The sequence below is a fragment of the Lontra canadensis genome, unplaced genomic scaffold (assembly GCF_010015895.1).
Source record: "Lontra canadensis isolate GAN:19392208 unplaced genomic scaffold, GSC_riverotter_1.0 scaffold316, whole genome shotgun sequence".
In the NCBI taxonomy this organism is placed as follows: domain Eukaryota; kingdom Metazoa; phylum Chordata; class Mammalia; order Carnivora; family Mustelidae; genus Lontra; species Lontra canadensis.
The window spans coordinates 33,262-103,466 of record NW_022631310.1 but is presented as its reverse complement, the minus strand read 5'-3'; the positions used below and the strand labels follow the sequence as shown (position 1 = coordinate 103,466).

General features: G+C 41.3%; 2 protein-coding genes, 2 long non-coding RNA genes and 1 pseudogene across 7 annotated transcripts; 2 read left to right on the top strand and 3 right to left on the bottom strand.

Annotated features, from left to right (window-relative positions):
• Nucleotides 1–13,326: 13,326 nt before the first annotated feature.
• LOC116862746 (prostaglandin reductase 1) lies at nt 13,327–37,541 on the top strand. Of its 4 annotated transcripts, none has more exons than XM_032850155.1 (10): nt 13,327–13,431; nt 15,321–15,436; nt 17,047–17,092; nt 17,851–17,907; nt 23,707–23,874; nt 25,608–25,725; nt 26,436–26,591; nt 29,116–29,224; nt 33,318–33,436; nt 37,291–37,541. In XM_032850155.1, the coding sequence occupies exons 2-10, from the start codon at nt 15,331–15,333 to the stop codon at nt 37,399–37,401; spliced, it is 990 nt and encodes a 329-aa protein (XP_032706046.1). In that variant the 5' UTR covers nt 13,327–13,431; nt 15,321–15,330; the 3' UTR covers nt 37,402–37,541. The 4 variants fall into 4 exon arrangements, with proteins under 4 accessions (XP_032706046.1, XP_032706047.1, XP_032706048.1 ...); XM_032850156.1 differs by lacking the exon at nt 13,327–13,431 and adding an exon at nt 14,264–14,351; XM_032850157.1 differs by lacking the exon at nt 13,327–13,431 and adding an exon at nt 14,394–14,612.
• Nucleotides 19,452–20,017, bottom strand: LOC116862747 (annotated as a pseudogene).
• Nucleotides 21,944–45,122, bottom strand: LOC116862750. Its single transcript, XR_004381688.1, has 3 exons — nt 44,995–45,122; nt 40,393–40,394; nt 21,944–21,962 (listed from the first exon to the last, which is right to left on the bottom strand). It is a non-coding gene; the product is annotated as an uncharacterized LOC116862750 (long non-coding RNA).
• Nucleotides 37,783–57,465, top strand: LOC116862748. Its single transcript, XR_004381687.1, has 3 exons — nt 37,783–38,580; nt 51,609–51,620; nt 57,453–57,465. It is a non-coding gene; the product is annotated as an uncharacterized LOC116862748 (long non-coding RNA).
• Nucleotides 52,825–62,050, bottom strand: LOC116862745 (zinc finger protein 483-like). Its single transcript, XM_032850153.1, has 5 exons — nt 61,589–62,050; nt 59,648–59,736; nt 58,637–58,763; nt 58,165–58,260; nt 52,825–55,385 (listed from the first exon to the last, which is right to left on the bottom strand). The coding sequence occupies exons 1-5, from the start codon at nt 61,974–61,976 to the stop codon at nt 53,845–53,847; spliced, it is 2,241 nt and encodes a 746-aa protein (XP_032706044.1). The 5' UTR covers nt 61,977–62,050; the 3' UTR covers nt 52,825–53,844.
• Nucleotides 62,051–70,205: the final 8,155 nt, after the last annotated feature.

The window sequence follows — 70,205 nt, the reverse complement described above, 5'->3', positions numbered from 1 at the left end:
TGCTCCCCCTGCTTGTGCTGTCTCACTCTCGCTCTCTCTCAAATAAATAAAATCTTAAAAAAAAAATGAAAACATACTTCTGTTCTGTGAAAAACAAGGCCAAAAGAAGGGAAAGACAAGCCACAAACTGAGAGAAAATATTTTTGAAAGATACATCTGGTCAAGGACTGTTATCCAATATATACAAAGAACTCTTGAAACTCAACAGTGAGAAAACAAATAACATTATTAAAAAGTGGGCCAAAGGCGCACCTGGGTGGCTCAGTCAGTTAAGTATTTGCCTTGGGCTCAAGTCATGATCCCAGGGTCCTAGGATTGAACCCCAATTCGGGCTCCCTGCTCAGTGGGGAGTTTGCTTCTCCCTCTCCCTATGCCCTTCCCCCTGCTCATGCTCTTTCCCAAATAAATAAATAAAATCTTTTAACAAAAGATAAAATATGGGCCAAAGATCTTGACACCTCACCAAATAAGGTATATAGATGGAAAATTAGCATATCAAAAGATGCTTCACATCTAATATCTTCAGAGAAATGCAAATTAAAACAATGAGCTATCACTGCATACCTACTAGAATGGCCAAAATCTAGAAAACTGCCAATACCAAATGCTAACAGAGATGTGGAGAAACAGGGGCTCTCATTCATTGCTAGTGGAAATGTAAAATGGTACTGTCATTTTGGAAGATGTTTGGCATTTTCTTATAAAACTTAACATATTCTGGGACACCTGGCTGGCTCAGTTGGTAGGGTATGCAACTCTTGATCTCAGGATTGAGAGTTCATGCCCCATGTTGGTTTATAGAGATTACTTAAAAAAAAACACCTAAAAAACTAAACAGTGTCTTACCGTATAATCCAGTAATTGCACTCCTTGTGCAATTTGTCTTTTACCCAAAGGAGTTAAAAATTTATGTCTGCACAAAAACCTGCACATAGATGTTTATAGCGGCTTTATTCATACTTGCCAAAACCTGGAAGGACCAAGTTGTCCTTCAACAGGTAAATGGATAAATTTTGGTACCTCTAGACCATGGAGTATTAGCACTACAAAGAAATGAGTTTCCAAGCCATTAAAAGATAGAGAAGAAGCTTAAATGCATATCATAAGTGAAAAAACTATTCTGAAAAGGCTGCATACCGTATGATTCCAACTATATAATATTCTGGCAAAGACAAAAGTATGGAGACAGTAAAAAGATCAGTGGTTGCCAGGGGTTCGAGGGAGGAATGAAAAGGCAGAACACAGAGAATGTTTAAGGCAGTAAACGTACTTTGTATGACACTATATTGACAGGTCCATGTCATGATATATTTGTCCAAACAAAATGTACAACACCAAGAATGAACACTAATATGAACTATGGATTTGGAGTGATTATGATGTGTCAGTGTATATTCATTAATTATAGCAAATGTACCTACCACTCTGGTGGGGCATATTGATAATAGGGGAAACTGTACATGTGTTGGGGAGGGGACATACGGGAAATCTCTGTACCTTCCCCTCAGTCTTGCTGTGAACCGAAAACTGCTATGAAAAAAAAGTTTATTAAAAAACCACTAAGGCCATGCCTTGTAATTCTTTGTATTCTTATAGTGTCTTTATGTAACTAGCGTTCAATAAATATTTTCCAACTGATGAACAAGTTGAATAAACCTGGTAAAATAATTTGGAGTTGATTGGGTTTTTCTATATATCCAATGGTGAAACAGTAAAAGTAAGAAACTACTACGACCACGGATTTTAGCCTAGTAGATATACACTGTCCAACTAGATCAGTAGGGTGTCATAATTCATACTTCCAGATAGGTGACATTTGTACCACCATGCTGGATGACTACTGATCAGTCTGACCACAAGTCCTAGGCCAGTGAGCATGTATGTACAAGGAAACGGCAGATGTTGGCGAGGATATGGAGAAGGTGGAACCATCCTGCACTGTTGGTGGGAATGCAAACTGGTACAGCCACTCTGGAAAACAGAATAGGGTTCCTCAAAAAGTTGAAAATAGAGCTACCCTATGACCCAGCAATTGACCCCAAAGATACAAATGTAGTGATCTGAAGGAGCATATGCACCCACAAGAGCCAAACTATGGAAAGAAGCTAGATGTTCATCGACAGATGAATGGATAAAGATGTGGTATATGTGACTTACACACACACACACATTTATTAAGCAGCCATCAAAAAAGGAAATCTTGCCATTTGCAATGATGTGGATGGAACTAGAGGGTATTATGCTAAGTGAAATAACTCAATCAGAGAAAGACGATTATCATATGATCTCACTGATAAGTGGAGTTTGAGAAACAAGGCAGAGGATCATAGGGGAAGAGAGGAAAAAATGAAATAAGATGAAACCAGAGAGGAAACAAACCATAAGAGACTCTTAATCTCAGCAGACAAACTGAGGGTTGCTGGAATGGAGGGGGGTGGGAGGGATGGGGTGGTTGGGTGATAGACATTGGGGAGGGTATGTGCTATGGTGAGCATTGTGAAATGTGCAAGATTGATGAATCACAGACCTGTACCCCTTATTTTATATATATATATGTGTGTGTGTATATATATTTTATATATATGTTATATATATTTTATATATGTTATATATATTATTATTTACATATATAAGTTTAATATATAAATAATATATATAATTTATATATATTATATATTATATAAATTATATATATTATTTATATATATTATATATTATATAAATTATATATTATTTATATATGTTATACAAAATGAATAACATATAATTATATATTATTAATTGATATATAATTATATATTATTCATTTTGTATAACATATATATGTTAATAAAAATAATAAATATATAATATAATATAATAATAAATATAAAATAAATAATTGTTACAGAACATTGTATCCAACAAAAAAAATATGTTCTTTTCAAATACATAAAGCAGTCACAATTTACCATGTATTAAAAAATAAAGGAAATGTTGATAAATTTCCAAAAAAAAAAAAGAATGTATCTTCACTCTCCATTTACCTGAAATGAGAGAAAACCTCATTATAATTTCTGGCTATAAGACTTTTATAAGGTCTTTCCAATCAAACTGAGCATACTTTTTTCATACCTACATTGACTTGCTTGGTTCAAAAGTTGATTTAAATTATGTAAACAAAAGTTACACCTACATACCCACAAATCAATAAATGGCTGAAAAGCAACCATTCCAGAGGCACCTGGGTGGTTCAGTAGGTTAAAGCCGCTGCCTTCGGCTCAGGTCATGATTCCCGGGTCCTGGGATCGAGCCCCGCATCAGGCTCTCTGCTCAGCGGGGAGCCTACTTCCCTTCCTCTCTCTCTATCTGCCTCTCTGCCTATTTGTGATCTCTCTCTGTCAAATAAGTAAATAAAATCTTTTAAAAAATGACTTCAAATAAAAAAAAACAACCATTCTATATACAACTTGAGATATTATACTATTTTAAAGTTATCTATACTTATAAGGCAAGGAATAAGTACTACAAGACCTCTTTTAAAAAATTGAATATTACAAAACTAGGAAGGGATAAAAAAAGAAACTAATTCAAAACCAGCATTACTTTTGATCTTCCTTTAGGTCAAATCTAGTAGCCCAGAGGTCTGCTAGTGTGAACGAGGTGGTTTATGGAGTTAGAACACCACAAATTTCATTGCCAAACTCATTTTAACAGAGGGAGAGGGAGAGAGAATCTTAAAACAGGCTGCATGCCCAACACAGAGTCTGACCTGGGGCTCAATCTCACAACACTGAGAACATAACCTGAGTCAAAATCGAGTTAGACCCTTAACTGACTGAGCCACCCAGGCACCCCTGCCAAACTCATTTTTGAATTTTTCAGAATTCTATGAATATAACCTCTCTTCTGCTTTCTTGATATATGCCTACTTTTTCGAAAGAGGTAATATCTGTTTCTTCCCTATCACTTCTATCAGCCATCCACTTGAAGGATGGGGGAAGGGACATTTCTGACTGTATTAGTTCTTGTTGTTTCTCACATCCATTTTCTTTTAACTGTTCAGCCCACTCAGTCACTTCTGTGGAGAAATTCATTTTGCAAGTCTTCCATCATCTGGCATTCTTATTTAAGACAAGAAAAATCACACAACTCCCACAACTCACATACCCCATTCCTACTGGGTTTATATCCTGGACCCACTTGGTCATCAGGTAGACAGAAGCCAATTTTTTATTTGTTGACCACCAGAGAGCCACCAATAAAATCTTGTTGAGCAGAAATTCTGGAGAGAACTCATCCTGGCCCTCTACCTCTGACTGGTTCCAATGAGCTGGAAAGAGACTATGCCAGTTCCAAACTGTCCACCAGAGGGTGCTACCCATTCCTGCACAGTCTGTTAGAGATGTGTGATGGCTAAATTCCAAAATTTACAATGGCTTCAATTTTTCTCAGCCTTTCCTCAGAATTCTTGAATGAAGCACTTTTTAAAACCAAGGGTCTAAGTTGGAAAAATAAACCTGATTGGTTGCATAGACAGAAGAGAAAAGCTAAACATAGCTCCAATGCCCACTCCCCTGGTATGCTCCATAATGGGATGATAGTTACAAGGATTTTGCAGCAATCATGTAATTTAAACACTGGCATTTGGCTCTGTTTTTAAAAGGAGGAGAAACATTTGTAAAGAAATATCTTCAATATGCAAAGGAAAACTATTTACTTTTTGTCTAAATAATGTGTGAAATTAGGTGAAGAGTTATTTCAGAAATAATCACTATGATAAGGTTTTACATGGGAAATTTAAGGACATATGAATCTACTAATTAGCATAATACCCACTCAGATCTGTCTGGCTCCTGAGTGTGGCCAGGGGATAAAAATTTGAGAGCCTTTCGTCTACAAGAGGTTTTTGTCTTTTTGTTATGGAAAGCATTCTAGTTGATACAAAAGAGGTTGATTATGCAGGAGAAAATAACCCAAGTAGCATAAGAAATTTAGAAAAGATACAGTCTATGTTCATTAACCTTTAGTAGGAAGAGAGAGCTTCCCCCATCATCAGAGGAAGAAAAGAGAAGATGGGTACAGATGCAGAGAAGTTTGTAACTTTGACCATGAAAAGACAAGGTCTCTGTTCTAATGATTTTTATTTTCTCAGTGAAGCCTAGAGTAAGATTATCTCTTAAGAGCTGAGGTTTGAAAACAGAAGTAAAAGTGTAAAACTGTTATCACACTGTGTGGAAAAGCAGATTCATTGGAGAATGACTGGGATTTCTGGGTGGGGTTGAATGTGCCAATATGTTGTTTGTGATCATTCAAGTAAAACCAGTCAGTCTCATTGTGCGAATTTCTCCAGTAATGTTCAGCTGCTCATGAGAATGCATGGAAAAGGCAATAGTTGGTTTTATTCAGGGTTAGTTTTATGCCAAGGTGATTGATAAAGGAATAGAGAAGCAAGGAAACTGGAGGCATTTGCCAGGCAGTAATTATAATGAAGTATCTTGAAATCTTATATGAACTAGATTGAACTAAAATTCATACCCACTATGATAATAGTAATGAAAGGCCAGCAAGTCAAGAACAGGGAAAGAAGAGTGCATCAATAAAAGATCTATAGGTTACTGGGGCACCTGGGTAGCTCAGTGGGTTAAAGCCTCTGCCTTCGGCTCAGGTCATGATCCCAGGGTCCTGGGATAGAGCCCCACATCAGGCTCTCTGTTCAGTGGAGAGCCTGCCTCTCCCCTTCTCTCTGCCTGCCTCTCTGCCTACTTGTGATTTCTGTCAAATAAATAAAATCTTTTTAAAAAAGGATACACAGGTTATGAAAATTGAGTCTCCTAGATGACCTTCTTGGTGGCCTGTGTTTCTTTTAGGAATAGGTCAGCCACCAGGATGTCAGTGGTACTGAGTGGACTGAGGAAGTGACAGAGACAAAATTCTATTTTGTTTGGTGTTTGGGAGTAAGATGCTGGGAATTGCACATCACATGCTTGGATGCTGAGCAAGGAGTGAGTTGAGATACTGGAGGGTATTCAGAAATGCCAATTCTCTTAAAACACTCTGCAACTCTATCATTTTTGCCACTGATCAGTGGTTTTGGATAATGGTCAGATACATTTAGATTTCATGGGTCATTAATAGTATCCTTCAAACCACGAGAAAGGTGGGGACCATATGTGTATGTGGGAGAAGCTAGATGGTGCCATCGTTGTGCAATAAGATAATTATGAATTGAATCCCTTAAATATACATTTAGCAATAGGAGTGAAAAATGAAATTCCTTCTTAATCACTTTTGGTTGCCACATTGTGCTTCTTTATATAGGACTGCATGTTTTTATACTTTATAATTGTCAAGAACTATGAAGGAGCAGAGATTTTTACCTTCCTTTGCAAACTAGCCAGTTAGCCTGGCACAGTTTCACAGATGCTGGCAGAAAGCACAGACTCCTGGGTCAGAGACATGGGACTTTATCACTCACGGCATAGCAAGCAGCACCACGTTCATGTCCTTGTTGGCTCTCCACCTGCACCCCCCAGCCCACCATGGGTAACACAGGGGGCCCAGGTGAATGCTGTGATGAAGTTGATTCGCATCCCAGTTGAGGAACTCTGAGCTTAAGGCACCCAAATCTTTTATAATAGACACTCGCACCAAGGGGAGACATTACACTAGACAGAAAACAAACCTACCCCTCTGATCTGGAGGGAGACCTTATGTCTTCCCAGGCTGTCTGGCATACAAATACCTGGAGGAAATAGTCCAGAACACAAATGGTTGGTGCTCCTGCTCACAAGCATGAAGAAACAAGGAGAATTGTCTCCTGACAAAAAGAATAGTAGTCACACTCACATAGTGCTTACTGTGAATTAGGAACAGTTCTACGTAGTGCTTAATATACATTAGTCTTTAGTGCTTAATATACATTATGTCACTTCATCCTCACAACAGTTCTATGAGGTTATCCCCATTTCACAAGTGAGAAAATGGAATTTTATGATAGTACAGAATGGTAGAGAGTCTGTAATGATTTAGATCACTGGAGGCTCTGACTTCCTAAGGTCTGAAAGGGGCATGATGCTTGTTTGTTTCTTTGTTTGTTTGTTTGTTTGTTTTTAAAGTAGGCTCCACCTCCAGCATGGAGCCCAAAGCAGCAACTGAACTCACTACCCTGGGTTGGGGACCTGAGCTGAGCTCAAGAGTCAGCCACTTAACCAACTGAGTCACCCAGGTGCCCCAAGATGATGTTTATTTTTAATAAGCCCACAGATGATTCTGATAGACACCAAAGCTTGAGAATCACTAATTTAAAGTGCCTGGCTGGGGGCTCCTGGGTGGCACAGTGGGTTAAAGCCTCTGCCTTTAGCTTGGGTCATGATCCTGGGGTCCTGGGATCGAGCCCCGAGTCGGGCTCTCTGCTCGGTGGGGAGCCTGCTTCCTCCTCTCTCTCTGCCTGCCTCTCTACCTACTTGTGATCTCGGTCTGTCAAGTAAAAAAAAAAAAAAAAAAAAATTCTAAAAATAAATAAATAAATAAATAAAGTGCCTGGCTGCCTGAAGTGTGAGACTCTTAATCTCAGGGCTATGAGTTCAAGGCCTATATTGGGTCTAGAGATTACTTAAAGATTAAAAAAAAATGATAAACATCATCTTTCTAATTCCCTGAAATATTTAGCAAAGCTTTCTATTCCTTTCTAATTTATGCCTACAATTTTTCCCTTTTATTTTTTCCATTTTATTTAAAACACATGATTTTTGAGTTCTTGCTGTATAAGGGAGATTCTGAATCAAAAGAAAGGAAACCAATTTCTTTCCAATGAAGATGTTTAGAGAAAGTACAGACTTTAAAAGGACTGGCTCATTAAATTTAAAACACAACATGTATTTAAAAGAAAAGAAAATCACAAAATTGCCAACATTTCCAAGTTCCTAGTGGAAAAACATACTTTCTCACATGATGACGATAGCCACAAATGTTGCATATCCACAAAAGTTCAGTACTGAAAATGTCATGGATAGAATCATGTTAGTAAGTAAGGGACTTACAGGAAAAATTCAAGTTTCATTCATTTTGGGGACTAGAATAATGCAGGGCAAAAAAAAAAAAAAAAGCATGTAGGGTGATGACCCTGTTTTTCTTTTTTACATTTCAGAGTGTGAAGCTTTCTCTACATGACTGAGAGATGTGATACCCATACTTACCTGCAGCGGTGACAGGACAAGGTGTCATTTGCATCCATATGTGTGTCCTTTTAACAATTTTTGGGAGTGTGTGTGTCCTTTTTACAATTTTTATTAATTTAAACCATTTGTCTAAAATTCCTTTGAAACTTATTTTCTCTTTCAGAGTCCATGAGCTTTCATATCTGTGGGTTTTTTAAACAATAATTACATATGTTATTTAGACTGAGCAGTCTCCTAGCAGGAGACAAAGGGCCATCCACCAAAGGGAAGTATGTAGGGGAAAGGGAAACCAACGGTGACTGGGGAGACGCCCTCCTACTTGAGCGTGAAGGGGTCAGGGGTCAGAGGTGTGCCCAGAGGCGGCCTGAAGGAGCTGTGCTTTTAAACAACGCCAATCCAAAGTAATCTAACAGGAAGAATCAACACCAGACTCACCAAAATCAAGTGGAAGTTTGAGGGAAGGGGGCAGGATTTGTGAAAACAGCATGGAGAGTGGATCTGGAAGGCAAATGAAGAAAATCAAATAGAGTTGCTCCGGTCTCTCCTTGAACGTTAGTGTTTTCAATTGCTTGTTCTTAACACAGTGCACTTTGGTTCCTATATTAATAATTATAACCCTTACTTATATAGTCCTTTGAGGTTGGAAGTTGTTTTCAAGTACACTATGTCACAATTCTGTTTTTTGGCACATAAACATGTACATCATGTTTGTGATTATATACAACATGTACATAAACAGGTCCATAAACATGAATCATCCTGTGATACAAATGAATCAATTTAAAAGAAGCAAATTAAGGCACATTAAAAAAAATATCTTTTGGTTAGGGTTAACTAAATAATAACCAATGAATTCCTTATTCATTCTCCTAAAATGGGTTTTTTTTCCCCCCACAGTAAATTCCCAAGTCAGAGAGGCTGCTTCAGAGAGAATCCTGTCTCCTGAACTTGAGCAGAACTGCAGGATGGCTCCCAATGTAAATTTACCTTCCTTCCACTCCATAAATGCCTAGTCACAAAAGTACTACACCTACTTGTATTATTTTTAATGTTATAACAAGAAAAAACCACATAGTTACTGTATAATTCGTGAGTTCTATATCACCAATAACTTTGACTTGAATAGCAACATCATTGTAAAAATAGTTTGCCTTCACCCAAAACTCTTTTGATTTAAAGCAAACTAAAGAAGCTTTGAGTCAGAGTTTATTCTATGATGATGAGAACGTAAAACAGATTTAAAATGTCTCTGAATCCAGGGGTACCTGGGTGGCTCAGCTGGTTAAGTGTCTGCCATTGGTTCAGGTCATAATCCCGGTGTCCTGGGATCAAGCTCCTCATCGGGCTCCCTGCTCAGCTGGGAGCCTGGGATTCTGCTTCTCTCTCTGCCCCTTCCCCCTGCTCATGCTCTGTCTGTCTCTCCCTTGCTTTCAAATAAATAAATAAATAAATAAATAAATAAATAAATATGCCCCAGTGCACATTGTGCAAGAACAGTTGCAAAAAAGACAAACAATATATTAAACACATCACAACAATTCTTATAGTAGTAGGAGGAGAAGAGTAGGGAATGGGGCCTTTTTTTTAAAAGCATACAAATTATTGACGGAGAATTTTTGGCAGACCAGTGGTGATAATACACCATAAGTTATGAATATGTAGACCTCAACCCTCTGGCCCTGAGGTCCAAAATCCTATACAAACAGTGAAGAAACCATGACCCCTCTCTTTTTAGCAGGGAGACAGAAAGTTTTGCCACAGTCCAGCTCCATGGACACAAGACAACCTATGTCTCTCTTTTTAATCTGAGATATTTGGCCCACGTGATGACATCCAATTGCAACATTTCCTTGCCCTGCTGACTCTACCAACTGAACCACAGTTGGGCACCCCTGGACATGCATCTTCTGTCCTTTGTCTTTCTTCCTGCCTGGAATGTGGAGATGCTGCCCAGTGGTACAATAAACATTCTGTGACCATGGAAGAAAGACTTTCACTACAGATGGCAGTAGAAGAGTCTGGTTTCCTGAGCTGTGTCCTGGGATGGAGCCCTGTGTTGAGTCCCGCATCGGGCTCCCTGCTTAGCGGAGAGCCTGGTCTCCCTCTCCTTCTGCCCCTCCCAGCTGCCCATGTTCTTTCTTTCTCTCTCTCTCCTCTCTGTCTTTCCCATGAGCTCTCTCTCTCAAATACATAAATAAATAATAAACACTCCAGGTCAACCAAGATCTCTTTACCAGGTAGTCATTGTGACTCAGCTTAATGGCTGAAATGAGCTGTCATGATGATAAAGCTCGGTACTGGCTGTTGCATGATCACAGAGTCAGTTAGAATATGAATCAGAGGATCAAGGAAGAAGATTTGCTCTTTACTTTGCTCTAAGACAAAATCTTATTCAATTCAGTGCTCTGACCTTAGGTTTCAAAGAACTCTGATCTAGCAAGCTGAGGGAACACGTCACTTAATACAATTGTGCAAGTAATAAGAAAATGTATCTCTTCAAATAATTCAGATAATACAGATGTGAACAGCGTAAAAAGCAAAACTCATTGTTATCTGGTGACAATTACTTCTGATGCTTTTCTATGGCAATGTACTTTAAAAATACACCTTCCTTTTTTTTTCTTTTCTACAACTTCCCCTGCGTTGGTCTGGTGAGATAATGCTTGTGAAATAATTATAAAACTGGATAGTAATATTATTCTCATAATTGAAAGAATCCCTTAATACATGTAAGATACTACATTTGGAGAGAGAACAATTATGCCTCTTCCCACAACACAATGAAATGTGGCCAGTGCAGCACCAACTAGGAGCCCTTAGTAGCTAACTTCTAAGTCTCAAAACAGTCCAGGGAAGTAAATATTTTAATCATCTTCCTCAGAGCCTAAGGGATCTGAAGTTCAAGAAGTGGAATCAATTAGAGATCACAGAGTTAGTCAGTAGGAGAGTTGAGATTTGAATTCGAGTTAACATGCTCAAAGCCCTGTCCTTTTCACTGTTCATTTTATCTTCCAATATACGTGAGATGGGTTCCTCTTGCAGGTAAGAAGAACTTTAGGAAAGGTCACACTTATGGGATCTCTGTAAACAACTATTAGTAATGTTATTTTGGATATACAAATATACTGAATGTCTTGGAATGTCACTCTCTCATCCTGGTTTCCCCTCTTAGTCCCTCTTCTCATCCTCCTATCCATTTGGCTAGTGTCTGATACAATTATTTCTTTAAAAAATTTTATTTATTTGAGAGAGAGAGAGCATGAGCAGAGGGAAAAAAGAAGCAGGCTCCTTGCTGAGCAGAGAAACCAATCCCAGGGAATGGGATTCATGACCTGAGCCAAAGGCAGTTGCTTAACCAACTGAGTCATCCACGCAGAGCTTTAGAGAGGTAACTGAAGTTAAATAAGTTCATAAATGGGTGCGCTCTAATCTGTGATTGTATTTGGAGACAGGACCTTCAAAAAGATGACGAAATTCAATGGAGACTGTTAGGTGGGGCTTAAAGAAGAGAGAAACACCAAGCATGTGCATTCGCAGAGAAAAACCCTGTGAGAACACAAAAAGAAGGTGGCCATCAGCAAGCCAAGAAGCATGGGCTCAGGAGAAGTCAAACTGGCCAATACTTTGATCTGGACATCCAGCTTCCATAACTGTAAGAAACTTAAATTTCTGTTGTTTAAGCTATCCAACTGATAGTAATTTGTTATGCAGCTATAACAACCAATAGACATTCTCAGAGACACCCAGATTTCTTTCAGCTCTTCTGTTGAAAGCTTTTTTTTTTTTTTTTAAGATTTTATTTATTTATTTGACAGACAGAGATCACATAGGCAGCGAGGCAGGCAGAGAGAGAAGGGGAGGCAGGCTCCCTGCTGAGCAGAGAGCCCGATGTGGGGCTTGATCCCAGGACCCTAGAATCAGGGCCTGAGCAGAAGGCAGAAGCCACCCACTGAGCCACCCAGGCGCCCCCTCTGTTGGAAGCTTTTCAAGTCACCAAACAAACCAACTTTCCTGCAAAGCTGATAATACTGCACACGTAACATCTGATTATCACTAAATTTTATGTTACTATTTTATGTTGAAAGCTGAGAAGTCTGTCTCTTGGAGTTCTGAATCTTTGACTCAGTGCCTTGTTAACTGAAAGCCTAGCAAAGAGAAGAGAGGAATCCGACCCCTGATAACATTGACTAGTTTAGGTAACCCAGGCCCAAGCTTTTCAGTCTTTAATTAGCCCCTGATTGGTTTAGAGACATTTCAACCAACGAGAGGTGGAGGAGTCTTGCTAGGAATTTTGTGACATGGATATTTTTCTTTCCTTTAGGTCCGTAGAGCTACTGCAGCCACTTTATCACTCTGAGGGAACCAAGCCTTTCTGATGCCCAGAAAGCAGTGTAATAAGGATAAAATATGCCAGATCTTGATTCAGACCAGACCTGAAGCCCATCCTACTTCCAGTCACACGAACCAGTAAATCTCTCTTATTTTTAAGCCAATATGAGTCTTATGTAATGTGCAAACCCCCCCCCCAAAAAAAAAAACCCAAAACAAAAAACCCATTCTAAATGATACAGGTAGGTGCAAGGGTACAAATCTGAATAAAGTCAGATCTCATCCTTTGGGGGGGTTTAAATTCATTTGCACTGATCAAATTGGCAAAAAGTGAATACAACAATAATACCAGTTTTGATGTTAGCTTTAGGTAACAGAAACTCACCAACATTGATGGTAGGAATGTAAACTGCTATTTTTGGAAAACAATCTGGTAATATATTAGGTTTATTAGTCCCTGGCTGGATCAGAACTCAGTGGGAAGTCTGCTTGAGATTCTCTCTCTCCCTCTCTCTGCCCTTCCCCCATTCTCTCTCTCTCTCTCTCTCTCTCTCTCTCTCTCTTTCTAATAAATAAATAAATAAAAAGTAAAGAAACTCTGCCCTCTGCTCAGGGATCCTGCATTTGTCTCCTTCCTGCCTGAGCCGGGAAGGCTGCGGCTGGTTCTCCTGCACACCAGCTTTGCACCCAGTTCCCAGTTAGGAACTGTTGCAAGTACAGTTCCATCTGGGCAGGGCTCCGATGGAGACCTTTGCTCTTGGAAGCACACGCCTACATACACACACACACACACACACACACACACGCACAAACTTGCAGGAGCAGCTCCGCCCTTGGGGGAAGCACCACCCTCTCCCAGACGGCCTTAAATTCAGTCGGTGGGCGCTCTGCGGCACAACCCCAACCACATTCTCTGTCTAGGTACTGGAACCTGCGGACTTGGGTAAGTAAACATCTCCGCCCCGCTCTTTTTTTCCTGCTGAGTTCCTAGAATTCCCTATCATGGAACGTTTGCGCGTTGTTCTCCCTCTCTTGCTTAATAACTTCTGAGTCTTGCATTACGAGGAAAGGGAAAGCCAGATGTCCCGATCGATGCCCACGAGCCCCTCCTTGTTCTTGGAGGGTTCGGAGACAAGCTGGAACGAAGCGCACGGCCTGTCTCCATTTGGGTGCATGGCAAAGCTGCCTTAGCCAGGGCGGCGGCTGGCCAAGAAACTTGCGGGACTGCAAAACTGGGACCATTGTGGAAGGAGACGAAAGAAAGGGGTCGGAATTTGGTTAGTGGAGACGGGCGTGTGCGGGAAAGGAGGTGGGAGCCAAGGGCGAGTGTGCCTGAGGGCACTGCACCCGGACACCCTCCTTTCGTGGGTGGGACTGTCCCTGAGCTTCGGCTGCCTCTGAGGCCACATCCTTTCGAGGGGGGCGGAGGACGACTTCTGAACTTGCAGCGAGGTCAGAATTCGCACATGGCTGCCTTTTTGGGAAAAGAGACATGTTGAAGAACGGGGCTGCGGATTCCCTGCCGGGAACGCTCCCTTTGCAAAGCAAAAAGATCCAGGGCACTGCTGTTACCCGCGCTCAACATGCATATTCATGAGGGGGGCTGGGCAAAAGAAAGTTCAGTGTGGAACTGGGGCAAAGGTCGTCCGAAATCCAGGGAATCCAGGTCCTGACTGACGGAAGTCCTGACAGCCGGCAAGGGTCGGCATCATCAGCCCTCTGATCCAGTTCGCCCGGAGTTTGCGCGCTCAGACAGCCCATGTTCTTCAGCCCACGTGAGATCAGTCTTGGCTTTTGAAACAGCGCTGGGAGTTTTGCCATCGATACGCTGCGTCCGATTTGGTTGGGCTAATTTCCGGCCAGGTGAAGACAATTTCGTTTTTACGTTCCCTCAGTTTCCGTAAAAATCCGAAACTACTGAGGTTCTTGAAGTCCCTTGGAACGCGAACACGCAAGCGGGGTCGGTAGGGCGCGGATCGCAGAAAGAGCTGACGGCCAGAAATGACTTCTCCTGCGGCCCGAAAGCTCCGCCTCAGTTTTCTTTGTTCCGGGGACCCCTAACTCTTTCCTGCTTACTCTGCGGCGGGACCGCGGAAATAGCGACCGCAGACCCGTCCGCTAGAGGTAGGCACACACGTGAGGAAGGGGCGGCTCCCGGGGGACACGGGGGAGATCCGTCCAAGCAACACGTCCCGATCCCAAAGCTCTAGGGCCGCCTGAATCATCTCTCCGGTTTCCTGGGGAGGCGAGCGTAGACCCCGGATTTCCTATTTGGTGGCAGAGTCACCTCGCCCCGGAGCGGAGCGGCAGCGCCACGCCGTGGCGTCCGGAGGCTGAGACTGGTGGCCTTGGTGGTGTCTCCCTCTGAACCACGCGGGCCCACTTCCGTTCGCTTCCGGCGTTTGACGCTCTTTCCCAGGATTCGCTGTCTGTGAGGCGAGGAGCGGAGTGTTTGCCCGCCGCGGAGCTGTCCAGTGCCCTAAGGCAACCCCAGCGATGGCTGGGAAGAATGTGTCCGTTTTTACAGTTTGCCCCTGTCTTGGAGATTTCTGAGGAAGCCTCGGTTTCCTCATTCGTGCTCTCTCCACTGGCAGTGATAATAATGCCTATCTGAAAGGGAACTTATGGGGGTAAAATGAGATGATGCGGCCGAAGTGCTCAGCACAGTAACAGAAATGTAGTAAATACTTGATAAATGTGGTTGGCGTTAAATGGTCCCGGAGAGAAGCAGGCGATGAATGGATCCTGCTGCCGGGCTTCAGGGCCGGGGCTGGGAAGTCGTAAGAATCCAGTCACGTCCTGGTAGTCGGCTGTGTGTTGACTGTGTTCCAGAAACTTCAGGATGGTTCGTGCTAAGAGCTGGACCCTGAAGAAGCACTTTGAAGGCAGCCCTACTCACAGCAACTTCGAGTTAAAGACAGTTGAACTCCCATCCTTAAAAAATGGAGGTAAGTCACAGATTTGAGCTGGAAAAGACTGTATCAGTGAGCCTTTGCTGCATAATAAAGTACCTCGACATTTAGTGACATCAGACGACATGTTTTGGCTCACAGTTCTGTGGGTTGGCAATTTGGGCTGGGTTAAGTTGGTGGTAACTCTGTAGGTTTCATCTGGGCTAACCATTTAACCGAGGATGGACCTCACTCATTTGTCTGGTGGTTAGCAAGCTTTCTGCAGATGTGTGTGCCTGAGGCCTCTGGGTGGCCTTTCTAGCAGGCTGGCTTCTAGCCGGCTGTGAGCTCTGTCTTCTCAGTGGTCCCACTGATCCAGAGCACCCAGTGTTAGCAAGTACATTTCAAGCCTCTACTTATATCATGTTTGCTGCTATGCAAAGCAAGTCATATAGCCACGTCCAAATTCAAAGAGTGAATTTTTTTTAAGACTTTATTTATTTGTCAGAAAGAGAGAGAGAGAGCACAGGCAGACAGAGTGGCAAGGAGAGGCAGAGGGAGAAGCAGGCTCCCTGCAAGGAGCCCGATGTGGGACTCGATCCCACGATGCTGGGATCATGACCTGAGCCGAAGGCAGCCACTTAAAACCAACTGAGCCACCCAGGTGTCCCGAGACATAGACTTCTTGATGGGAGGACGGCAAGGACGTCCCACACAGTGATGGGACATCTTTGTGACAATTTTGCAATCTGCCACAGAGACTTTTTCAAGGTTTTCTGTTTGAAGCCTTGATGTCATGTGGGAGGAGGATCCCTCTGATTTCTTTCATAATTCAAATGGCACATTGTTTGTGACTTTGACAAACACTAGGAAGGATTTCCTCTCTGTCCTGGTAAGCCTGGTGATGGGGTAAGCAAGTGGGGTAAGTAGAGCCTAACAGCCATGTGCAGAGCTCAGATTATCCTGTGCACAGACAGGAGGGAAAAACTCTCATCCTTCACTGAGGAGTCTCCCATCCCGTTGGGGGAAGTGGAAGGACAAGGCAAACCCCTAAAGAAATCTAGGGGAGAGAAACAGTAGCACATAGCATGTTTGGAGATTAATTTAGTAGAGCAGACAATAAGGGGTATTTACAGGTGGGTAGGCAGGCTTGGAGAAAGGGGCATGCAATCAAATAGCATGGTCAAGTTCAGTCCCATCTAAGTTGGGATAGATAGCCAGGACCCAGATTCAAAATTCCAGAGAATGTGTGCACGAGGGTCACTCCAGCAAAATCTATATTCTTTAGTCCTAATAGGGGCTGTCAGTGAAACATTATGGGAGCACAGGAACATAGTGATTATAAATGTGGCCCTGACCAAGTTCCTTAATCTAAGCCTAAATGAAATGGAAACAGTAATAGTTGGAAATATCATATGAAATAATCCATGTAAAGCATGGAGTGAGTTCTGAGAAAATCACATGATGGTGATGGTGATGGTGAGGCTGATGATGGTTTGGGCTGGACCCCGCTTGTCTCTTTAATAGCAAGCACAGAAGCGCAACAGTGAAGCAGAAAGATGATCTTATTTAGAATGTTTACTTTAACTGTTTACGTAGAATGCCAAAGTCAATGAAGGCATCAAGCATTGAGTTTCTAATTGCCTGTGGAATGCTTTATTTTATAGAGGTCCTGCTGGAAGCTTTGTTCCTTACTGTGGATCCTTATATGAGGTATGATTTTCCTCCTAAAAAGTTACGTGTTGTGCTTTGGACCCTGTTTTGAAATAGTCCATCTTTTAAAATATCCAACTGATTGTCATTCCCCCTGTTGTCCCAGTATAATATCAGTGATAAGATTCATGGATGCTCATCTTTGCCAGCAAAGGTTTGAGAAGTTTGATGAGAGATTCCCTTGGCCCCTCTCTTTGACCACCATTTCCTATCTTAATATGCACAATTTGCCTCTCACTGTTCCCAAAAAAGTAAAAGACTAAAGAAACCCAAATCCAATTTGTCCATTTCACTACTGGCAACTAATTTGGGTGGAGGAAGATGGTAAGACTAAAATAAGCGTTTTTTGCCTTCCATTTAACTGTATTCTTTTAATTTAATCAAATATGTGTACCTAGTAAACAACTCAGGGAAGGGAGGGAATAAAAGCATTTATGTGGCACTAACTTCTCAGTGATTTTGCTTATTGGTATATAATGTAGTCATCATTCTTTAAAATAATTGTTTTCAGAGCTGATCAATAGAGATTCAAATCTAAGGTAAAAAAAAAATGTTTCCAAATGTTAACTAACATCCCTTTTTTGAGTGGTTAGTAGGATTCTGTGACGATTCCAATTTGTAAGCCTTTCCAATCAATTCTCCTGCAATACCAACCAATTCCCCTGCCAAAATCAAGAGTCAGAAATGCAGCCCACTGAGCCACCCAGGTGCCCTTTCCCAAGAAGTCTTTATGTATTAAATTTTTTTTTTTTTTTCAGAGTGGCATCCAAAAAATTGAAGGAGGGTGATGTGATGATGGGGCAGCAAGTGGCCAGGTATTTCTGTGTGTCTCCATGTCTGAGAAATATGTCTCTCCTTTACCTCCTCTGGGTCTGCTTCTGTCTATCATCCCTATAATTTCTTGAGCCCATGTGATTCACTCACTGATCTTGGAAGCAGCTTGGGAAACCTTGCCCCTTTCCTGACTAATTGGGATGAAGGGAAGCCTGTGAAATTACCATCGCTACTTAAAAATTACTTAAAAAATTATAATTGTCCAACTTACAATTATTGCAAAAATTCAAGTAAATCAAAAATTAGTATCATGGGGGGCACCTGGGTGGCTCAGTGGGTTAAGCCGCTGCCTTCGGCTCAGGTCATGATCCCAGGGTCCTGGGATCGAGCCCCACATCGGGCTCTCTGCTCAGCAGGGAGCCTGCTTCCCTTCCTCTCTCTGCCTGCCTCTCTGCCTACTTGTGATCTCTGTCTGTCAAATAAATAAATAAAATCTTAAAAAAAAAAAATTAATATCATGGAAACTGGAAGATCCCTCACTAGCTGAAACTTAGAGGTGACTGTTGTTAATGTATTATTATTTCAAAAATTGTTTAGTACACCAACTAGTATTCATAATTTTTCTTAAATAATGGGATTATATGCCCTTCAATAAATTGCTTTTTCTCACTTAATATGTTATGGATATCTTTTTGATAATATGTAAATATACTACCTACCTTTTAATGGCTGCAGTTTTTTTTTAATCAATCTTTTTTTTCCTCCCAAAGATTTTATTTATTTGAGAGAGACAGAGCACACATGGAGGGGGGAGGCACAGAGGGAGAAGCAAACTCCCCACTGAGCAGGGAGCCTGACACAGGGTTCAAACCCAGGACTCCAGAATCACAACCTGAACTGAACTTAGACGCTCAACCAACTGAGCCACCCAGGCATCCCTTAATGGCTGCAAATTAATCCCATTGTTATTCGCTGTGTAACTAATCTGTTCCTGGTAGCAACTGTTTCCAGTTTTTTCTATCACAAGTAGTTCTACAAGGAACATGTATGCCTCTTTATGTGTATGTCTGTGTATTCTCTGCCTACTTGGATGAATATTGCTTCACATTAAATTCCCAGAAGTATAAATTATAGGTCAAAGGAGATGCTTATTTATTTATTTATTATTTTAGAGAGAGAGAGAGAGCACAGGTTTGGGAAGGGGCAGAGGAAAAGGGAGAAAGTCTTAAGAAGACTCCATGCTGAGCACAGAGCCCAGTGCAGGGTTCAATCTCAGCACCCTGAGATCATGATTTGAGCCTAAACCCCATCAGATGCTTAACCAACCTTGCCACCAAGATGCCTGAGAGATGCCCTTTTTTTTGAATGCGCAATCATCTAATTTATAAAAAGATGCAACAATATTTAAAATGATACAAAATATCAATTTAAAAATGACATCAAAAAGTGAGTGTATTTAACCATACTCAGCTCGTAACAGAGCAAATGGGTAAGAAGAGTAATTCATGTTATAGCATATTGTTAATACGAACTGGCAACAGAAAAAGTTGGTAAAGGAAGGCAGAAGAACTCCATCTTTTAAGAATTAGAACCAAAGGGCTCCATTATTTTCTAGCATCTGCTCAATGTTGTACCTATGTTAGAAATGTACATGATGGGAACTCCAGGGATCTTCTGGATCCTTCCTTTAAGGTCCTGGTCAACTGTAGCCACAATATAACACTTGTGCTCAGTTCCTCTCTGTACTAAGAGGCATCTGCCTAGATTCCTTTGGTGTGCATGGTAACCATTCAAATCTTGGATCCTTGGCAGTCCTTAGAAGTACTCAATACTTTTGCCCCAGTTTCTCAGTTTCATCCATTACACAGTCAGTTATACAAGGGATACACTTAGCATACAGACAGTCCATCATTGATTGTACTAAGTCAAGTTTGACTTTAATGGAAAAGTTGATGAAGTTGGTATCAACCAGGATGTGGTATGGTAGGCCCAACTGGGTGTTATCCTGGAAAAATAAGCACGAAGGATTTTGGGGGACTTGGGATCTTTCTTTTCAGATTTTAATCTAACCTTCTCCTTAAGCCTCTGATCTCAGAGACTAAGCATTTCCTTCATGGTCTCATGCTTTCTTGATTTCTTTTGCTTCCCCATGTTCACACCTTACTCTTATTTCTTCTGGAATCACCAACCTGAGAGAAACACATTTTTTAAAAAATTTTTTTAAAGATTTTTTAAAAAATATTTTATTTATTTATTTGACAAACAGAGAGAGATCACAAGTAGGCAAAGAGACAGGCAGAGAGAAAGGGGGAAACAGGCTCCCTGCTGAGCAGAGAGTGGGGCTCGATTCCAGGACCATGAGACCATGACCCGAGCCGAAGGCAGAGGCTTAACCCTCTGAGCCACCCAGGCACCCCGAGAAACACATTTTTAATTTGAACTTTTGACGTCACATTGCTTTTTGAAAAGATTGTATGAATATCCACTCCCTCCAATAGCATATTAAAGAACTTGTTTCCTCATACCTATATGCCTATTGCTTATCATCTTGGCAATCTGAGGTGAAGTCACATTGATGTTTCCATTTAACTTCCATTTCTTTCATTATTAGGAATGTTGACTTTTTTGGTAATTTATCAGTTTTCTTCTGTGAATATCTTTATGTCCTTTCCTTTATTCCTTTAGGTCTTTTCATCTCTTATAGTGATTCGTGAGATCTTCTTACGTGTTAGGAATATTAGTGTTGCAAATATTTAGGTCTTTATTTTTATCTTTCTCCCATGTCCAGTCATAGTTTAAAATTTTTATGTGGGGGCACCTGGGTGGCCCAGTTGGTGGAGTGTCTGACTCTTGGAGCATCTTACTCTTGGTTTTGGTATAGGTTGTGATCTGAGGATCGTGGGATCGAGCCCCCCCACCCCCAATATGGCTCTGACCTCAGCAGGAAATCTGCTCGAGAGAATATATTTTTTTTAAGATTTTATTTTTTTATTTAGTTGACAGAGAGAGATCACAAATAGGCAGAGAGGCAGGCAGAGAGAGAGTGGGAAGCAGGCTCCCCGCTGAGCAGAGAGCCCAACGACGCTCTATCCCAGGAGCCGGGGATTATGACCTGAGCTGAAGGCAGAGGCTTTAACCCACTGAGCCACCCAGGTGCCCCTGCTCGAGAGAATATTAAGCAGGCTTTGCACCCAGGATGGACCCCAATATGGGGTTTGATCTCACAAACCTAAGGTGAAATAAAGAGTCAGATGCTTCACAGACCGAGTCACCCAGGTGCCCCTAAATTCATTTGTTTTTAAAGGATTCTTACTAACATAAGTATAAGTCATATATACTAATGTAATGTTGGGAAAGAAAAACTGGGTTGCAAAACAAAGTGATTTCAATTATGTAAATCATATAATATACATTTAAAAATGCATTTATTTGGTTTTTTAAAATCCAGTATAATTAACATACAGTATTATTTGTTTCAGATATACAATATAGTGATTCAAAAATTTTATACATTATTCAGTGCTCATTACAATAACTGTACTCTTGGAGCGCCTGAGTGGCTCAGTCAGTTAAGTGTTTGCCTTTGATTCAGGTCATGATCCCAGGGTCCTAGGATCAAGCCCTGCGTCTGGCTCCTTACTCAGCAGGGAGCCTGCTTCTCCCTCTCCCTCTGCCTGAAGCTGCTCCTGCTTGAGCTGTCTCTCTCTCTGTCAAGTGAATAAATAAAATCTCTAAAAAAAATTAAGTGTACTCTTAATCCCCCATCACCTATTTCACCCATCCCCCCAGGGCCCACCTTCCCTCTGGCAACCTCCAGTTTGTTGACTTCATTTAAGAGTCTATTTTTTGTTTGTTTGTTTGTCTCCTTATTTCTTTGTTCATTTGTTTTGTTTCTTAAATTCAACATATGAGGGCACCTGGGTGGCTCAGTCAGTTAAGTGTCTGCTTTTGGCTTAGGTCACGATCTCAGGGTCCTGGGATTGAACCCCACATTGGGCTCTCTGCTTAGCAGGGAGTCTGCTTCTTCTTCTCCCTCTGCCCCTGCTCCTGCTCTCTCTTGCACACATGCTCTCTCTCTAATAAATAAATTAAATATCTTTTTAAAAAAATTCCACATATGAGTAAGATCATATGGTATGTGTCTTTCTCTGACTGACTTCTTTTACTTTGCATTATGCCTTCTGAATCCATCCATGTTGTTGCAGATGGCAAGACTTCTTTCTGATGGCTGAGTAATATTCCATTGTGGAATGGAATATTCCATTGTGTATGTATATATGTATGTGTGTGTGTTGTTAATGTATTATTATTTCAAAAATTGTTTAGTACACCAACTAGTATTTATAATTTTTCTTAAATAATGGGATTATTTGCCCTACAATAAATTGCTTTTTCTCACTTAATATATATACACACACACATATATAAACCACATCTTCTTAATCCATTCTTCTATAGGTGGACACTTAGGTTGCTTCCATAGTTTGGCTATTGTAAATAATATAGGTAAACATTGGGGTGGATATATCTTTTTGAATTCAGGGGTAAACAAGAGACTGCATGTATCTTTTTGAATTAGTGTTTTCATATTCTTGGGGCAAATACCCAGTAGTGGAATTACTGGATCATATGTTAGTTCTATTTTTAATTTTTTGAGAACTCTCCATAACTTTGTCCGCAGTGGCTGCACCAGTTTGCATTCTCATAATATACATTTCAAAATATATCCTTAAGATTGCCGTAACACACCCCAGAATATTAGCAGTTATCTTTGTATTGTGGGATTAGAACCGATATATTTTTTTAATTTTTTATTTTTTATATTTTTATCCCCAGGGGTACAGGTCTGTGAATTGCCAGGTTTACACACTTCACAGCACTCACCATAGCACATACCCTCCCCAATGTCCATAACCCCACCCCCTTCTCCCAACCCCCCTCCCCCCAGCAAACTTCAGTTTGTTTTGTGAGATTAAGAGTCACTTATGGTTTGTCTCCCTCCCAATCCCATCTTGTTTCATTTATTCTTCTCCTACCCCCTTAACCCCCCATGTTGCATCTCCACTTCCTCATATCAGGGAGATCATATGATAGTTGTCTTTCTTTGATTGACTTATTTTGCTAAGCATGATACCCTCTATAGAACCGATATTTTTATTTCGTATATCAAATTTTCTTAAAATAAATGTGTTACATAGCTTCATGATCGGCGGGGGGGGGGAGACAGTAAAAAATGGTAACAGTGGGAGAAGGTGGGAGAAAGAGAGTCCACAGATGAGACTAAAAAGAAGCAGCTTAGAGGGGGAGGCAAAAATCCCAGTGAAGTCAATATTATGGAAACCAATGAGGAGGAGTCTGGGTAGCCCAGAGTGTTGAATACAGTAGAAGGGTAAAATCAGATAATGAATGAGGAGTGTCCACTGGATTTTGCAATCAGAAGTTGTTGTGACCCTAGTAGAGTAGCAGGGCTGAAAGGCTGCGCTGGAGAGGACAGTGCTATAGATTTGGGGAAGAGGAGGGGCTAGGGATGGAGAGCGGCCCGTGAAGAACAGAAGAGGCTGGTGTCCAGGGCACCTTGAGCCCGAGGATACATGCCTTTTAGAGAGGAGTGGGTGAGGACTGGGACAGATGTGGAACCAGTTCAGGGAGTTCCGCTCTAATGGCCCATATTTTCTCTCAAGGAGGCAGAGGAACCAGCGGCGTGGAATTACGATGGAGAGATGTGGTGGGATATTTAATCATGGATTATTAACTTTAGTGCCCTTTTAGGAAACCACCCATGCAGCATTCCAACTCCCTTGAAAGAGGTTTCCCATGTCGTAATGTGCTTTATCTTGCAGAGTTGTGGAAAGTAAAAACTCAGCCTTCCCAGCAGGAGCTCTGGTAGTGGCTCGTTCAGGCTGGATGACACACTCTATTTCTGATGGGAAAGATCTGGAAAAGCTACCCGCAGAGTGGCCGGACACCATCCCAGTGTCTTTGGCTCTGGGAACAGTGGGCATGACAGGGTGAGTTTCATGGGTTTATTTCATTTGTTCAAAAACATGACATTCTGGTTTTCTAAAATAGTTTGTTCAGAATGTGGTCAGCACATAGGATGTCTTGCGGCTCTCCAGGCTCCAGAGGTTTAACATTCCCCCAGCGTTTGTGTTGCTTCCTTCATTGGACCTCTGTTTTCTCTGCTAAGCTGGAGATGTTCGTGTGTTTTGCTCTCCAATCTGTTATTGATTGAAGTCCCCCTTAGACCAAAGTGTGCCTTTAATTTTTCCTCTAAGATTCCTTTTCTGTTGACTTCATCTTACCTCTTTTCCATTTTTAGAAGGGTGTGATGTTTGGGAAAGGCCTTGTGTATCTCGGGTCAATATGTCTAACTGAGAGCTGATTTTAGAATTTTCTAGAATGGAAATTGGGATGGGAGGGGTACTGATTGTTATGGGTGGAATGACATAATCAGAAAATGCACCTTCTGCTTCGCATTTGAGGTTACGCTAACTTGTCCAGCACACTCTGGCTTCAGCGTTCATTGGGATGGTGGTTCTGTTGATTCCTAAGAATCACCTGGTTGTATAAAATCCAGGTGTTCATGTTCCAGCATTTCTGAATCAGTGGGTCTGAGGTGGGGCTTGGGAATCCAAATTTTTCGTAAAACTCCAGTTGATTCTGAGGCTGGTGGTACTCCATCTAACTTTCAAAAAACACTGTGGGAATATTAGCTTTTGGGTCCTCAGAAAAAGTGCAGATTTCTGTGCCTTTCACTGCCTCACCTTCAATTTCCAACCCTAATGGGTCCCAGATATACTCAGAGGCAGACGTATAATTTCTGTTTTGTATGGAAATAACTTTACGTGTATTTGTCTGAAATTTTGCAAGCGGCTTAGCAATCACCATAGTGGATACAGATTTCATTGCCTCAGACTCGGGGGTGCAAAAACATAATAAATTCAGTGATTGTTCACATTGTTCAGGTTTAAAACTCAGGATTTCCTTTTTTTCCTATCCCTAAGGTTGATGCAAAGCTCTAAGAGCTAACACAGATTCTGTGTCAGGAGAAGGGAGACAACAACTTCTTGAACTTGATCTGTCTTAGTCTTACACCAGTCTCCTTTTCCCATTGAGTCCTCTGCCACATCGCCTTCCAGGCTGGCCATCCAAGCTAGTGGATTCTTCACCCAGTATTTGTCAGTACTGTCTGAGCTGCATTTCTGTAGACCCTGTAGTTCTTTCTTTGCAAGCTAACTTTGACATCCCCTTTGGGATGAGATGGGGAAATGGCACAAGTTCTTCCATCCCACTTAGGAGCCATGGAAAACTCCCAGTGTCTCTCCAGGACCCCCTTGTGCCTAGACACCACATACCATTCTGTCTGTCCTGTTGATGACATGGAGGCTTTGCTCACGAAGTTCGCCCTCTCCCTAGGACACACATGTTCTAGGACACACTGTTCTAGGAGTCCTCGAGTGGATCTTCTCTTGCTTCTGAGACTTGACCTAGGGATTGACAGGTTCAGCCCCTTTCCATCCAAGTCTCCATTTCTTCTCTAGTTCCCATCATCTTTATTCCTAAGGAGGAGATGGACCATTAGTGGTCAGCAATATTCATTTCCTGTGGGTTTTTTTTAATTTTTTGTCTTTTACTTGGACCCACAGCGCTGGGCTGTCGCGAATGCCTTCAGGATGTATCTGAATGAGTTATAAGGGAAAGCAACAAATCTATCCACATATCTTTAATTTCCTTCCCTCAGGCTAACAGCCTACTTTGGTCTACTTGACATCTGTGGTGTGAAGGGTGGAGAAACAGTGATGGTTAATGCAGCGGCAGGAGCGGTGGGCTCTGTGGTGGGGCAGATAGCTAAGCTCAAGGTAAGTGGCTTCTCCAAGTGCCAAACATTTACTCAACACCCACAGTGTGCAATGAGAACACAATAGTGAACAGAGTAGACCTTTCCCACTCTCACAGAATTCAGTGGAGTGGGTCTTGTTTAGAAGTTGAAGATATATTCAGAATATGAGAGATTTCTGAAGAGCTACTCTCTGTACCAATACAGTCTCTAGTCTCATCCTGAAAGTGCTTTTCAGAATGTTCTCTAGTTCCTCTATGATTAGACAGGATCTAGTCCAATGCTTTAGCCCAAATCAAAGAACAAGGGGGCAGTCACTGGGAGGGCTGACAAGGGGCCTGAGAGTCCCAGAACTGAGCCCAGATTATAGTCTAAAGGACCACTGTACCAAAAGATAGCATGCAAGTAACTGCAAGAGAAGACCAAAAGTAAGGAAACAAGAGAGTCAAATATAAAGGTTGTCAAGCCAGCAACTTAAAACGAGCTGTAAACCATATAACCACAGAGACTGGAATCTACTGATTGGTCAGAGGCAAGCAGAAGTTACAAGTTGGGTTGTAGGCTGATTCAAGGACTAATTTCACCTATAGACCTATTGGCCCATATGGCCATCTTCATATATAAGGCTCAGCACTTAGGGTGTTATTGGGGAACCTGACTGTACTAGCTAGGAGGGGGGTTGGTTCATGCTTTTGACTTATAAATGATTTCCATTTTTCCCTCCCCATTTAGGGCTGCAAAGTTGTTGGAGCAGCAGGGTCTGATGAAAAGGTTGCCTACCTTAAAAAGCTTGGATATGATGTTGCCTTTAACTACAAAACAGTAGAGTCTTTAGAAGAAACTTTGAAAAAAGCCTCTCCTGATGGTTATGATTGTTACTTTGATAACGTGAGTACAAATTGGACTTAATATCTTATTTACTAACAAACTACTATACAAAAGAATATGCTTTTAGAGTTTCCACCTAAAATATGTAAAGAGAGTAAATATGCCTTTAAAAGAACAGGTGTATTGAGATAATAATTTACCCATTTTTAAGCTTTGAACCTAGTGGTTTTTAGTACATTCACAGAATTGTACGATCATCACCACAATCAGTTTTAGAACATTTCATTATCCTGGGACGATGATGCTATACTCATTACAGTCACTCCCCATTGGCCCCCAAAAGTGGTCTTTTGTGACTAGCTTCTTACGCTATACATTAGCATGTTTTCAAGTTTCATCCATGTCGTAATGTGTTTCAGGGCTTCATTCCTTTTTTTTTAATGACCACATAATATTCCATTGCCTGGATATACTGTATTTTATTTATCCATCCATCAATTGATGAGCAGCTGAGTAATTTTTACTTTTTGGCTATTATGCTTAATGTTGCTATGAACATTCCTGATCAAGTTTTTGTGTGGATATATGTTTTCATTTTTCTTGGGTATATACCTATACATGGAATTATTGGGTCATGTGGCACCTCCATATTTAACATTTTGAGGAACTGACAAGCAATTTTGCAAAATGGCTGCACTATTTTACATTCTCGCCAGCAGTGTATGAGGGTTCCAATTTCCCTACATCCTCATAAACACTTACTATCTATGATTTTTATTATGGCTATCCTTGTGGGTTTGAAGTAGAATTTCACTGTGGTTTTGATTTTCACTTCCCTAATTGCTAATGATACTAAATGGCTTTTCATGTACTTATTGTCCATTTGTATATCTTTGGAGATATGTCTGTTCAGATTTCTTGCCCATTTTTCAATTGGGTTGTTGGTTGAGTTTTAAGAGTTCTTCATAAAAGCTCTGATAAGTCCCTTATCAGATATAGTCAATTCTCAATATTCCTTGTAGTTATGTTCTATCAAGCACCACAAACCTTGAACCATTGCTTCTAGGGGAAGTATGTACATTTATGTACATATTTCAACTAGATTATCATCTTAAATACTAAAAACAGTTCTTCCCTACAAGCTTCTATTTTCTTTATTTTTCTTTTCCTTTTTAAAAAGATTTTGTTTATTTGACAGAGATGGGGAGAGAGGAAACACAAGCAGGGGGAGTGGGAGAGGGAGAAGCAGGCTTCCCACTGAGCAGGGAGCCCAATGCTGGGCTCAATCCCCAGACTCTGGGATCATGACCTAAGTGGAAAGCAGATGCTTAACGACTGAGCCACCCAGGGGCCCCTTTCTTTATTTTTCAAAAGAGAAAAGGAGGTTCAGAAGTGGTAAGAAGCTTACCCGAGGCTGCCCCACAAACTCATCCCATATTTGGGATTCACACTCCATCTACCCAGCCCCAGAGCTGGAGCTTTTTTATCCACTCTGCACTGCCCTCTGCTGCTTTCCTTCCCCAGTAATCTCTGGGAGAGCTGAAAAAAGAAGACAGAGCCTTGGCCTTTGTTGACCTTGCCTGGGAACTTTGTGTCTCTTCCGCGGCTCTAGGCTTGTCTCCAAATGATTAGGCAAGCTCTGTGAGTGTTGATTTCCGGGTTATAAATAAATGTTAGCAAGTAATCCCATTCTCAAATACGGAATATACTAATAAGGAGGATTGGCTCTGGTGTGCAATTCTTTTCTCCTGTTCTATGAATTGTTTTTCACTTTCTTTTTTGCTTTTCTTTCACTTTCTTGATGGTGTCCTTTGAAACACAAAAGTTTTAAATTTTGATGAAGGCCGATTTATTTCTCCTTTTGTTGGTTGGGCGTTTGGTGTCATGTCTAAAAAGGCCTTGCCTTATCCAAGGTCACAAAGATTTACTCCTATTTTTTTTTCTTTTTTTCTAAGAGTTTTATGGTGTTAGCCTTATATTTGGGTCCATGATACATTTTAAGTTAATTTTTGTGTATTGTGTAAGAAGGGGTCTGATTTCATTCTTTTCCATATCCAGTTATTCTACACCATGTGTTGAAAAGACTATTTTTTCCTCCTATTACATTGTTTTGGCCCTCTTGTCAAAAATCAATGAACCATAAAGTAAGGGTTTATTTCTGGACTCTCAAGTTAGTTCTGTTGATCTATATGTCTGTGCCCACACTGTCTTGCTTGGTACAGCTTTGTAGTAAGTTTTGAAATTGGAAAGTGTGAGTCCTCCAGCTTTGTCCTTGATGTGACTTTTGAGTATTTTTCCATGCTCTTCAATAGGGGCAATGAGATTACTGAACTGATCAGAGAACTCCAAATAAATAATAAAATAAAACGTATAAGTTATATATGGTATGTTCCTACAAATAGAAATGCCCAGCCTCTCGTGTCTTTTTCCAACTGCAATTTTCTGCACTGCTGTGCTAACTCAATCAGGTTTTTTTTTTTTTAATTCTAGAATAAATTTTGTGAAATGATGGATGTGACTTCTCCTGAGTCTTCTAGTGTTTAGATTATTTAACATGGGTTTTGTTTTCATCCTGTCTGTGTAGGTAGGTGGAGAGTTTTCAAACATTGTTATTCCCCAGATGAAGAAATTTGGAAGAGTTGCTATATGTGGGGCCATCTCTACATACAATAGTACTCGCCCGCTTCCCCCAGGTAATGAGCTCATGCACGTGATCACAGAGGTAGAAAGACGAGACAAGGAGAAGATTCATGGATGTGCTATAGGCCAGTGACTATCAAAATGTTAAAAAGCCTTCCTGATATTCTTGATGAAATAGTGTTTATTAAACTAAAACTATATAATTTCATATATTTGTACTAAATAGCTTGTATCACATTTTGATATCGAGAAATAACAGAATCTAAAAATATAGAAGCATGTTGATAATTTTTAAAAGTTTTCGTTTTTTACCTATTGTTTTGGGCAAAGTTGTAAAAAGGAAACCATGATTTGGTTTAGAAACAGAACACCTTGGTCTGGCTGGTGCAGTGTAAGGGTTCTGTAGGATACTTGAGACGTTGCTGGGGAGGTATGGGGTTGGGGGGAGGATGACTTGACGGGTAAAGGGAACAATGAGCTTTCATTTCCTTCCGATGGTAGTGGTGGTGGTTCCTAGAGCAGCAGGACACCCTGGCTCCCCCAAACTGACCATTTCCAATGAGAGGGAAAGGAGTGTGCATTTCCCCTCTGTTCCTGGATTGTCCTTGTTTTGTTTCTGCTGTGCCACTGTCCCCCACTTCTCCACTCTCCTATGCAGACACCGCCCCCTCCCCTCCATACCACAGAGATCCAAAAGCAGTATCAACTAGAGAACTGTATTCCTTAAGTCCTGCTTCTCTGAGAGACATGATACATGCCTCTTACTCCGTGGGTTGGGAGATGAATGACAAGAGGACCAGAGGCTTTTTTTTTTTTTTAAAGATTTTATTTTTTACTTGATAGAGATCATAAGCAGGCAGAGAGAGAGAAGGGGAAGCAGGCTCCCCGCTGAGCAGAGAGCCCAATGCGGGGCTCCATCCCAGGACCCTGAGATCATGACCTGAGCCGAAGGCAGAGGCTTAACCCACTGAGCCAACCAGGTGCCCTGACCAGACGCTTTTTAAATCCTATCAGCAAGAGACTAAAAGACAGGTCTTCTGAACTCCTCATACAGAGTCCTTCTCTACTACAATTCTTTTTTATTTTTTGAGATTCTTTTGTTTTGTTTTATTTTTTAAACTTTATTTTAGAGAGAGAGGGAGCCAGTGCAGGCGAGGAGAAGAGGCTGAGGGAGAGAATCTCATGCAGACCCCAAGCTAACATGGGGCCTGATCCCACAACACTGAGATCAAGACCCGAATGGAAACCAAGAGTCAGTCACTCAATAGACTGAGCCATGCAGGCGTCCCTCAAGACTGCCACAGCTCTGTGCTGTTCGTGAGATTACAGATTTATCTGTGGTCCAAAAAAAGGAGAAAAAAGAGCAAAAAGGAATCTTGGAGAGTGTCTTCGGGATCTGGAAGGATAGCCATAAATAAATTGGGTGTTCATTCCGTGATGGGTTTCACTTATGGGAATGAAACCCTAGAGCCCAGCTAGTCAACAACCCCACAACCACATTGAGACAAGTGAGCAAGACTGGAAGGGGCTGAGAAAGGACAGCTTGTAGATTCCCTCTTGGTTGTGAAAAATCAAAGATACTACCTTCTCTAAGAAGACTCCAGGTACATTTGGCAGTCTTATTGTCAAAGACTTTTTCCCCTGTATTTTCCTAACTGAAGCTAAGCTAGAATCATGGGAAATCTTCTGCCTGCCCATTGAGCAAAGCTCCAGGATGCATTTTCTTGACCGTAGTCCAATTAGGTACAGCCAAATATTTTGGGTCCAGTAACTTGATCTAGTCTTTTTAGCAATTAGGGTTTGGAAGTTCAGCTGCTCAGATAGGTCTTTGAGACATCAGCTGGCCTTGTCCATCCATTTTAGACGAGATTCTGCCCTGCCTCTGATCTCCAGAAATTCTGACATATTTCACTGTTAGGATAGCTCAGGGGTAATTAATTATTTCCCGGCTTTAATGCCACATTAAAGTGCCACATTCTTTTTTTTTTCTTTGATGGGTTTTAACTATACTTTGTTTTATTTTTTTAAGATTTTATTTATTTCAGAGACAGAGCATGAGTTGGCGGGGAGGAAGTAGAGGGAGAGGGAGAGGCAGACTCCCGCTGAGCAGGGAGCCCAACATGGGGCTCAGTCCCAGAACCCTGAGATCATGACCTGAGCTAAAGGCAGATAGTCAACTGAGTCATCCAGGTGCCTCAACTTTTTTTAATTTAAATTCAATTAATTAACATATAGTGTATTATTAGTTTCTTGATTCATCAGTTGTATATAATATCCAGTGCTCATTCCATCAAGTGCCCCCCTTTAATGCCCATCACCCAGTTACCTCATCCCGCCACCCCCCTCCCCTGCAGCAACCTTCAGTTTATCTCTTATGGTTTGTCTCCCTCTCTGATTTCATCTTGTTTTATTTTTCCCTCCCTGCCGTATTCTTATTGATCCCAATAAAGAAACCGTATTCCCATCAGGGCGGATAAGCCCAGAAATAGTATTTCATCCCCTTCCAAGATGAGGAAATAAGGATTCCAATCCCTAACCTAAAAAGAAATATGGTTGCTGTGGGTCTTCTGAAGAAGCCCTCTTTGTGCCAGAGGAACCTAGCGTCTGGATGTGCCACTCTTCTGTGTCACCCTCATGTCTCACTCATCTTGCAACAGTTTCTTTTGATTTAGGAAAAAGCCCCATTTTTCTTACTGCTCCTGTGACTTTCTTCAAAATACTGAGTGGGAACCTTCAGCTTGAGTGATGCCAGTCACCAAGGACGTCACAAAAAAATTCTGCCAGTCACCTTGGCTCTTCTTCCTGGGCATTTTCACCTGACTTCCTGGAACTTTTCACACTATGCTCAGGGGTCATTCCCTCGGTTTCCGGTCCCTTCAGATCCTTGGGAAAACAAGCCAGACAACAACACACCCTTTTCTCTCACACACAGAAGTGTACTACCTTCTTAATAGGCTGCCCGGTAGCCTAGGGCTTTTTCTAGGCTGGTGGTTCTCAAAGTGTGGGCCCAGGATCAACAGCATCATCCTCTCCTGAGAACTATAGAAATATAGATTCTTGGGATCCACTCCATATCCACAATCAGAAATTGGGGGAGCAGCCAGAGTCCTCTTTCCACGAACTCTCCATGTGATTCTCATACACACCAAATTGCGAGACCGCTGTTTGGGCCGACTCATGGTATCCCAAAATGATGAGGCCCGGGACAGGTAGAATCACTGAGCCTCTTGATCTGTTCTCTCTTGGCTCTCTCAATAGCTTTTTTATATCTGCTTTGAGAAGAGAACAAGAGAAAGGGCTATGCCATAGAATGAGTGCAGTAAGTCATAAAGAAAAGAACATGTGAAGTATTGGGACTATCAGGGTATTTATGCCTGAGTAGCACAGAAATATTTCCCCAGGTTATCTTCAGGACCTCTTTCTTTTCCATAGAACTGTTCAGGACGTTTTTGGTGGGTCTTGCCCCTAGCAGGTGAAGGCTGAACATCTGCTGGCTTCCTGGCCTGTGTAAGGGCTCTGAGTATGTGTCAGTCCGATTGCTGCTGTGACAAATTATCTCAAGTTTAGTGGCTAGCAACAACACAGATTTATTGTCTTATAGTTCTGGGGATCAAAAGTCTACAATGGGTCAGTAGGGCTGAATTCTTTCTGAAGGCTCAACTGGCTGTTAACTTGCCTTTTCCAGCTTCTAGAGGCTGCTGCATTCCCTGGCTCGTGGTCCCTTCCTCCATCCACAAAGCCCACAGCACAGAGTCTCCCAGTATCTCTCCCTCTCTCTCTTACTCACTCTGATCTGTGTTTCCAGCATTGCACATTTTTTCCTGCTTCTGATTTTTCTGCCTCCTTTACAGGGACGCTCGTGATTATAATGGGCCCACTGAGTAATACCCAATAATCTCTTCAGCTAAAGGCTCTTAACTTGATCATACCTGCACAGTCCCTTTTGCCACGCAAGGCAAGAAATTCACAGCCATCTTTGGGGACTGTGATTCTGACTGCCTCAGAGGCCAGGTTGATTTATGGAGAGCCCCATGGATCAGAAACGAGTGGAGAAATCTAGAACAGTGACGTGACTTGTACTGCTTGTGTTTTTGCCACGGCCACCTCCCTGGACCCTGTCACCTAAATGTGTCCTCCCATTCACAGGCCCACCCCCAGAGAACATTATCTATCAGGAGCTCCGCATGGAAGGGTTCATCGTCACCCGCTGGCAAGGAGAGGTCCGCCAGAAGGCTCTGAAAGACTTGCTGCAGTGGGTCATGGAGGTAACTGTCCCCCTGTTGCACACAAGAACCCATTCCCTCTCCACACTATAGGTTTCACCTCCACGGCGAATACAGGTGCATCTCCCTGCTCCCCCTTTTAGAATAAAATCCCAGAGAGAGTTGTTTACACTCACTGTCCTCAGTTCCTCTCTGTCCATTCTTTCTTAAACCCACGTATCAGGCTTGTACCCTCTTGCCATTCTACCAGATTGCCTTTGTCAAGGCTGATGATGTCCTCATGCTGTGAACTGCAAGGGTCAGTGGCTCACATCCTGTGGCTGTGGCGAGCATTTGACAGAGGTGATCACGCTCTCCTCAGTACACTTTCTTCCCTGGGCTCTCGGTTTTCCTCGAAGATTTGTCCTTCTCAGAGGATCTCCTCCTCTGCCAGCTCCTTTCCTGCTCTACAAATGAATAACAGAGTGTCCCAAGGGATGGGACTGGGTTCACTGGGCTTCTTTTCTTCTCTACCCACAGTCTACCTATCCCTTACATAGCTCAGCCTGGCTCTTGGCCTTAAATATCCTCCAGATGCTGACGGCTCCTGAACGTCTGTCTCCAGCCTGGGGCTCTGCCTCGGACTCTTGGCTGCTCAGCAGCAGCTGCACGCGCATGAGTAATACACATCTTTGACTCAACACGTCAAAAACTAAATATGTCTTGATCTTTCCTGCCAGACCCATTCCATATACAGATCTCACCATGTCAGTTACAGCAATTCTATCCTCCTAGTTGCTCAATCTAAAAACCTTGAAATCATGTCTTTGATTCCTTTCTTTCTCTCACCCACACCTCCTCTGTCAGCAAATTCTGTTGGCTCAATCTTCAAGATACCCACAGAATCTGGCCAGCTGTTCCACCTCCGCTACTTCCACCCATGTCCAGGCCACCATCCGTTCTAGCCTGGATGTTGCAGGAGCCTCTGTGTGATCTCCTGACTTTATGTCCCAACAGACAATTCCCAACACAGCTGCCAGAGTGACCTTTTAAAGCACAACAAACCATGTCATTCTTCAGCTCAGATCTCTGCAAAACTCCCCATTTCATATAGAATAAAACCTACAAGGCTATACATGATCTGACCTTCATTACCTCTGTAATTTTATTTCTTAGCATTCACCCCCGTGCTCACTCTGCCCAATCTCTCCCCACCTCCCTCTGTCCCTCTGTAACTGCTTCCTTAATTTGCTCATTCCCTTTAGGACTTTGTTAAAAACTACCTGCTGAATGAGGCAACTTTTAAAATGGCCCTATTTTAAATTGCAATCCCCCCTCATTTTTAAAAATTTATTTATTTTTGGGGAGAGAGCATGCATGTGAGTGTGTGTGCTTGCAAGCCAGGGTGGGTGGGGGGAGGACAAGCAGATTGTACACTCAGCACAGAATCCACTGAGGGGCTTGATCCCATGACCCTGAGATCACAACCTTGAGATCATGACCTGAGCAGAAACCAAGAGTCTGATGCTTAACCGACGGAGCCACACAGGTGTGCCTGCAATCCCCCTTCATTCTTGATCCTCCTTATCTTGCTTTTACCCATAGCAATGATCACCTTTTAACATAATGTATTCTATAATTCTCGCATATTTGTCGCCCGTCTCCCTGTGGTGAGAATGTAACCTCCACAAAGGCGGTAACATTTGTGCATTGTCGAATACATCCGGAGATGTATATAATCGTGCTGTGGGCTTCCAGGCCCTTGGTTGGTGTCTTCTTAGGGCCATGACCTCAGATCCACAGGAGAAGCCTATCCCCTTGTCCCGTGCTGTGATACTGTCCCACCGTACACCACATGGTTATTCAGAACACTGCATAGCAACCAAGGGCCATCATTTTAGTGTTAGAGGGGAAGCAGTATCACACTTCTAAGCTCCTGGCTTGATCATCGTTTCCCAACCCAGAGCAAAAGATTGCTCTTCTGGCAGCCACGGAGCTTGGTGCTTTTCCCAGTCCAGCACTTGGAGTGCTGAGCTGGGCTCTTTCCAGGAAGCTGAGAAGAGCTGAATGATTTTTAAGTTCCCAGTGTGGATCCTCTTTGTCCCTGTTGGTGAAATCTGATCTATCCCTCCCACGGTCACAGCTGATGACACGAAGCCACTGTGCTGGGGTCCTGCATGCCTCCTTCTGACAGAATGGACCTAATGACAGTTTTGTTTTCAGTAACTAGTAAATTGGCCTAATTTCTCTCTCTCTTTTTTTTAAAGATTTTATTTATTTATTTGACAGAGAAAGATCACAAGTTGACAGAGAGGCAGGCAGAGAGAGAGAGGGAAGCAGGCTCCCTGCTAAGCAGAGAGCCCGATGCGGGACTCGATCCCAGGACCCTGAGATCATGACCTGAACCGAAGGCAGAGGCTTAACCCACTGAGCCACCCAGGCGCCCCTAATTTCTCTCTTATTTTTTTTTCCTCATCACTTCGCCTTCTGAAAAATACACTTTTCTTTTAGAATCGTTTTCAATTTACAGAAAAATCACAAAGTTAGGGGGTGCCTGGGTGGCTCAGTCATTAAGTGGCTGCCCTTGGCTCAGGTCATGATCTCAGGGTCCTGGGATCGAGCCCCAAATTGGGCTCCCTGCTCAGTGGGGAATCTGCTTCTCCCTCTGCCTCATCCCCTGCTTGTGCTCTCTCTCTCTCTCTCTGTCTCTGCTGTGTCTCTGTCAAATAAATAAATAAAATCTTAAAAAAATAAAAATCACAAAGTCAGTACAAAGAGTTTCCATAGGCCCTGTATGCTGTACTTTTTTTTTTTTTTTTTTTTGACAGACAGAGATCACAAGTAGGCAGAGAGGCAGGCAGAAAGAGGGGAGGAAACAGGCTCCCTGCTGAGCAGAGAGCCCGAAGCGGGGCTCGATCCCAGGACTCTGGGATCACGACCTGAACCGAAGGCAGAGGCTTTAACCTACTGAGCCACCCAGGCACCCCCCTGTATGCTGTACCTTAATTTACCATATTATTAACACTTTTATATTAGTATTCATCCTCTACTTTGAACTTTTAAACTTTGGGTTACAGCTTTTAACCCCTTTCCAGGTTCTTTGTCTCTTTAAGAACAGGAAAAAGCTGGGGCTTTCTAGTCAAGGGTTCAAATCCCAGCTTCCATACATATTAGTTGCACGACCACCAGGCAAACAGTCCCTCTGTAAATCCATACCAGGTGCTGAGCCATCACTGGAATATATTAGGAAAGTAAGTGATGTCAGTATATTAGGAAAGTAAGTAAGTAAGTAACTCCGGTCTCCACATAAGGCCCCTTTAAAAAAAAAACCTTGAAAATGTAAATTAATTCCACTTAGTAGACTGCCTTGTAGTAGAAAGAAAAATAAATCCTCAGTAAATGAACCCTTCCCTCTCACACTCCTAAATGAATATTCAACATATATTGAAAGAATCTGGGCTGGATGTGAGGGCAGACTATTACACTACCATGGTATTTACATTTGCCAAACAGGCTCAGCCTCTTCAGGGATCAAAGAGGCCATGATGCTACATCATGAAGCAACCGGAAGGATTAAAGCAGATAATATCCTGCAAGGGGGCCCCTTTTTCCATCTTCTTCCATCTCCTCTGAGATCATCACCTTATTAAACTTCCCATATAATTTACTTAGAAATTGCTTGTTCACTTCCTGTGACACTTCTCCTATTATTATGCTGTGATCTAATACCTATTATCAAAGTTTTATTTGTACTTTGTGGATCATGCCCCAAGATCGATTATAAGTTCATGGGGGGGTGGACAGAGCCTCCATCTTAGATTTCCAGGTTTCCCATAGTGTACCTGATTAATTTGATGAGAAGAGTATCATTTAGAATATGAAATTAATCTGTTATATTTGTTGTCGTTCTGATACAGGGTAAAATCCAATACCACGAATACATCACTGAAGGATTTGAAAACATGCCAGCTGCATTTATGGGAATGCTGAAAGGAGATAATTTGGGAAAAACAATAGTGAAAGCATGAAAAAAATGACACATGGAATCTAGCATTTGGATGATTAATTTCTTTTTAACCATTTAGTAAAAATATGTTTTACCTTTATTATCTAAGAAACAGTCATTGTGATGAGTTTCATCTACCTAATAAAACACAGTTAACTGGTATGTAATTGGAATAGAGAGTGAAAATTTCACAGTGGATAATGGCCAATCACCTCACTCCCTATTACTGTTCCTTCTGGCTTATGGTGCAAACTAATGGTTTGGAGTCCAAAAGTTTACTGCTTCGGTGACTTTGGAGTTCTGATTTTTTTTTTTTTTTCTGATCTGTAAAGTGAGGATAGTATCATCAGCTTTATATATGTATTACAAATTTATTTAAAACACCAGCATAGGGGTACCTGGGTGGCTCAGCCCGTTAAACAACTGACTCTTGATTTCAGCTCAGGTCATGATCTCAGGGTTGTAGGACTGATTTCTGCGTCAGGCTCCAAGGTCAGTGGGAAGTCTGCTTCAGATTCTCTCCCTCTCCTTTGATCCCTTTCCCCTCACTGCATACACACTGTCTCTCTAAAATAAAAAATTAAAAAATCTTTAAAACAAAACACAAACACCTGCATAATGCATAGCCTGTATTAGGGACACAGTACATTTAGCTACCTTCCTGTAGAAATTAGTGAAGTCATAAAGTTACCACCCTCATTGCTTATTACATGAGAAGAAATAATCATTGCTAATGTATGGTGGTCTCAAGGCAGCTGAGTCTAATAACATCACACCAAGGAAGGGATTTATTGTTCCATAGGTATGTATCAATAAGTTTTGATACAATTCGTCTCCAGGGAAGAGAACTGAGGAGTGCCTGAAGGGCAGGGATAAGAAAGAAACTTCACACTATATAACATTTTGTGCTTTTTAAATTCTGAATCTTACAAATTATTTATCCACTATTAAAAATACAATTAAAGAAACAAAAGTCCTTGCCCTCCCCATTCCATATGGGGAAAGTAAAACATATGTATGAGTGAAAACTCAGGAAAGTGTGGGGGTACACTCACCCAAGATGGGCACCTCTGGTGTCTTTAACTCAAAGATATTCATACTGAACCTTCAGCAATTACAGTGCAAGTTTTCCCACCATGGTGCTACTGGTGCCCATGGAGATTTCTGTTCTTGGGCTTCAACTCCAATAGCACAAGTCTCTGTGCATCTTATTATATGTAAATTATACCTCAACACACTTAATTTTTAAAAAGAAGAAAAAATATGTCCAGTGCAAAAAACATGGGCCACAAGATAGGAGCTTTCCAGATACCAAACTACCACAGACTCCTGACTTACTCAGAGGGAGAGAGACAGACAATAATCAGCCAGGGTAAGGCCGAAGTCTGAGAGATCCACAACCACACAGTATGTACTTTTTGGGAAAGCCTCCCAAGCAGGCATTAATATTTTCAACTTCAGAGGAGACAGGAGGAACACAGGGCTTCCTGTTTCCCCCACTTCCATCTACATCTTCTGGAATTTATCTTGGTCCCAACAGTAAAATAGGTATCTGTCTTAATTTTTTCCAAGTTATAAGCCAGTTTTCCCTACATCATTTATGGAATCCATCTTTCCTTCATTGACTTGAAATATATCTTTTACTATGTTTTCTATTTGTAGGTACTTGGTTCCATATCTAGACTCACCCACTCAAAACACAAAGATGTGTGTTTCATTGTTTTGCTACTAATGTGAATAGGATTTTTTTCCATTGCATTTTTTAGTTATTGCTAGAGCTTGGGAAAGTTTTAAAATACATCTCTCAGTCTATGCACAATTATGCATTTTTGTAATAAAGTATTAAAAGAGTGCCCTTTTTAATACAGTATTTCAGAATAACTCATTTTTAAAGTTTTATTTTACTTAAATTCAGTTAATTATGTATATCATTAGTTTCAGAAGATTAACTCATTTAAAATACTTGCCATAGTGTTTTAGCCTGATGCTTAATACAACTATTGCCAAGTGGCTAATTGGACTTGATATGATACAACTCATTGTGATTTTTGCCAGCATGCAATAGTCCACAATTCAAGTATTTGGAGTTTATGTTCTGTGAACTTGTGTATGTCCCAAGAATATAATTTTTTCAGTGCAATTTCATAGTAAAGTGACAGTCAACAGCCTACAAATGAAAGATGAAGAATTTCCAGATAAAGAACCAGGCAGGACATCAATACTGACAGCGTATTATCAGCCCAATTGAAAAAGTTTAACAAGATCTACAGAGCTTCTAATTTTAAGGGAGTAAGAAATCTGCCTTCTTGTCTGGAAAATCATCCAAAACAACCTAGGTCATAAGAAACAGAAAAACAAACTCCATTTAAGAAAAATTAAGAGGAACCAGTAGGATTTTTGTAACCCGTTGTCATAAGAAAGACAGGCAATAACAAGCGATGGCAAAGAGGTGAAAAATCGATTCTGCCAATTTACTCACACATTGCTGATGGGGATGTAAAGTGGTGGGACCCCTCTGGGAAACAGTTCAGGAATTCTTCAAAATGCTAGGCAGAGTTGCCATGTACACCACACTCACAGTTTCACTCACTGGTATACACCAAAGAATTGAAATCATACGTCCACACAAAAACTTATACCCAAATGTTCATAGCAGCATTATTCATAATAGCCCAAAGAAGAAACAACCCAATGTCCATCAAATGATGAATGGCTGTAATGTGGTATATCCGTACAATGGAACACTATTCAGCCATAAAAAGGAATGAAGTATTGATACACGCTACAACATAGATTTTTAGAAACATCAGGCTAACTGAAAGAAAACAGACACAAAAGGCCATTCATTGTATGATTTTTTAAAAAAAGATTTTATTTACTTATTTGGGAGAGAGAGTGAATGAGAGAGAAAGGGAGAAGGAGAAGCAGACTCCCTGCTGAGCAAGGAGCCTGATACAGGATTCCATCCCAGTAACTCCCAGATCATGACCTGAGCCCAAGACAGACATGTAACTACTGAGCCACCCAGGTGCCCCTGTATGATTCTATTTATATGGAATGTCCAGAAAAACAGGCAAATTTAGAGACAAAGTAGATTAGTGGTTGTACAGATTGGGAAGGGGGAAGTAGGAAGTGATGGCTAATAGGTATGGAATTGATTTGGGGAGAGATAAAAATATTCTTGAATTATATAGTGGTGATAGTTTTTTTTTCTTTTTTTTTTAAAAAACGATTTTATTTATTTGAGATAGCAAGCATGAGCAGAGGGAGGGGCTGAGAGAGAGGGAGAAGCAGGCTCCCGGCTGAGCAGGGAGCCCCATATGGGGCTTGATTCCAGGATCCTGGTATCATGACCTGAGCCAAAGGCTAACAATTAACTGACTGAGCCACACAGGCACCCCTATAGTGGTAATAGTTGCACATCTTTGTGACAATACTAAAACCACTAAATTGTACACTTCAAAGAAATGAATTTTTGCAGTATTATTCACGATAGCCAAGGTATGAAAACAACGTAGTGTCCATTAAGAGATGAATGGATAAAGAAAACACTCTCACACACACAAATATCCTTCAGCTTTAGAAAAGGAAATTGCCATTTGCAACATGGATAAAACAGGGCATTATGCTTAGTGAAACAAGCCAGGAAAAGACAAATACTAGGTGGCATCACTTATATGTGGAATCTAAAAAGGAAAGGAAAAAGTCGAACTCATGGGAACAGTAGAAAAGTAGTTGCCAGGGGTTGGAGGTGGTAAGAAATAGGAAGAGGTTGGTAAAGGGGTACAAATTCAGTTATTAGATAACTAAGTCCTAAGGACTTGTTAGTGTGTAACATGATGAGCGTAGTTGATAACACTGCATTATATAATTGAAATTTGCTAGGAGTAGAATTTAAAATGTTCCCCTCAAAAAAAGGTAAATATGTAAAGTGATGGATGTATGAATTAACTCAACTGGAGAGGGGGATCATTTCACAATATATATACCAAATCATCACTCTTTATGCTTAAAAAATTAAGAAACACATGAAACCCCAAGCAATATTGTATGAAGACACATACTGTTTAGGAACTTGCATTGACAGGACAGGCAAAAAAAAAAAAAAAAAAAAAAAAGGCACAACTGCCTTCTTCCAAAGGGTACTGATAAAACCTATAAAGATTTGGGAAGTGTAGATGTCAGGTAATCTGGAAGTGAGGAGGCAACCAAGGAGGCTACAAAGATAGTACTTGAAAAGTACAAAAAGAGCGGTTCAAGGGGCACCTGGGTGGCTCAGTGGGTTAAGCCTCTGCCTTCAGCTCAGGTCATGATCTCAGGGTCCTGGGATCAAGCCCCACATCCAGCTTCCTGCTCAGTGGGGAGCCTGCTTCTCCCTCTGCCCCTTCCCCTCCCCCTGCTTGTGTTCTCTCTCTCTCTCTCTCTCAAATAAATAAAATCTTAGAAAGGAAGGAAAGGAGGGAGGGAGAAAGAGAGAAGAGAAGGGAAGAGGAGTAGTTCAAGCCTACAGTACCACTCCTACCTTGCTTGGCATTTATCTATCCATAACCCCCCAGAGAAAACTGAAGTATGAACTGTTACCAAGTGGAACCTGAAAGGCTTTTAACTAGGGTCCCTCCGCCCTGGAAGAAGGTGGAAATGAGATGTCAGGTTGAAAACAGATTAAGTGGAAGTCTAAGGCGGGGGTGTGAGTGGACTTCAACTCCCATCCCACAAGGCTGCTTTCTTCCACCTAGCCCACAATAGCCAGCTGTATGAACCCTGGCAGTTTAGCTCCCTCTCTAGAATCCTATAGATCCTTCCTGAGAAATTACACCGCTTCAAGGATGACTGACAGACACTGACATTTGGGGGTCCCCAAGGCAAAAACTAAGTGACAATCGTCCTTCTGTGAAGCCCACAAATTGACCTACCACTCCCATGTACTCAAGCTTCTAAGAGACCCTGGACTTGCAGGTGGAAACATTCATCAACAGACTTTGGATTGCCTCCCTTAGGAAAAGAGGATAGGTACTGTGTGGGGGGAATCACGAAAGGACATAGTGATCAGGACAGGTTGTGGCTGACGCAATCCATGTGCTCACAATGAGGGGAAGACAATTTCCCAGCCTCCTCTGTGGTGAGGTGTCATGTGACTGATTTCTGGCCAATGGAAAAGAACAGAAATGATTTCTAAGCCACATGTTCCCAGTTTCCGGGTTAGAGCATCCTTAGCACCACAATCAGCTTTTCACAGTGCCCTTAGGCGCAATTAGGTAAGAAATACCTAACTGCCCCATTTGCTAAAAAGGTCCAGACAATAGTAGTTGGTGCTATGCTGTGTTTTCCTAATATGTAAAATATCCTGGGAAACCCCTATGAGTTCTCTACAGTGACCTGGGACATCTTGGCACCCAGTGGGGACCCATGGTTCCTTTTGATTGATCTCTTTAAAAATTTTATTCATTTATTTGAGGGAGAGCATGCAAGCAAGAAAGCAGCCGGGGGAGAGGGAGAAGCAGACTCCCCACTGAGTAGCGAGTCTGATATGGGGCTCCATCCCAGGACCCTGAGATCATAACCTGAGCTGAAGGCAGATGCCTAACCAACCACAGGAGCCCCAGGACCCATGGTTCTAAGCTGCTTCCAGGTTAGTGTTTAAATATATATGTATAAATGTATAATGCTCCCGTTCTTGACTTCTTTGCCTCTGGGGCCTCCCAATGGCATAGCTACAAAATGTTGGAACGCAACAAAATGCAGGAAGCCTGTCTGGGAAATGAACTGTTATTCAGTTAAGCCACTTGGATCTCTTGGGCTCCCTGGCTAGCGCTGCTTACTCCGACCCTGTATTGTCCAATACGGTAGCCACATAAATCTACTGAGAACCACGGTAATGAACACTGCCACATTCTGAGACTGAAAAAACCGAAGCAGAGTCAATGTCTTCCCATTAAACACAAGTTTATTGTTTTCATAGAACTACAATTCACTTTAACTGTTGCATCGCGTAGGATGTTGTACTGTAATGCTTAGACAGGAACGTGCATTAGTTCTAGGATTACAGATAAACACTTCACCAATCTAGGCAGTATCAACAGATTGATTTGATTCAGATGATTTTCTTCTATGCACTGGAATAACATCACGATGCATTTACTTGGATATTTTATGTGGCTAGCACAAGTTCAAGTATACCAAGGCAGACAGCACAAGTTACAGTGATACTTATGCAAATCAGAATCATCAACTGAGATATGCACTATTTTAATTTTAGTTATTTTCTAGATTAAAAAAATACGGGAAAACATTTAAATTTTAAACGAAGGCATAATACTGAGGCAGAATTCAGTACACTACAGAAGCGAGTACTACAACTAGTAAAGAGAATAGGGGAAGAGGGTCTAGTGCACATTTAACGCTGAATGGCGATTGCAATTTACTGCAGATGCAGTGAAATGAAAAAGCTGCTCGTTGTATATAAAAGTGTTAGATAGAGTAGACAATATTTAAGACAACAGCTAGCATTTGTCATTTCCAGCAACAATCTAGTGAGTTCAATAAGTATTCTAACAGAAAAAAAAAAAAATCCATTAAATTAGTCACATGAAATGAGCAATTCCCATCAAAAAAATTTAAACACTTTTTAACAGGATTTTTGAGCTTGTAAAGTTGGCCAGTTATACAATACTTGAATTCTTGAACACACACACACACACACACACACACACAAACACAAAATCTTCGCTGGAAAGATGGTAAAAAGGAATGATTATTTCAGTTATGATAATTTAGTTAGAAAATTATAAGACTTAAAAAGACATTTACAAGAGTTGAGATTTTCAATTAACCTAAACAACGTTGATCATAGGATACAAGAAGTTGCTAATACTATCAAAGATTAATTGTTTCACAATTTTAAAAGTTGCAAGTATGTACTTTCAGCTTTAGATGAGTCATGTGATGTAAGACAGCGATTGTTGAAAATTTTGGTACATTTTGTCTCAAAGAACAACCAAATTTATGAAGAAATGTCAATTCATTGCCTAGAAACTCAAACTCATGACAGGTTTAATTTTTGATATTTTTTTCACCTGTCAAAGAATTTCAGCTAGACATAGAAAAATTAGTTTCTATCATAAGAATGAGACTCCAGCTATGTTAAATCAAAAGATCAAATACTGGAATTTTAAAGCAAGAGAATGTTGTTTTCCTCATTGCTTTGTTCCACTGTCTGATAACTATTGAAAATATTTATGTTGTTTTCCAAAGCAAACTCTAATGAGTCATGAATACAGATGTTAAAATTCTTCAATATATATGTGCAAATGCTATAAATTAACCATTGCCAGGTTATGGAATCAGTAATGTTTTTAATGATCTGTGTTTTTATTAATGTTCCTTGGTTGAGTCATAAGAGAATTTTTACAAAGACTTCCTGTACGAGGCATTCCAATTCAAGGGTTTCTTAAAATGAAAGGAATGCCTGGCATATAATCAAGGACAAAAAGTGTCAGTATGATAATTCTCCTTAACATAACACTGAGCACGAATAAGCTGAATTTGAAGCTCCTTACGACAGGAAAAATTTTACCTACTTAGGTGAAAAATTTAGTTAAAATAATTTAGTTAAAACGGAAACATTTCGTAATACAAATAAAAAAATGACAACTGTACACATTTTTCTAACATTGGGTCAATATGCAAATTTTAAATGTAATCAATAGTGCTTTATGCAAGTTAACTGCAAAAAAAAAAGACAAATGTAAAGACTGGTTTGTTGATATGAACAAGTTCAGCTTTGTTTCCATTTTATGTAATGCCTTATGCCAAATTTGATGATGATAATACTGAGTTGAATTTACCTGAACAAATAACAGTTTTCAAAATGATATGCTTTTGGTTCAAAATCAAATCAATTCTTCCAATAAAAAGATGAACAGTTTTGTCAATGTGGATGCAAATATCAAAGTTATTCTTCTGATACTTGATGCAGTTATCGAAAATTTTAAGTATATTTAGAACAAGATATGTTTACAAGAACTATGTGAATCCACTTTTCAATGCTAAGTTTTACAAATCTAAAAATGGATCAAGTAATTCAGATGAAAATTTAGTGTATGAATTAAAATGTGCTGCTATGTTAATAAAATATGCACTGGGTTTTGAAGACAATGCAGAAAGAAATATAAAATATCTCATCAATAAGTTTTATACTGGTTAAAATATGTTGAAATAATATTATGCCTCTATTGGGTAAAATAAAATATATTGTTAACTTCATCTGCTTTGCTTTTTAAAAGTAGCTACCAGAAAATCTGATATTACATATGTGGCTCACATTATGCTCCTCTTGGACAGTGCTGTAGTAATTAAAACACCTTCCAGTCAGCTTTTAGAACCCTCTTGTTAAATGTGAACAAAGATTGCTAGAAATTTGAGGAAAGCCTCCATTGTGAAAGAGAGAAAACAGGTTAAAAACAACCCAGAGGAAAGACAGATAATGCAGGGAGCAGAATAACATGGAAAGACACTGTATTAGCATCTTCCGAGGAAAAAAAAAGTTCACCCGTGAAAAAACAGATTATCCAAAAAAAACAAACAACAACAAAAAAAACCCAAAACAAAACAAAATCAGAAAATGCACTTAGAATTATAAATATGACAACAGCAACAAAACATTCAAAACATTTAGTAGCAGAGTTGGAGGATAAAGCTGAAAAAATTTTCCAGAAAGCAAGATAAAGATCAAAGATGTAGAGGAAGTGATGTCAGGGAAGATGGTAGAGTAGGAAGCACCAGAAATCCAACTTGCCACCTAGACAACTGTACCAGAAGAAAGTATCTAGTGATAACTCTGGAGTACAAGATGTCTACTTGAAAACTTACAGCTCTCAGGGGAAACCCTGACTGGTAAACTGCAATGATTAGAGGTGGAAGTAGGCGTCACCCAGACTCTACTGGCCAGCCCGAGAGATGAAATCCACACCCACAGTTTGTCTTGCTGGAACCAGAGTAGGCAATAAAAACCTTTGCCTCTAAATACTAGAGTTCTGGGTTCTGCCTGTGAGTGGCTGCTTCTGATCACGAAGGAAGAGCCTTCACAGAAGCCAGCCACTCTTCCAACCTCCACTGAGTAATAGAGCTTCTGAATGTCCTTGTGGACAGCACCTGGTTTTTCTAGACATTGAAAAAGAAAATCACATATGGGAAAATTCAGAAAAACACAGCCTCTGCCCAGGGAAATACAGCCAGAAAATTTAAGCATTCACCGCAGACTGATCCCCAGCACAGAGACACCCTAAAACAATCACCTAAAACTCTGAAGAGGGAAAGCCTAATTTCCAGAGCTACTGAACTAGAAGATTCAAATGTCGAGTTTTCAACAACAAAAAATTCACAAGGCGTACGAAGAAAGAGAAAAGTAAGGCCCATTTGAAGGAATAAAACAAATCAACAGAAAATGTAGCTTGGGAAGCCCAGAGGCCAGGCTTCCTAAACAGAACCTTTAAACCAACGGTCTTAAAGATGCAAGAGCAGAAAAAAAATTTTTTTTTAAATAAATGAAAAATAAATAAATAAAAATTTAAAAATGAAAAAAAAAAGATGTAAGAGCAAAAGGAAGGTTCTGATGAGGCTGGCAGATGAAGTGAGAAAATGAAGACGATTCTTCAAAGCAGCGGGGGGGCGGGGAGACTAGGCATCCATGAATTACTACTTTAGAGGGGAATGCTCTCCTTGGTTCCATTTTACAAAAAGGCTATAAACATCTTGAATACCAATGGCAAAAACCCCAGAAGAGCTACTGATAGATTTGGCAAAGCTTGTAGATTATCAGAACCACTCTGTAAGGAGAGACCGGTGAGGACTCCAATTGGAAGAATCTTGACCTTAGAATCTGTAAGAGTCCAGCAGAGATCTCACTGATGCTCTGAGGGTAGAAAACAGTAATTTCCAACTTCCTAAGCACCAGATTGACTCAGGAGAGACACCTCACAAGCACCCTGGTTTGGAGAAAAACTTCCTTAGGTCAGACCTTTATAGATGTCCATAGTTCCGTATAAAGGAGAGATCCTATGAAATATGCTGTATTTTACAGACAACACCTTGACAGTACATTTTCAGAATCTTAAAATGCATCTCCGTTTTCATCAAGCAGTGCCACCTCAGAGAAACAATTCTGAGGAAAACACAAAACAAGAAACAACAAAAATAGAAGACTATCAGGTAATACACACACGCAGGAAGAACCTGCAGTGGTTCCTCACCGACTTGGTAATAAAACACAAACTTCTCAAAAGGGTTGGGAAGAAAGGTCTTTATGACGCCGGGCCTCAACTTTGACAACACGGGGTGCAACGGCCTCCTACCCCCAAGTGTCAGAGTCGCTCTCCCGTGGGCTCCCACCTGCTAGGCTTACACTTCATTTTTAGTGCTGCACACAGCTCGCTATAGCTGTTAGTTGCAATCCTACTCTGACCTGCACCGTACCCACCCCTCCAAAACTCATCGGTCTTACCCACCGGACTGGATTTCTACAGGGCGGAGAACATGTGCTATTCATCTCATCTCTTAAAGTGCATTGCATATACTAAGCATTAATGAATGTTTGTAGCATTTCCAGAAATGAACAGAGGCATTATTTTATTGTGCTTCACAGATATCGTGTGTGGTTTGGTTGTTTTTGTTTTTTTACACAAATTGAAGGTTTGCGGCAACCTTGAATTGAACTAGAATTGAGCAATTCTACTGGCACCATTTTCCCAACAGCATTTGCTCACTTTATGTGTCACGTTTTGGGAATTCTCACAGTATTTCAAACTTTTCAATTATTACTACCATCTCTACTACGTTGTTTTGTGATGAGTGATCCTAGACAGGACTACTGTGTTGTTTTGAGGCATCATGAACCACACCCACATAAGACAGTGAACTTGACTGATAAGAGTGAACTTGACTGCATGTTCTGACTCCTCCATGGACCCACCATCCCTGGGTCTTTCTCCCTCTCCTTGGACCACCTGACTTCCCTAAGACACAACAATACCAAAATGAGGCCAATTAATAACCCTACAATGGCCTCTAAGGGTTCAAACGAAAGGAAGAGTCACACATTTCTCACTTTAAATTAAAAAAAAAAAAAAACACAGAAATAGTTAAGCTTCATAAGGAAGGCATATCGAAAGCTGACCGGCCAAAAGCTAGGCCTCTTCCAACAGTTAGCCAAGCTGTGAACACAAAGGAAAGGTTTCTGAAGGAGATTAAAAGAGCTACTCCAATGAACACATGAATGATCAAAAAGCAAAACACCCTTCTCGGTGATAGGAAGAAAGTCTGAGTGGTCTGGAGAAAAGATCAAACCAATCCCAACATTCTCTCAAGCCAAAGCCTAATCCAGAGCAAGGCCCTAACTTTCCTGAATTCTATGAAGGCTGAGAGAGGTAAGGAAGCTGCAGAAGAAAAATTCAAAGTGAGCAGGGGTTGGTTCATGAGATTTAAGGAAAGAAGTCACCTTTGTAACATAAAGAACAAAGCAGCAAGTGCTGAAGTAGAACCTGCAGCAAGTTATCCAGAAGATCTAGCTCATTAATGAAGGTGGCTACACCAAACAGCCTTATAAGAAAATGCCATCTAGGACTTTCCTAACCAGAGAGAAGTCAGTGCCTAACTCTCTTGTTTGGAACTAAAGCAGTTGGTGATTTTAAGTTGCAATCAATGCTTATTTGTCATTCTGAAAACCCTAGGGCCCTTAAGAATTATGCTAAATCTTCTCTGCCTAATGCTTTATACAGGGAACAAGACCCAGATGGCAACACATCTGTTTACAACATGGTTTGTACTGAATTTTGTAAGCCCACTATTGACACCTACTGCTCCGAAAAAAAATCCCTTTCAAAGTATTACTGCTTGGGGTGCCTGGGTGGCTCAGTGGTTAAGCCTCTGCCTTCAGCTCAGGTCATGATTCCAGGGTCCTGGGATCCAGGCCTGCATCAGGCTCTCTGTTCAGCAAGGAGCCTGCTTCCCCCACCACCACCTCGCCTGCCTCTCTGCCTACTTGTGAGCTCTGTCTGTAAATAAAAAAAATTAAATCTTTAAAAACTTTCTTTTTTCAAAATATTACTGCTCATAGTAATGGATCTGGTCACCCGTGATGGAAGATGTACAAGGTTGTGGTTTTTGTCACTGCCGACACATTATCCTCTCTACAGTCCCTGCATCAAGGACTGATTTCAACTTCCAGGTCTTACAAGAAATACATTTCCTAAGGCTAGGACACCCATAGACAGTGATTCCTCTGTTGGATCTCAGGAAAGTGAACCAAAAACCTTCGGGAAGAGTCTCTGTTCTAGAGGACACTGACATCTTTGAAGAACTGAAAACAAGGACTTTGCTATTTTACACCACTAACCATAGTCAAAATGGTAGAAATGACCCAGATGTCCGTTGATGGATGAATGAACAAAATGTGGTATATACATATGACGGAATGTTGTTCAGTCTTGAAAAGGAATGAAAATTCTGACACCTGCTACAACATGAACCTTAAAAACAGTTTGCTAAGTGAAAGAAGCCAGACACAGAAGGACAAATGTTCAATGATCCCATTTATAGGAGGTTCCTAAAATATTCAAAATTCAGAGAGACACAAAGCAGAATAGTGGCCCCCAGGGGCTTGGGGCAGGACAGAATGAGGGGTTACTGTTTCATGAGCTTCAGTTTGGGATGACAGACAACTTCTGGAGACGGACAGGGGTGATGATTACACAACACGAATGTACTTAATGCCACTGAGTCATACTCCCAAAAAGACTTAAACTGGTCCATTTTAGGTTATCTATATTTCGCCATGTTAAAAACTAATTCAAAAGTAAGTAAATAAAAGAAGAATCACTGACAGGCAAAGCTTTATCCTGTCCTGTAACCTGACAGTAGTTTCTTTAGTGGAAACTCATTAAGAAGAAACATTGTGAAAAACAAGGTCTTCATTTTAAAGTAGACAGAATATGTTAAAGGGCTGATTTTTAATACCTGTCAATGTACATAAACAGCATAAAGTTAAACACTGGTTTTAATAGTATTATTAAATACTGATAATTTAATTAATAAGAACAATTTGGTAAGAGATCAAAAGAAGTTTAAAATCTTGATTATCTGATAGGACATAAAAAATGAATTTAAGTACTTAAGATGATGGCCCGCAGCGAATATCCTTTAGGCAATTATAGATAAGTAGTTATTGAAAACAAGCTTTTTATAAATATCATGCAGTAGAGTTTGAGGCAGCTCCCTACGGCTAGTATTTCTCCATACTGGAGAAAGGACTTTCACGTAGAATATAAAATATGACAACTCAATAAACCTAACTCTTTAAATGGAAAAAAACCTTGAATAAACATTTTGCTGAAGAAGATACATGAATAGCTATTGAGTACATGAAAAGATTCTCAACATCATTAGCCATCAGGGAAATGTAAATTAAAACCACAAAGAGATAGCATTTCAACCCTTAGGACGGCTATAATGAAAAAGGCAGACAATACCACAAGAGTCGGTGAGGATGTACAGAAACCTGACTGACTCCGGGCTTTAGTTCCCTTTTCATTTAGAAATTACTATTCAGACCTTGCCAATGAAATTCTTAAGAAATAATCCACTAGTACCTGTATACTCTATTTCTCTGAGGTCTAATTTCACAAACAAAACTGAAAAGTTACTCTGTATGATTTTTTACATTCTCTTGCTGCATTTCACTATCAGTGGAGTTTCTTTAGATTTTAAGATCTATATTCTCCAGACTGTAGGGGTCATCCAGCGCTGTTCGGAACGAAAAATGATGTACTCACCTACAAAACAATTTGGAAATATCCTAGGAAGTTAGACAAAATTCACCCTGTGAGCCGGCCACTCAGGCATCTACCTAAGAACAATGAAAATGTGTCTACAGAAAGACTTACACATCAACGTTCAAAGCAGCATTATTATGAACAGCCAAAAACTGTAAACAACCCAAATGTCCTTCAACTGGTGAATGGACAAAATATGGTATATCCATAAAATAGGGTATCATTTAACCATAAAAATAAAGGCCTGATGTGCTACAACATGAACTTAGAAAATACATTAATGAAAAACACAAGACCACATATGATCCTATTTGTATAAAATGTCCAGAAAAGGCAACTCTACAGGGACAGAGTGGTTGCCTGAGGCTAGGTGTGGGAATGGAGGTTAACTGTAAACAGGGCTGAGGGATCTTACTGAGTTTATAAAATGTTCTAAAAATGGATTGTGGTGATGATTGTACAATTCAGTGAGTCTGCCAAAACTCACTGAATTGTACACTTGAAATGACCTTTTATGTAATTTACACCCCAAAAAACTTGCTAAAAAAAAAAAAAGAACCTCTATGTTCCAGATACCCAGCTGGTACTGGTATAAAACCTCCTCTTATGAACGTTGGAGGCTGTAACTAGTGAACATCCTGGAAGAAGCCTTGTCTCAAGAATTTTACATATTTCTCTATAAATTGTATCTTTAAAAAAAAAATCAGGGTTTATGTATGTTTGGGAAAAAACTTAAGACCAGATGAATGATCCTCCTAAGCCATTTTCTTTTCATGGCTAGAATGTCTCTGGTTGGTCCATTTAGTGACAACTATGCAGACCAACATACCATACAGCAGTATCTGAACTACAAGCCTTTGTGGGGGGTGGGCAGGGAGTGGGGGTATAAGGAAGAAACCAAAAGCATTATCCAGAGGTAGTATCGCAAACCTACACCCATTAAATCGCAGCAAATATTGCTGAGTCTCCATCAGCATTCAGGATCTCTTCACTTCCACAAGCCAAGTTTTCTGTTTTTGTTCTCATTTATTAGGGAGCGACCTCAGATTTCAACTTTATGAACTTCTTGGTACCATCGCTGAATCAGAAGGGCGCCTCCAGAACCCTAGGACTTGAGACCTACACCTGACTCAGGGTTTTAGCTCCTCTTTCAGTCAGAAATGATTATTCACACTCCACCAATGAGATTCGTCACAATAAATAATCCACTAATAACTGCTCTCTCTTCAAGTCTAATTTCACAACAAAGCACTTAACTGAGAAGTTATTTTGTGGGACTTCTACATTCTTCCACTGTATTTTACTATCGGGGGAGTCTCTTTAGATTTTAGGATACATATTCTCTAGATGGCAGGGGACCATAGTATCAAGTTCCTATATTCAGGGCAAATCAAGTCCTATAAATCAGAGAACTCGGCTGGTAGAAGAGTAGATTCCCTGTGTAAAGGCAGCAGCTACTACCCCAAACCAGTGGACTACTCCACTGAAGTATGGGCCAGGGTTAACAGCCCTTATAATTTTTCAAGGCAAGCCTTTTTTTTTTTTTTTTTTGGTATGAAATCTCCTAATTTTTAAATTTTAAATGGTGACAAGTTCCACCCGTCCACCCACCCATACACAAACACATCTTACCATGCAGATCAACCAAAACATCAAACGGCTCCATCTTAGCTTGTGACCTTTGCCATACACCATGTTTGCACTCTGATTATAGGGGTGCTGTACTTAGGATAAACAAACTTTTAAAAAAATAGAATTTTCTTTCGCAAAAGATAATCCATCCAGAATAGCTCTGTTTTCAACACCCGTTTCCTTCCCCACCACCCCCCTCCCCAGCCCCCAACCCATTTTCCTAGGACTGGTACTCTCACGGCTGAGATGGCTCCAATGTTTGCCCTCTAGATTCCTAATCCCCTCAACCAGAGCCCAGAGGGAAAAACAGGTTGGGGTACTTTGTCCAATTAAAAATTCCCTGAAGACACACCATGTGAGCTCTGCCGACTCGTTCCTGTTGATATTCTAGGGATTCCAGCATCTGGCATTTGAAGTGTACCACATTCTCAGTTCAGAATCTTAAATAAGTGCTTTTCTACTATAGAAACTTGCAAATTCCAATTTAGCTTATTCCCACAGCTTCAGAGAGGATCAGAGGTAAACTTAGAAATTGTGAGCCCCACCCCCTTCCTGCCACCAGTGAAGAAAACCCAAATTTAGAAAGGTCAAATGATGCGTCCAAGGTTATACAGTGAGTTGGCTGGCAAACCGGGACAGAACTCAGAACCTAGGTTATGACTCAAGACCAGTTCTTGCTAGAAGAGGGAAATCTCTTGAAGAAAAAAAGGTTCATCAGTGGGTCTCGTGCACTCCTCTTGCTTTTTAAATCTGCATTTGGCCTTTCAGAACCATTGCACATCTCATCCTTTCTTCACTTTTCATCCGTTTAGCAACTCTACTAACTTTACCAACCCTACTTACGATCTACCAAAGGAGAGTGGTGAATGGCAAAAAGTGTTTTCCCCAGCTGCCAACCCATTAAAGTTGTACCTACTGATCAATGTGGTGGTAGTTTCCACCCTGGGTTTTTAATAAGGGACAATTTGATGAGACTCCACCCCCCCAACCACCTTACTGTATTTCAAGAATTACTCTCCAGAATGAAATCCCCGATGTCTGATGAGGCCTGAGTTACTCTTAAATGTCTTTTCACATTCGTTACATTCATATTCTCTCCTTCCAGTATGGATTTTTAGGTGTTCCACAAGGATTGAGCTCCGGCTGAAGGTCGCTCCACAGTAATTACATTCATAGGGCTTCTCTCCGGTATGAATCCGATGATGCTCGTTAAGAGATGAACTCTGACTGAAAGATTTCCCACATTCTTTACATTTATACGGCTTTACGCCAGTATGAATTCTCTGATGGCGACTGAGGAGTGAATGCGTAGGGAAGGCTTTCTCACACTGGTTACACTTGTAGGGCTTTTCTCCTGAATGAAGTCGCTGATGATAAATGACGGATGTAAAATGGCTGAAAGTCATCCCGCAGTCATTACACAAATAGGGTTTTTCTCCAGTGTGGATCCTCTGATGTCGCGTAAGGCAAGAATTCTGTCTAAAGGCTTTTCCACATTCACCGCACTTATAGGGCTTCTCTCCAGTATGAATCCTCTGATGTTTGGAAAGGGACGAGCTGTGACTGAAGGATTTTCCACAGTTGTTACACGTGTAGGGTTTCTCTCCGGTATGAATTCGCTGATGTTGAATAAGAGAGGAACTGTCACTGAAGGGTCTCCCGCATTCTTTACATTTATAGGGTTTTTCTCCAGTATGAACTCTCTGATGTTTGATGAGGTGGGCGCTCAGGGTGAAAGCTTTTCCACAATCATCACATTTGTAGGGTTTCTCTCCGCTGTGGGTTCTGTGGTGTGGCGTGAGGGATGAACTGTCACTGAAAGCTTTTCCACATTCATTGCACATGTAGGGTTTCTCCCCTGTGTGAATTCTCCTGTGTTTGGTCAGTGAGGCACTATAGCCGAAGGCTTTTCCACATTTGCTACATTTATGGGTCTTCTCTCCCATCTCAGCTCCCTCATCTTTATCTAAGGTCGCATCTTGATTTAAATTTCTCCAACATTTTTCACACAAAGGGGAGTTTTTTCTCTTAAGGGATGAGATCCGCGTAAAGGTTACTCCACAATTACTGCACTTCTGGGTCTTCCCGCCAAAATGCATTTTCTGATGTTTCTGATGTTCGCTTAGGGATGAAGAGTGACCTAAGACTTTCCTGCCTTCGTTACATTTCCGTGGCTTCTCTCCAGCGTGTTCTTTGCGGTTCAGAATGAGGTCTGAATGAAAACTGAAGGGTTTCTTGCATTCATTATACCTCCGAGACTTTTTCCTTAAGTAGACTCTCAGATGTTTAATTATTTCTGAGGTATGCTTGAAATTACTTCCAAAGGGGCTCTTTTCTGGGTCAAACTCCTCACCCTTACTGCCTCTCCCATGAGTTTTCTTTTGTGTGCCTGCAACTTGAGAATATTCCTTACTGCTACGTTTCCGGGACTCTCCCATCAGGCCATAATTACCACCCATTAGGCATCTTTCTATTATTTTATCTAAAGTTGATTCTTCTAGAACATCTTGATTTCGAGAGGATTCCTTCAATTCACCTCTAGGTTCACACTCTAAAAGAAATAACAAATAGAATGTCTCCCGTTTGCAATAAAGGAAGCTGTCCTCTTTGGGACTGAGATAGGGAAAGAGGTAGGAGTGACTATAAACAGTATGAATATGATCTTGGATGGTTTTCAGAATCTTAGGACACAGAGAAGGAAAAAATAATATAGAGAAACTAGGTAAATATAGGAGTTAAGAAAAATATTGGGGAAAATGAAAAGTTTGTGCTTTATAGTTAGAATAAAGATGCATGTTCTCACCCTCATTTCAAATTTCTGTAATAGGCTCAAACTCATTCTCTTTAGAGCCAATCTATTTTCTTTCTAAATAATGACAACAGCACAAACATTTATTGAATGCTTAGTAAAGGCCAGCCCCTGTATCAAGCACTCTGATCGTATTTCCTTTAATCTTCACAAAAGTCTTATAAAGTAGGTGCTGATATTATCCCTGTTTTGTGGATGTGACAACTACACACACAAAGTAAGAGTAGGAGCAAGTAGCTTGCCCCATGTCACATGTGTTGTAAGCAACAGAGCCAGATTTTTCATCTATTCTGACACCAAAGCCCATATGTTTGATCCCTATACCCACTGCTTCTTAAAGCAGCCGAATAGCACTAAATTTACAGAAAAATGGTAATCCCATCATAGATGTGCAGCACTGCCAACGCCAAACTTTCAAAGGTTACAACAGTCAACCTTAGGGATACACTCTAAGCGGGCATCCACTCACTGTCCCTCCCACACTACGGTATTTCAGTCCTATGCTTTCAGTCTTCGTCCTACCTCAAGTGCAGTCCTGTGGCACCTTCCTGAACAGAAACACCCATGGCCTCAGGTTCAAGTCCCATAATCCCCAGAGATTTCTCCAATATCATACTCTAATTACACTCTCTTCAGAACTTTGAACCACATCATTCAACCTGGCTCTTAATCATGAGGTCACGCCATCACTTTCATAAACCTGTTTTTTAAAGAGTTAACTATAAAGCACAAAATTCTATTCCCCAGAAGTTAACCATTATTAAAAATTCTGTGCATTTTTTATAAGATTTATTTTAGAAAGAGAGACAGCAGGGGGGAGGAGTAGAAGAAGAGGATAAAAGAAACTCAAGCAGACTTCACACTGAATGAGGGGCTCGATGTGGGGCTCGATCTCACAACCTAGAGATCATGACCTGAGTTGAAACCAAGAGTTGGAAGTTTAACCAACTAAGCTACTCAGGTCTCTCAGTACTATTGCTTTAAATGTATATTTCATCACTGATCAGTGACTTGGAACTTTTTTCCAAATTTGCAGCAATTTAAAGTTTAGTGTTGTCAGTTATTTTTAATTCTGTAAGCTATCTGCTCAAGTTCTTCACCCATTTTTGTTTTTAACAGACTCAGCATTCCTTACTGATATGCTTAAGTATTTTATAAATTATAGTTATCGACTCTGCTTTGTCTACGTGTTTTCTTCTATCTGTTTTAAGTTAACTTTTTAAACAAGTTGTACATCTACATAATGCTTCTGGGGAGAGAGGGACATATTTATACCATTTATATTAAAAAATAATATCCTTTATTTGGGTACATATACTGAAAACAACCAATAGTCTGACTTTGGTTAAGATGAAATAGAGCTAAGTGAAATTATTGGTTTTCTCTTAAAAAATAATGTACTGATATATAAGCAATAACTTATTTTTTAACTACAAACTTAGTATATTTATTGTTAAATTTTAAGGTAAGAGAAGGATGAAGAAAAAATGTAATCCCTCAGAGATAACCATGATTAACAGGAATGTTCTCCAGACATTAAAAAAAAAAACCTAACTGTATTTACATATTTTTTAAAAATTAAATTATATCTATATATTTAGATATATACATGTATATAAACATTTTTTCCTTTTAACAAAAATGAGATAATACTCTCCAGGCTGTCCATTGGATGAATTCCTACTTATCCTTCAAGATTCAACTTAAATGTTAAGTAAGCCATTTTTCCTGTGTTCCCCATTCATCCCATTACTAATACTGTGTGGTTTGATATCCATATTATGGCGCACCCAGAAATGCACTGCTCAGATCTCCAACTCTGCAGTGCTTACTTAGCCCCCATGGCTGCTGATTCGACACCAAGGCCACTTTCCCATAGATGCTCCCAGTCACTGGCAAGTACAGCAGGGACACAGGCAGGCCCAGAGACATAGGACTCCAGAAAGGTGACTCTGGCTGGTGAACTCTTCTTTGGCCTTGCCAAAACTTTATTAAATGGCACACGAGGTGCCTGGGTGGCTCAGTTGGTTAAGCATCTGCCTTCGGCTCAGGTCACGATCCCAGGGTCCTGGGATCGAGCCCCATGTCAGGCTCCCTGCTCAGTGGGGAGTCTGCTTCTCCCTCTCCCTCTGCCCCTGCCCTCATGCTCTCCCACTCTCAAATTAATCTTTAAAAAACAAAACACTGCACATCAATCTAAGACACTTCCTACCCAGCCTTCCTTCCTTCCCTCTCTCATTCACAAGGGTTTCACTCACCTTATGCTCTCACTGGTCTCCCCATTTTCCTTCACTGCAATTCTCCCCAGTAAGTCCCTGGCATAGCCAATCATGTCTTGGCATCTACTTCTCAGAGGACCTAAATGAATGGTCTCTCCAATAAAATGAATATCCCAGGAAGGCAAGGGGTCTATTCTAATCACCTTCTCTTTTAGCATCTAACCCACCCAATATTTCAAAGGCTCTTCACAAATGACTTGGCTAAGCAACTCTTTTAATTTCTTTGCTTTTCATCTACTCACCTGGTCTGGAGCCTTTTGAGATTTCTCTTTCCAGCAGCCATGGCAGTTCAACCCACTTAAACTGGGAAATCAAATCTAATTTGGAAACTGGAAAGCCTGCTCATAGAGAAAAGAGTAAAAAATGACTGTTTCTGCACAGGGCAAAGATGTTCCAACATTCATACACAGCCTCGGGTTCTCCAGGAAAGAGAAGATGCTGTCAAGTACAGACATAATTCCTGGAAAATCAGGAGGAACTGGGGAAGGTATGTCTTGATGGCAGCAGTGATACTCAACATTTCCAGTTCAATGAAGCAGAAACTCTTTTTTTAGAGAAAACATTGCAGAAAAGTACATTTTCAGAAATCATTTTTAGGATTAGTCGTATCAACCCTGCATGCCCAGCCAATACAGTTAACAGCACTTATCTTTCAATGATAGTGCTCAAAAAGATATACAGCTTATACATTACATCATAAAGAGATATCTTTACCCAGAAACTCTAGGCTCCTAAAGTTCTCCAGCAGCACTTCCTTATAGAGCTCCTTCTGAAAAGGCTCCAGCCTCCTCCACTCTCCTCTGGAAAAGCTCACAACCACGTCCTTGATCGTCATGGATTCCTAAAGAACACACAAAATACAGTCTTTTTGCATTGGATTAACACTCACAGGTTCTAGGGGTTAGGAAGTGGGCACATTTTGGGCAGCCATTATCAGTCTACTATAGCAATATCGATTACCTACTGTGAATAAGAATTTTTTTTCAGGGCACCTGGGTGGCTTAGTGGTTAAACATCTGCCTTTGGCTCAGGTCATGATCTCAGTGCTGGATCTGGGTTCCCTGCTCAGTGAGGAGCATTCTTCTCTCTCCCCTCTGCTCATGCATGTGTGTGCTCATGTACTCTCTCTCAAATAAATAAAATCTTTACAAAAATTATTTTTTTCTAAGTGATTTGTAACCGTTGCAAATTATTCTAATTGATTTGTAACTAGCCAGTTTTCTCAATTATTATGAGTTTTAGTACCTGTTGATTCTCAGAGGTTTTCCAAATAGACCATGTTATCTGCAAATAACACACATTTGTCTTTTTCATACCAATATTTACCTCATTCCCTTCTTATCTTACTCCTTTGGATAAAATATTAAAAAACTACTAACAACAGCATGATTAGACATTCTTTTTACAGGCATTGTGAGAGCTGCTTTTTATTTTCCAATACTGTTCAGCTGGAGACTTTTTTTTAATTGCATTAAGAAAATATAATTCTATTTCCACTTGACCAATTTTATCAAGAATAACTAGAACTTTAGTAAACTTTTTTTTGTTGTTTTTCTTAGAGTCAGACTTGTGACAAATCCTGGTAACTCAAATAAAACAGCACCTAAGGAATGAGTTTGAAGAATGTGAAGGAAACTGTCTTCATGATTCTGATATCTTTATACCACTCTGTAGGAGCTCAATAAGTATTCACTTAAGAATGAAAACCAGTGAAAGGAAGCTTACCCGGGACTCAGTACTTGGAAGGACAGAAACCATTTTATTTTCTTCAGGGTTCTCCTCTTGGGAAATAACAGACTCTTGAGAGACTGGATCTAGGAAGGGGGGAAAGGATACTCTAGTCTTTCAAATGCATTCCTCAGACTAGAAATTCTTACACGTGCTTCTCTGCAGAAAAAGGTCAGAAGAAAGTTTTTTCCACTCCTATTAAAACAGAGATAAGGGACACCTGGGTGGCTCAGTGGGTTAAGCCTCTGCTTTCGGCTCAGGTCATGATCTCAGGGTCCTGGGATCGAGTCCTGCATCAGACTCTCTGCTCGGTAGGGAGCCTGCTTCCCCTTCTCTCTCTCTCTGCCTGCCTCTCTGCCTACTTGTGATTTGTCTGTCAAATAAATAAATAAAATCTTTAAAAAAAAAAAAAACAGAGATAAAAGCCACATACACGCTCTTTTTAAAATCCAAGCTTTTCCCCCTATTCCATAAAACAGCCTTCAATAGCTAGGCTCACAATAATAGGTTTCATTCAATCCACACGTCTACCGCTTAAATGTGTTTTATTTGCATAATAGTTATTTGAAAAATAGTTGTAGGCTGTATTAAGGTAAAACAGCATATTCATTTTATGTATTAATTTGTTTTTCTTCATACTCCTAGCACAATGCCTTGCAGAGAGTCGCTTCTTGAATGAAAGCACCAAACTGGTCTCAGGAACACACTCTTCTCCTGGGGTTGCCAGCAGATGCCTAAAGATGGAAATCAGGAACCTGAACATATCAACTAAATATATTACATACCCTGAGATGTCAAGAGCTCTTCTTCTGATAAGGGTTAAGTATTTTTTAAATCACGCTTTACTTTCTTATGAAAAGAATTTTAGCTTATTGATTAGATAATCGAAAGGAATTAAGAATCAGAATTACATAGAAGGGACTCTTAAGGGAACTGTTCTTACAGAATGCTACAGCAATAAATTCATGAGCTTCTTTATTGTTAGGGGCTTCCGCTAAGAGGCCCTAATTTTGGAGAAGCACCATGTTGCCATGACAGATAAGTCAGAGGTCAGGCAACCCCAAGGTTGAACATACCAATTAGCTGCGTGACCACAGTTGAACTCTGCGGAGGTAAATGCCATTTCCCTATCCAGGAACTCTTCGTAGAATGCAAACTGTCCCACATATGTACTGAGAGCTTTATGGTAGTTCATCTGATACACATACTGGGGACATGGGCAGCATATTAAAGGGATTTTATAAAAGCTGGACCCCATGCCCTCAAAGGGCTATCCACCCCATAAGTCTATCAATATTTTATGATGATATGTTACGATTCAGTTTATAGTTTATACATTGGTATGTGCATAATAATGGAATTTTAATGTTGGTCAGCGGCTCCTGCCGGATGTTGCCCAGCACACATGTCTGTTTAAATTTAAGATTCAATTCCTTATTTGCCCTGGTCACATTTCAGATGCTTAATGCGAAGCCCGAACAGTGCAGAATGCATTTCCGACGTCGCAGACGGCAGGCGCCCCAATCTAGAAACCTGCTCTGCACACTTGGGAAGCAGGAGTTGAGACCTGCCCTGGACGGTGTGCCTGTGACTCCAAACGTGTGCAAGTCATTTCCTTCGCTCCCATGTTCTAAGATTCCCTTTTACTCAAGGCTGAAAGGAAAGAAATTAGTATTATACCTTATCATATTCAACCCCTCATAAAAGACTAAGCAGATGAGAATCCCTTTCCACAGATTAAAAAAAAAAAAAAATGAAGGTTCCAAGAGGTTACGTTGCTTGCCCAAGATTACACAGTAAAAGGCAGGACTGATTCAGAGCCAGTCCCACCCCCAAACTGAGACTCCCTTTAAATAATCAAATGCTTTCTCTGGGGGAGTTTACTTTCACACCCTGAGGAGATCACTCCCACTTCTTCCCACCATCTATAAATCTCACCTTCCTTTTCTTCAAGCATTTGGGTCAAATCCTCTATCAGGGTCACCACTTGCTCACTACTCTCAGGATGTTGGGACTTTACCCAAATCCTGATCTCCCCAGGCAAAATGGTCAGGAATTGCTCAAACACCAACAGCTCTAAAATCTGTTCTTTCGTGTGGATGTCTGGTCTCAGCCACTGAATGCAGAGATCCCAGAGCTGATTTAGGGCTTTTCTGGGTCCAGCCACTTCTGAGTAACAAAACCACCTGAATCTCTGTCTGAAAGTCTCTGGGTCTTTATTGTCTCCTCTCAGGATAGCTTCTTGATCCCCTGGAGTATCCATTCTTAGGACCTTGCTTGGTTCACTCGAGGCCAGGGTCTGAGGGTCTGGGGAGATGGCTGTCATCTTATTCAAGGATACTACAGCTTGCACTGTGCGTCAGCAGCAGGAATCCAATTCCCTTTAGACTTTAGTTGAATGATCAGGCACTATAGACAGCGAAATATCAAGGGTTCCAAGCATTCAGCTTAGTCTTGCAGAAACTGTCAAAAAACAGAAGACATTAAGTAAAACAAATTATTACTCCTAAAAACATTGTTCCTGGTTTGGTTCAGATGTATGCAGACATACACAGAAGGCCTAGAACAGCCCTGCCCAGCTGCTCCATCCAAGGTCTACGTGAGAAGCAGAGGAGTTACTGAATGCTAATTAAAGATACCCTCTGGGGCGCCTGGGTGGCTCAGTGGGTTAAAGCCTCTGCCTTTAGCTCAGGTCATGATCTCAGGGTCCCGGGATCGAGCCCCGCATGGGGGGGGGGTGTCTCTGCTCAGCAGGGAGCCTGCTTCCCTTCCTCTCTCTCTGACTGCCTCTCTGCCTACCTGTGATCTCTGTCTGTCAAATGAATAAATAAAATCTTAAAAAAAAAAAGATACCCTCCAAGAAAACAATTTCTTCAGACTAAACATTCCTCATAAGCAAAACACATGAGAAAAGGCGCACCGCTACAAGAGAATCCAGTCACAAATTTACTCAACATCTCCTGAACTGCTGCGGTGAACGGCCTCCCATTTCCCACCAGGTGCTCAACTCACAAGCCTGATTTCCTATTCGCCTCTCAAATTTCTCACACAACCAATAATCAAATTCTGGCAGTTTTATTTCCTAAGAACCTCTCCATTCTATCCTACTTAAACTACCCATGTATAGCTTTCTTCTATCCAGTCCCACACTGTAGCCTACGGATGCCTTCTAAAATGCAAACCTGGGTCCTATCACCCCTCGTCTGTCCCAAGGTAAAATTCAAATGCAGAGGCCACGCACGAAGATCAGACACCCTGCCCTGAAGACCTCACCTCTTGAGTTCTAGCTGCCCGATGGACGCAGCGGCCAGAAAGAATAATGTCCCCATTCCCACACACCCTCCATCCTTTGCTCCCAGCCATTCCCTCTCCTTGGAAGCTGCCTTCTTTCCCTCTCCTACCAAACTTTTACTCATCCGTTAAAACTTGACTCCTTTCAACGGTCACCTCTTGTACAAAGCCTCCTCTGATCCCCAAGTGCTCTTTTGCACTGAGCCCATCCTGCGTTACATGCGTTCTTTCATTCTGCAAATAACTGGCCATCAGGACACTACGGAGACACGCGTGGACAGATCAGGCAGGGTCCCCAACCTCAGATAACCCCCAGGAAATGACAATTCAGCCTGAGCGAAATGCGCTACAATGCGGCAGGTGGAAGCACTCTCTCCCCCTGTTGCAACCATTACCCCAGTCATTACCCACCTCCGAGCACAGCCCGGCACACACGCATGCATGACGTCACTTACTCCTCCGCCAAATATTAAGCGCCACCCGAGTACCTGCACCGCGCTGCACCGCACCTGAGGTTGTGCGGTGACGAAGACACTCGTCTCGGTCTCCAGGGGGCCTACAACAGAGGCTTCGCGAAAATGTGACGCAGGCAGAAAGAAGTTCTCAAAGGGAGGGGGGCGCTGAAGACATTTTGGTCATCACCACTGGAAAGGAGGGGCGCTACTGATACCTACCTGGCGGGTACAGCCAGGGATGCTGCTGAACAGCCTACAGTCACCGCACGGCCCCCTTCCCTACGCACACACATCAAGGAATTTTCCCGCCCAAAATGTCCGCGTACCCAAGTTTTAGGACCGTAGGCGCAGGGAAGGGATGGAGAAAAGCTCCGTCATTCAAAACAGTGCCCACCTCCCCCCCGAAGCTGCGGCATCGGCAGTGCACGGAGAGGTCGCTCGGCTCCCCACCCACGCTCCACCCACCCCGCCCCGGGTGCATCCTTGGAGCCGGCGAGCTGGCCGCGGCCCGGAAATCAGGGGCCCGGGACAACCGCTACCTGCATCAGCACTCGCAGTCAGGACCAACGCCACTGCAATGAGCTTCTAGAAACTGGTCCTGCAGGACCTGCGCGCGCAAGCCGGCGAGGGGCCACTGCGCCTGCGTAAAGGCGCAGAACTACGATTCCCGGAATGCGTTTGTCCCGCTTTGCGAAAGTCCTGTGTTTTCCATAGGCTCCCACCTGGCCTGTTGCGCATGGTCATTGGGAAATGACTGGTGCGCTCGGCCACAGAATTATTGCTGCGCCAGAGGCCTAAAGGCCTGGAACCATCTCAGGTTTTCAGATTCATGATGCTCGGTCTCCTTGGTAACGTCAAACCATCCCTCCTCCTTCCTCTCTTTACCCTTCCCTGAAATCCAGGCAGGGAAAACCCACTGCAGAAGCAGATTAGTGATGCATTCAGTGTACGCCATAGTTAATGCCACAAGTTGCATTTGAACGAATACTAATTTTACGATTTTCACACCTGCCACCATGCTCCAAAACACCATCATGCCTCCCCTAGATTATTGAAAATAGCCCATTGAAGGCACTTTTCTGATCTTGTCAATTCTTTACACTACAGCCAGAGAGATGGTTAAAAACGCGAAACAGAGTATGTCCCTTCTCTGCTTAAAACCCTGCAAAGGCTTCTCATTCCACTCAGAGTGAAAATCCACATTTTAGTGGCTTAAAAAGCTTGATAGAATCTGATCACCCATGACCTCCTTGATCTCTTCATAGAATTCCCTGCTCCAGTCAAAAAAGTCTCCTTGCTCTCCCTCTTCTTCCAGCCTGACTGGCATTTCTGGCTTCCTCCAGTAGGTAGCCCTATGGCTCACTCTTCCACCCCTTAATATCTTCTCAATGAAGCTCTTCCACCACACTGCTAAAATTGGAACCCCACCCTTCCCCACTCCTGTTTCTCCTTCTAACATACAATTTTCTGATTTGTTTCCTATTGTCTGTCTTGTTTTGTTTTGTTGGCTTTTTCACTAGAATATCAGTTCCACAAGAGTAAGGATTTTTATCTGGTTTGTTCCATGAGACACAATCTCCAAGCCTCATAGCAGTACCTGGTGCATAGTAGGGCTCAGTAGATTTGTTGAATTTATGAATGGGCGCTTGCCTGGGTTCCTGGAGGCATAGCAAAAAGGGCTAGGGGACTGCAGAAGGATTGTTTGGAGGGTTCTAATAACAAGATGACTTTGGGAGGGGTGGAGTTGGGAAAGAAAAACATTCTAGCTTGAAAGACCCGGAGTCTTTAAAAAGAGCAAGCTCAACTAAATGAACTGCTGGGTTCATCTCACAGGCAGCAAGGCAAGCTAAAGAAACTCCCACAGTCAAAAAGAAGCTATCCCAGTCCCAGGTCTGAGTACATATTCTTCTCCTCTACCCGCCTCTTCTTGTCAGGCTGGAAATCGGACATCAAGGAGAAGGTGGAGAAAGCAGAGGGACATGAAATAAAATTGGCTCTTCAGTTTAACTGGGCAAGTCAGAGAAACTCTAGTGGCTCTCATACTATATGCACCTTAGAATTACGGGGCATTCTTCATTTGAATATAAATTTTAGGACCTTCCTCTCCACAACTTTTCGTGGGTGAACCTTGGACAACACTACACTAGTTGAAATATTCTGTAAGTAAGTGACATGCTACATATGAGTAAATTTCCAGGAAAAAAAAATGACTCCTTGGAACTGTGACCAAACTGTAACATTTGATTAAATGCAACCATCATGGTAAAGAGTGGTGGATTGTACATCAGTAAAGAAAGAGAAAACCACAGATCAATTAGTTTCACTTGTAAGCAATGTGGTGGGATCTCTGGTCAGAGCAAGCATGGTAAGGAATACTTAATCACATAAGTGGGGTTTTTGTTTGTTTTTTAAGCTGTTGTGACTTCAGGATGGAGAAGAGATTGGAGAGAGAAAACTGGAGGCAACAAGACTAGTTTTGTTAGGATGTTGTGCAAACATCCAGGTGGGACGATGATGGTGGTCTAAATGGTGATGAAGTAAAAAAAATCCAGGACACGGTAGGGGTAGGATTTGGGTGATTTATTGCAAATACTGATGGGTGAGAACAAATGCACCATATGGCAAGTTATATTTTGTAAAGATGGCTGCACTGATCTATTTCCCATCTTGATATATATTATTATACAGTGTGATGTTGCTGTCCTTCCATTGAAAAGAAAATGTTTCTTTCCCTTCAGTCTGGAGTGCCAAAATAGCTGACAAAATTGTTGCCTTCCCATTGTCTGTTCCCTCACATTTATTCACTTTTATTAAACATCTGAGGATACAAATGAATTGAATATGGCATGAGAGTTTAATGCAAATGGACACTAATAGTCAAGATGAAAAATGAATCACAATGGATTACTTAGTGCCTATTGTCTCATAAAAGACAGCATAGATGTTTCCCTGAGATTCATTTTCCTGGTACCAAATTCTAAGAAAAAGTATTCCTTGGGTACAGGAAATTGGAAAACATCATGGTCAATTTCTTCAAATGGATTTTATTTTTTAGAAATGAAAAAATGTTACTAATGAAGTAAAAAATAGTTCAGTGAGCATGAATAAAATCTCAAGGCAAAACCCTACCTCTGGAGGTTAGTGGATCCAACCGAGCTAAAGGAAACAAGGCACTGGGAAAGGTAGAAGAAATTGAGCAATACCTTCAAAATGATGAGGAGTGGTTATTTCCAACCTAGAATTCTATCCCGGTCATCCTGGGTATTTCAGTTGGAGATTACAGAAATGTTTAGACATACAGGTCCCCAATGTTCGTCTCCTAGTCTCCCTGTCTCAGGAAGCTTCTAGATGAGAGATCAGCAAACTATGGTCTTTAGTCTGAATCACCCCACTGTTTCTTTTAAATAAAGTTTTATTGGAACACAACCATGCTCCTTTGTTTCTGTAGTGGTCATGACTGCTCTCATTTTATAATGCCAGAGTTGAGTAGTTGTGACAGAAACTCTGTGGCCCACAACGCCTAAACTATATATTAGTAAGCGCTTCACAGGAAAGGTTTGCTGATAAGGAACATAAAGATATAGGGAGGGGAAATGATGAGGGTATCAGGCAAACTTTAGAAAGGTAGACAAGGCGTGCCTGAGTGGCTGTCAGTGAAGTGTCCTACTTTGGCTGGGGTCTTGATCTCTAAGGGGTGGGAGTTCTGGGATGGAGTCCAACCTTGACTCTTGGGCTCAAGTAAGGAGTCTGCCTGTCCCTTTGATCCTCCCCCTGCTCGTGCTCATGTGTGCACACTCTCTCCAATAAATAAATAAAATCTTTAAAAAATAAGGTAGAAGAATAATGAGTCAAGGTTGACAGGAGAGGAGGGAGTTGCAAGAAATGTTTGATGTTTGAGAGATGTCAGAGAGGCTAAGCTGTCTTGAAAAGCCGCTAAATATGGTATAATATGGGGGGTGTGCAAAATGGGTGAAGTTGATTAAAAGGTACAAACTTCCAGTTACAAGATAATAATGTTCTAGGGATATAATGTACAGCATGGTGACTACAATTAACGAAACCTTATGGTTTGAAAGTTGTTAAAAGAGTAGATCTTAAAATTTACTGCAAGAAAACCTTTATGGGTGGTGACAGATGTTAACTAAGCTTACTGTCGTGATCATTTAGTAATATATACATATATTGGTTGTATAGCTAGAAGGAATATAATGCCATATGTCAATTGTTGCTAAATTTAAAAAATACATACATATGTACTAAGTTTCGAAAATTAAATTCTTTGAGGTGCCTGAGTGGTTCAGTCAGTTAAGCAGCTGCCTTTGGTTCCGGTCATGATCCCAGGGTCCTGGACTGAGCTCTGCATCTGGCTCCCTGCTCAGTGGGAAACCTGTTTCTCTCTCTCCCACTCCCCCTGCTTGTGTTCCCTCTCTCACTGTGTCTCTCTCTGTCAAATGAGTAAATAAAATCTTTTTTAAAAATTACCTTTTAAAAAATAAAAAATCTTATTTAGATTCTACATATATATTTTTAATTATTTTAAATATTTTATTTTATTTATTTGACACACAGAGAGATCACAAGTAGGCGGAGAGGCAGGCAGAGAGAGAGGCGGAAGCCGGCTTCCTGCTGAGCAGAGAGCCTGATGCGGGCGGGGCTCGATCCCAGGATCCTGAGATCATGACCTGAGCTGAAAGCAGAGGCTTAACCCACCGAGACCCCCAGGAGCCTATTTTTTAATTTTTAGTTTAAATTCAGTTTCAGGGTCACCTGGGTGATTCAGTCAGTTAAGCGTCCATCTTAGGCTCAGGTCCAGGACCCTGGGATGGTCCCACATTGGGCTCTCTGCTGGGAAGGGAGCCTACTTCTCCCTCTCCCTCTTCCTGCTGTTCCCCCTGCTTGTATCCTCTCTCTCTGTCAACCAAATAAATAAAATCTTTAAAAAATAAATTCAAGGGGCGCCTGGGTGGCTCAGTGGGTTAAAGCCTCTGCCTTCAGCTCAGGTTATGATCCCAGGGTCCTGGGATCAAGCCCCGCATTGGGCTCTGCTCAGCAGGGAGCCTGCTTCTCCCCGCCCCCACCCCGCCTGCCTCTCCACCTACTTGAGATCTCTGTCAAATAAATAAATAAAATCTTTAAAAAAAAAATTCAATTTCGTTAACATATACTGTATTAATAGTTTCAGGGATAGAATTTAGTGCTATGTATATAGTTTAAAGAAGTAACAGAGAGTTTTATTTTATTGTCATTTTTAAAAGATTTATTTATTTATTTGAGAGAGAGAGAGAGAGAACGAGCACGAGCTGGAGGGGTGAAGGGAGAGGGAGAGAAAATCTCAAGCAGACTCCACACTGAGCACAGAGCCTGACACCAGGGTTTGATTTCAAGAACTTGAGATCACAACTTGAGCCAGAACCAAGAGTTGGATGTTAACTGGCTGTGCCACCCAGGTGCCCCCATTTTTATTCAAAATTGCTAATATTTACAATAGAATTTCCTGTCAAAATTTCTCCCTTTCAATTATTTATAATGGAAAATTTTAGATGCCAATCTAAAAATATGTAAATAGATTACATTGTTTTTCAAACATTTTTTTGGCACAGGCGGGGGAGGGGGGTAGGAATGTAAACAAAAATCTTTGAAACCACTGTCTAAAGGAAATCGGGGAAGATATCCCTTCTGATATAGGGATAAATTTTATCCCTAGAGGAAATACTGCCTTATCCTCTAAGACGCAAGGTGTAGTATTGTCTTGGACCAGGTCAGCTTTTAGCCTTTTTCCACTTATATTTGGGAGGGAAAAATAAAGTGAATGATAGGTTTTGCCAAAGGTTGGGAATTGATTGGTGCTGTCTTTAGGATAGAAACCAAGGAAAGAAGGACTTGGATTCATTGCCATCCTTGGAGTTCAGGCTAAGAATGGAGCACATGGTACTTAGAGGATACGTAGACCAGAAAGCAGTGGAAACGTTCCAGGCGATGGGAAGAATCCGAAACATACTCTAAATCCACGGGAATTAGGGAATAAAACAGTGGAAGGATTCTATATAGTGCTTAGAGACTGATGTTTCTGAGTTTGATTTTTAGAAGTGGAATGTTTTGAGTCCTGACATGGTTTTATGTGTAGTGAAACGTGTTTTTTATTTAATAACTGACGGAGGAACAGGGATGAAGATCATGAGAGCTGCAGACTCTGTTGGCAGACTGGATCCAGTCCCTGACTACTTCAGCAACCAAAATGAATACAGTATGAGACTTATTTCTATAGAATTTTGGCTTGTCTGGAGCTCCTTGGGAATGGTTAATTGAATTATTTGGGATAGTTGGATTTTCTAGTTTAGAATTAATCCTTTTAGGCATCTAAATTGCTTATTAGAGGGGTGCCTGGGTGGCTCAGTCAGTTAAGCATTTGCCTTCAGCTCAGGTCATGATCCCAGGGTCCTCGGATCGAGCCCCACGTCGGGGAACCCTGCTTAGGGATTCTGGGGAGTCCGTTTGTCCCTCTGGCTCTACCTCTCCCCCTGCTCATGCTGTCTCTCTCTCTAACAAATAAAATCTTAAAATTTTAAAAAAAAATTTGAGAAAGAAGAGTGAGAGCGCCCACAAACGGGGAAGGGCAGGGGGAGAGGGAGAAGCAGACTCCTTGCTAAGTAGGGAGCCCAACGCAGGGCTCCATCCAAGGATCCTGGGATTGTGACCTGAGCCAAAGGCAGACGCTTAATGGACTGAGCCACCCAGGCCATTCTGTACTGTTTCTTGATGTCAGGAGTATTGCCACGAAGATCTATTCAAGTGAAATGACTTCAGGGACT

Coding starts and splice junctions, on each gene's coding strand:
- LOC116862745 (XM_032850153.1), bottom strand. CDS start 61,976: ATGACAGCCATCTCCCCAGACCCTCAGACCCTGGCCTCGAGTGAACCA. Junction 59,737..61,588: donor AATGCTTGAAGAAAAGGAAG/GTGAGATTTATA, acceptor CCCCCTTCCTAG/ATCCAGTCTCTCAAGAGTCT. Junction 58,764..59,647: donor TTCCAAGTACTGAGTCCCGG/GTAAGCTTCCTT, acceptor TGTGTTCTTTAG/GAATCCATGACGATCAAGGA.
- LOC116862746 (XM_032850155.1), top strand. CDS start 15,331: ATGGTTCGTGCTAAGAGCTGGACCCTGAAGAAGCACTTTGAAGGCAGC. Junction 15,437..17,046: donor CCCATCCTTAAAAAATGGAG/GTAAGTCACAGA, acceptor TTTATTTTATAG/AGGTCCTGCTGGAAGCTTTG. Junction 25,726..26,435: donor GGCAGATAGCTAAGCTCAAG/GTAAGTGGCTTC, acceptor CTCCCCATTTAG/GGCTGCAAAGTTGTTGGAGC.